Source organism: Zalophus californianus, chromosome 15, assembly GCF_009762305.2.
Source record: "Zalophus californianus isolate mZalCal1 chromosome 15, mZalCal1.pri.v2, whole genome shotgun sequence".
NCBI classification, from domain to species: Eukaryota; Metazoa; Chordata; class Mammalia; order Carnivora; family Otariidae; genus Zalophus; species Zalophus californianus.
The window spans coordinates 44,027,213-44,099,301 of NC_045609.1; the positions used below are offsets into that span (position 1 = coordinate 44,027,213).

The 72,089-nt window shown below is 40.1% G+C and overlaps 1 pseudogene; it reads right to left on the minus strand.

Annotated features, from left to right (window-relative positions):
• Positions 1-28,389: 28,389 nt before the first annotated feature.
• On the minus strand, positions 28,390-28,542 carry LOC113924010 (annotated as a pseudogene).
• Positions 28,543-72,089: the final 43,547 nt, after the last annotated feature.

Below are 72,089 nucleotides of genomic sequence, written 5' to 3' on the forward strand. Positions count from 1 at the left end.
ATCGGGCAACGTGATGCCCCCAGCTTTGTTTTTCTTTTTCAACATTTCCTTGGTGATTCAGGGTCTTTTCTGATTCCATGCAAATTTTAGGATTGTTTGTTCCAGCACTTTGAAAAATGTCATTGGAATTTTGATCGGAATGGCATTGAAGGTATAAATTGCTCTGGGTAGCATAGACATTTTAACAATGTCTATTCTGATCCATGAGCATGGAATATTTTTCCATCTTTTTGTGTCTTCTTCAATTTCTTTCATGAGTGTTCTGTAGTTCCTAGAGTATAGATCCTTTACCTCTTTGGTTAGGTTTATTCCGAGGTATGTTATGGTTTTTGGTGCTATTGTAAATGGAATCATTTCTCTAATTTCTCTTTCTACAGTTGCATTGTTAGTGTTTAAGAAAGCAACTGATTTCTGTGCATTGATTTTGTATCCTGCCACATTACTGAATTGTTGTATGAGTTCTAGTAATTTGGGGGTGGAGTCTTTTGGGTTTTCCACATAAAGTATCATGTCGTCTGCAAAAAGAGAGAGTTTGACTTCTTCTTTGCCAATTTGAATACGTTTTATTTCTTTTTGTTGTCTGATTGTTGTTGCTAGGACTTCTAGTACTATGTTGAACTATAGTGGTGAGAGTGGGCATCCTTGATGTGTTCCTGATCTTAAGGGAAAGGTTCTCAGCTTTTCCCCATTGAGGATGATATTCGCTGTGGGTTTTTCATAGATGGATTTTATGAACTTGAGGAATGTTCCCTCTATCTCTACACTCTGAAGAGTTTTAATCAGGAAAGGATGTTGTATTTTGTCAAATGCTTTTTCTGCATCAATTGAGAGGACTATATGGTTCTTCTCTCTCCTCTTACTAATGTGTTCTATCACATTGATTGATTTGCGAATGTTGAACCACCCTTGCATCCCAGGGATAAATCCCACTTGGTCGTGGTGGATGATCCTTTTAATGTATTGTTGGAGCCTATTAGCTAGGATTTTGTTGAGAATTTTGGAATCCATATTCATCAGGGATATCGGTCTGAAATTCTCCTTTTTGATGGGGTCTTTGCCTGGTTTGGGGATTAAGGTAATGCTGGCCTCATAGAATGAGTTTGGAAGTTTTCCTTCTGTTTCTATTTTTTGAAACAGCTTCAGTAGAATAGGTATTATTTCTTCTTTGAATGTTTGGTAGAATTCCCCAGGGAATCCATCAGGCCCTGGAGTCTTGTTTTTTGGGAGGTTTTTGATCACTGCTTCAATCTCGTTACTGGTTATTGGCCTATTCAGGTTGTCAATTTCTTCCTGTTTCAGTCTTGGCAGCTTATAGGTTTCCAGGAAGGCCTCCATTTCATCAAGATTGCTCAGTTTATTGGCATATAGTTGTTGATAATAATTTCTAATAATTGTTTCTATTTCCTTGGTGTTAGTCGTGATCTCTCCCCTTTCATTCATAATTTTATTAATTTGGGTCCTTTCTCTTTTCTTTTGGATAAGTCTGGCCAGTCGTTTATCCATCTTAATTCTTTCAAAGAACCAACTTCTAGTTTCATTGATCTTATCTACTGTGTTTCTGGTTTCTAATTCATTGATCTCTGCTTTAATTTTAATTATTTCTCTTCTAATGCGTGGCTTAGGCATCGTTTGTTGCTTTTTCTCTAGTTCTTTAAGGTGTAGAGTTAGTTGATGAATTCGGGACTTTTCTATTTTTTTGAGTGAGGCTTGGATGGCTATGTATTTCCCCCTTAGGACCACCTTTGCAGTATCCCATAGGTTTTGGACCGATGTGTTTTCGTTCTCATTGATTTCCATGAATTGTTTAAGTTCTTCTTTGATTTCCTGGTTGACCCAAACATTCTTGAGCAGAGTGGTCTTTAGCTTCCAAGTGTTTGAATTTCTGCCAATTTTTTTCTTGTGATTGAGTTCCAGTTTTAAAGCATTGTGGTCTGAGAATATGCAGGGAATAATCTCAATCTTTTGGTATCGTTTGAGACCTGATTTGTGACCCAGTATGTGGTCTATTCTGGAGAAAGTTCCATGTACACTCGAGAAGAATGAGTATTCTGTTGTTTTAGGGTGGAATGTTCTGTAAATATCTATGAGGTCCATCTGATCCAGTGTATCATTCAAGGCTCTTGTTTCCTTGTTGATTTTCTGCTTAGATGATCTGTCCATTGCTGAAAGTGGAGTATTGAGGTCTCCTACAATTAACGTATTGTTATCAATATGACTCTTTATTTTGGTTAACAGTTGGCTTATGTAGATGGCTGCTCCCATGTTGGGGGCATAGATAGTTACAATTGTTAGATCCTCTTGTTGGATAGACCCTTTAAGAATGATATAGTGTCCTTCTTGTCTCTAATTACAGACTTTAGTTTAAAATCTAATTTGTCTGATATAAGAATTGCTACCCCAGCTTTCTTTTGAGGTCCGCTGGCATGGAAGATGGATCTCCATCCCTTCACTTTCAGTCTGGATGTATCTTTACATTCAAAACGAGTCTCTTGTAGGCAGCATGTGGATGGGTCCTGTCTTTTTATTCAATCTGCAACCCTATGCCATTTTATGGGAGCATTTAGGCCATTCACGTTGAGAGTGATTATTGAAAGATATGAATTAATTGTCATCATGTTGCCTGTGAAGACGTTGTTTTTATAGATTGTCCCTGTAAATTTTTGTTGTATATCACTCTTGGGGTCTTTCCCCTTTTATAGAACCCCCCTTAATATTTCTTGCAGGGCTGGCTTAGTGGTCACATATTCTTTCAGTTTCTGCCGGTCGTGGAAGATCTGCATCTCTCCATCCATTCTAAATGAAAGCCTTGCTGGATAAAGTATTCTTGGCTGCATGTTCTTCTCATTTAGTACCCTGAATATGTCTTTCCAGGCCTTTCTGGCTTGCCAGGTCTCTGTGGATAGGTCTGACGTTATTCTGATGTTCCTCCCTCTCTATGTAAGGAATCTCTTCCCCCTAATTGCCCTTAAGATGGTTTCCTTGGTTCTAAGATTTGCAAGTTTCACTATTACATGCCAGGGTGTTGGCCTGTTTTCATTGATCTTGGGAGGGGTCCTCTCTGCTTCTAGGATGCGAATGTTTGTTTCATTCTTCAGATTAGGGAAGTTCTCAGCTACGATTTGCTCAAATACATCTTCTAGTCCTCTCTCTCTCTCTCCACCCCCTCCGGATTCCAATTATTCTGATATTGGAACGCTTCATGGTGTCACTTATTTCGCTGATTCTATTTTCATGGATTCTGAGTTGCTTTTCCCTTTCTATCAATTATATTATCTTCCGGGTCGCTTATTCGTTCTTCTGCCTCAGTTACCCTAGCTGTTAGCATATCTAGATTGGATTGGATCTCACTGATAGCATTTTTAAGTTCTGCCAATTCAGCTTTCATTTCTGCCCTTAGAGACTCTATGTTGCCATTAATTGATTTCTCCATTCTAGCCATTGTCTTCACAATTGCTAGCCTGAATTCCATCTCCGACATCTTGGTTATATCTGCATCCATTTGTAAATCTGCAGCATAAGTCATAATCTCTGAGTCTTTTCTATTTTGGGGGCTCCTCCTTCTAGTCATTCTGTCGATGGGTGTTTGAGGGAGTGTATAAAGTCCAAATTATTGACCAAGATGCACCTGTTTTCTTGGGACCTTAGGGTTGCTGGCCTCTTGTTCTCCCAGCCTGTCTTCTGGGGGAGGGGCCTGCTGCGCTGTTCCTCAGGCAACCCTGTTTGGGCGGAGTTGCCCTGCCCCCCTGTGGTGGGGGATGGACTCAGCGGGAGTCAGTTTTGGGGGCTTTTGTACTCTGGTGGCTTTTCCTGGTGGATTTCTGCGTCTCTTCCGCGAGTCAGAGCAGAAGAGACCATTTCCAACCCTCTGCCTCAGAGCAGAGAGACCGTAGTCTATTCTTCAGTGAGCTCTCCAGGCCACATCATCTCTGTTTCTGTCCTTGCTGCTATAAACTGCAGCGTCCTGGGTTGTGTGCCCCTCCGCAGCGCACCCAGTCCTGCCTCCAGGTCAGAGCATGTCTCTGCACTTTGTGCTTCTAAAACTGCCAGCTGCCCCCAGTTCCCACGTGGGACCCCGCTGCTCCGAGTTTCCACCCTGGGGGCTGCCCTAAAGTCCTTTCCCCGCCTCTACGGTCTGCGAGTCTGTGCCCCGTCCCCAGGGTGCAAGGCTGACGCTCACCGGCGGTGTAGGATCCCCACGGCCAGGCTCCCTCCCGCTGCCATTTATCCTGCGATATCTGCCCGTGGAATGCGGAATTATGGCTCCCTGCTTCACACCTCAAAACCAACCACCTGTGATATTCTGTTTGTAGAGATCCAGATCTTCTTACATCTCAGGCTGGTTTCATGGGTGCTCAGAGTGGTCTGGTAGATATCCAGCTCAATTCCAGGGACCAGTTGAAATCAGGTCCCCTACTCCTCCACCATCTTTCCTTCTATGCATCTCCTCTCCCTTCCTTAATGATCTAGTTGGAGGGTGGTCGGGATGCACATGGGCCCTGTGCAGGACTTCTGAGTGAGATGAAGACCCCAATGGCTATCAGTGTCCATCAAAACCTCCCAGAAAGCAGTTCTTTGGGGATTCTTGTCTTTTTGACAAGGATTTGCTTCCACCTATGGGAGTGCTCATGGTAAAACGAGCCAGAAATCATAAAGTGAACGACATTGACTTCCCATTTCTTTTAATAATTAGATCACTTACTCTGGGGTGAAAAATGCTCCTCTTCAGAGAGTACACTGGAGATTTCTGGAACTCCTAAGATTCCATCAACTGCTTTTTGCTGTCACTCAGGTAACTGCATTGACACCTGTTAAGACAGAAAGGGTTGGGTTCTACTATCCAGAAACTCTTGGGGACAAGAGAAGAGTAATGAGCCTTTATTGGCCCCCTGCTCCATACAGTTTGTAGTGCCTACTCCTCTTTCCCATAGTTGTTAGAAGGTCATTAGTCTAAAGGGTAATTCTCCATCATTTCTTCTTAAATTAAATGCTTTAAGTCTTACTGGCCTTTCTCCAGTTAGGACCATTTAATGGAATTCAAACCTACATGTCCTTAATTGTGGAGAACAATTTGGAATAGAAAGTGAGTTTCAGAGAGAAGTGGGCAGTTTGGGTGTTTTTGACACTGACATCGTTGTGTAAAATGTGAGATTTATGTCATGGGTCTGAGGTACCAGACCCTCAAGGTACCTATTGCTGTTTGCTGTTCCACAAAAAGGATTTTATGTCCATTTTCCATTACTACCCAGAGAATAATAACAGAGAGCTAGAAGTTCCCTTAGCAACAGCCAGGTCACCAAATGCAAGCCTTCCTCTGAGAGTGTCCAAAAGCGCTGGACTCTGGGATGCGGTTTCACATACACAATCCTATACTTTCTGTGGAGTTACCAATGGTGCTTTTCATCCATTCCCTCAGCCAGTGAGAGGGTTTTTACTGAGTAATGTCACCCCAAGATTTGGAGACAAATATGATAAGTACCCTGTCCTCTAGTAGCTCCTTGTTCATTAGCATGGACATAAATAATTACTGAGCAAAGTGACAAAAATCAGAGCATGGGTCTGATTATGTCATGCTCATGTGCACAAAACTTCATGTGAGCTGTCATGATGGCAGAGGGAAAAGTGAGGTAAGGGATCTTAGCTGGCAGGAGCATCATGAGAAGAGGCACTATTAGGGCAGTTGGAAGTCAGGATTTGTATGTAGGGAGAGCAGGAGGTAATGCCTACGTAGTGTGTGTGTGTGTGTGTGTGGCAAGGGGACGATGGCCTATCAGAAAGCCTTCTCTGTTTCATTCTTCAGCTTTTGTTACTTTGTCCCTACTCCTTGGATCAAAACACACATCTTACCATGAAACAAAGGTAGACAGATAAGGGGAAACGTACAAGAGTGTATCGCCAGAAAGCCTGGTGTAACTAAAGAGTCTGCTGCTGGAGTGAGGAGCCTTGCCTTGTTCGAGAGAAGGTGGCTCTGAATTACAGTTTTCAGAACAATTACATTAAGTGGATCAAGGTACATTTCGAGGTAGACAACGGAAAGAAATTCTAAATTGAAGGAGTATACCGTCTGGACTATTATAAGGCAAGGAGGGGGTTTTTCTCTGAAGACTAAAAAGGGAAAATGGAATTTTACCTTTCTGGGTTATGTTAAAGTGAGAACTACACTAAGGCATAATTTCAACAGAACCTGTTCAGCTTCTTCAATTTTGATTAATATGATCACATTTGTCTAAAATTGGTAAGGTATGAATATTGACTTCACTGGGCTATTGTAGGGAATAAGTAAATTACATATGAGAAAGTGCCCATCACAGGATCTGGTGCATAATATAGAATCAGAAAATTGCTTCTTCCTCCCCCTTCCCTCCTTACTTTCTTCCTTTTTGATTCTTCTTTCCCTGATTATTTTGATGGTGAAGGGAGATATCCATCTAGATAGGGGTTTTCACAAGCAAGCTGTTGAATTTGTATCTACGAAATTCATGCATTGAAATAACAGTGACAGGTTCTCTCAAATTTTTTTTCAGCTCATTTTCACCCTTGTGATTGTTGACAGTAAACCCTTGGAACTGCAATATGTTTCCTGACCACATTTCCCCTCCTTGTCACACATGGTGACCATTATTTGCTGTGAGAGCCTATTTCTAAGTCTATTACTGGGAGGACTGATGCCAGTGTAGGAAAACAGGGTCAGACGCTTTCCTTTGGAAATAAAAGGAGGCATGTGGTAAGGAAGTCTCCAGAAGCCTGGGAACTCGGTATGTAGTCACGGAATCTTGACTTGAGCTTTTATTATCCTTGGGGTCTCCATGTGACCCCCCGGTGTAGGACTGTGTGATTCTCCCAGGCGTACATAGGGGCAACTGATAAAACCAGATACTATACAGAAGACTAAAATTGCTGACCAGAGAGCTTGTACTTTCAAAGGGGCACTTAATTAAACACAAGGATGTGAGAAACTCAGTAAATATGGGTGTTTCAAGAGAATGAACCTTAACCATTTGGCATTCTTTCAAGAAAGCCACTGCCAGAGCTGTGTCTGGAGCACGGGTCTGATTATGTCATGCTCATGTGCACAAACCTTCTTTAACCACTCATTGACTTCAATATAAAGTTTTAAATCTCTTTTTATGTTAGTGAAACTCATGTGTTCAGAGTTAATTCTGAGTACCCTAGACATAGGCGTTAAGGACCAATGTTGACTTCCCCTTAACCTTCTCTGGGTCTTTAAGATCTCCGTGTAGAGCTGAAGCTGGAAATGGAAGCATGCTGACTTTAAGAGCATGCTGACTTTAAGATTCTGAAGAGGAGTGTTAGTTATTTGCTATGTTGTCCTTGTGGTTGGCTCATTAGAGTGGACTGTGAGATGTTGCAGATACTCTGTGGCAGTTAGTGTAAGGGTCCGAGGGCCCCAGGGAACCTGGATTTAGGCATGTTCATTTGTTCACTCAGCCCTGCTCTGAGAAGAGGCTGGCCATCCATCCTGCGTTCAGGTCTCTGTTTCCTAAGTGCTGGTCAGCCGACCCCAAAGACACATTTTTATCTTCTCTTTCTCATACCCTGCTGGGGTGCATAGCAATGAACTCTGAGTATAGTAAAGTCAAAACAGTCCTTTGCATTCTGGTTTTTCAAAGATACTACCTAGAAGAAAAGACGAATTTTCTGGACAGAATGCTGACTCATAGGTGCATTATAAATATATTTTTCAGCCACAAACACACTTCACAATGGATATCATGGAAGAAAGAAGGAAGCACAGCAATTGTTTAAAAGCCAGAAAAGGGCAGTGGGCCAAGTTAGGAATTGGTGGAAAACAAAACAATATTGTCTTCTCAGTCCGTGAACCACCGGGTAAGAAGCACTGTTCTTGACCAGTGGTTTCTAAAATGGGTTATACACACTCCAGAATATGCAAGATCAAGATCATCCATGGATAGGCAACATTAGGACTTCTATATTTCATCAAAAAAAGAACAAAACTTCAGTTTTGATAATATTTTATATATGGGCCGACATGGATGTCTTTCCTAGGTCCACATGTCAGATGAGCCCACCTCAGGTTTAGCTAAAGAACTATCAGCCTTCCAAAATAGGAAAGAGTTGACAGTGGTACCTTACACTTTGTTCACTTTTGGTATATGGTGATGTTTTGCAGTTTCTGTGTGCCTATTTAAGTAGATCTATCTAGTTTTAACCTAACTAGCTTTCTTTAAAGGACAAATGGCTTTAAAAATTCCTGCAAAGAAACTGCAAATTGAGTAAAGATGAAGGTACTATTTAGAATGCAAGCAAAAGAGAATGATGATAAGATGAGAGTGTGGACAAGAGGTAAAAGAAGTGGGGTGCCTGGATGGCTCAGTCAGTTAAGAGTCCAGGGACTCTTGATTTCACTCAGGTCATGATCTCAGGGTCATGAGATTGAGCCCTGCATCGGGCTCCGTGTTCAGCACAGAGTCTGCTTGAGATTCTTTCCCTCTCCCTCTGCCCCTCCCCCTGCTTACACCTGTTCGTTCTCTAAATAAATAAATAAAATCTTTTAAAAATGAGGTAAAGTGGAATGTCCAGGTGGCTCAGTCAGTTAAGTATCTGCCTTTGGCTCAGGTCATGTTCCCAGGGTCCTGGGATTGAGTCCCACATTAGACTCCCTGCTCAGCGAGGAGCCTGCTTCTCCCTCTGCCTGCTGTTCCCCCTGCTTGTGTGCTCTTTCTCTCTCTCTCTGACAAATAAATAAGATCTTTTAAAAAATGAGGTAAAAGCAGTGGTGATACAATACAAAAAGAATCAGACAAAATTAAAAAATAAAAAATTATTTAGGAGGTTATTTTAAATATTTTAAAAAACGTTATGATCTAGAGAAGCTTTGCCCTAAGTCTCTATTTTGACTACATATTAGCTAATGATAGCACAAAGCCCACGTGATAAGCAAACTATTTAAAAATATGGTTTATTTCATCTTAACCTTTTAAAATTTACATTTTTGTGTATATCTTATAATAGTCATAACATACTAGTAGAGAAATACATTATAGACATATACATTAAAACACACACATATAGATGTTGGAAAAATCTTCAAAGAATTTTACTGATGGAGAGCATTATGAACACATTGCTCTAGGAAATTATGATAATGAGAAGACAAAACATTACAATGTCAATGAACCATGATTCTTGCTAGTCTACCACTCTATCTGTCATTGTATCATGAAATGAGGTGAGAGAGATTACTTTAATCACTTCCTTCATAAAATATCACAACAGTGAAGTTTCATAGTTGAGTAAACTCATATTCTTCAAATGGAAAATATGGCCTTATTATGATGTCTTGGAACATCGGGTTATGTTTGGCACAGGACTTAGTCACCACTCACTGACGGCAGATCTGCTCTCCTTACATGCTAAGAGAAGTGGGATATATCTTACAGTGTGTAGGAGCTTCCATGGAGATGGGCCAGTTGGACTCTTCCATACATGCTCTGGAGGAGAGAGGCCTCAGTGAAGTTGTGAAGTTTTCAGGACACGTTATCTTCTCTAGAAACTCTGCTGGTTGGGAGAAGAGGGAATAAAAAGCTTCCCTATGGATGAGTAGAATGTGTTGTGTCTCACAACAACTCAGATTAAATTGCTTTAAACAGTGAACTCACAGCTATTAGTTTTAATCAAGAGTGAGACATGGTACTCAGAATTAGAGAGTGCTTAGTGTGACATTAATTTGAGGTGCTGATTTAGCCATAAAGGCCAGTAAAATGTGAGATATTGTCAAGGGAGGGATTCTACACAACTTCTGTCATTAAATCAAAATTCAGCTAATCATTAATTGAATACCTATTATATGTCTTCTTGTTGGGATGATACAGGTCTGTGTACTATAATTTACAGAGATCCAGAGAGTTGGAAAATCCCAGAAAAAAACCACCTATTATAATCACTGGAAACAACCAAAAGAAGTTGGAATATATAAGTAATTATAATTCCTTAGAAAGGTGAAGGTGGAAGGAGGAGCAGGGACTAACTTACAAGATAACAAAGAACAACGATTCTTTGTTAGAACCAACCTTCCTTCCTGCCTTCCTTCCTTCCTTCCTTCCTTCCTTCCTTCCTTCCTTCCTTCCTTCCTTCCTTCCTTCCCTCCCCTGCCCCCGTCTCTTTCTCTTTCATTAATAAAATAAAGAAGAAGGTAGGGATGGGGGTGGGAGGGGAGATGTAAATCAGTTGAACCAATTATGTTTACTAGAATACAATAATAGTTTCCCCAGACAAATCACTCAAAGTCATATGTGGAAAGGGTAGGATATCAAGAAGATTCCAGATCTATGTCCCCAGAAGAGTAGATGAAGTCCCCACATGTGTTTTCTCCTCCTCCAAATGGCTTCTTCTTCCTAAACCCTTGCCCTCACCCTCATCCCAGGAGTATCCTTTTCCCAGATGGGATTTTGGCCAGGAAAACAGAAAGCACTGTCAGATTCCAAGCAGGGAATTATTTCATATAGAAAACTATTATACCATTAGATGGAGTTGGGGAGTGATAGGGAAAGCTTCTAGGAAATCAATACATGATAGAATAACCAGAGACCACCAACAGTGACCTCCCATGCATGTAGCACCAACGTGGGTGATTTGCCAAAATATGTTCCAAAGCCCTGGCACACATCTGCTGAAATTCAGGTGTCTGCCTGTATCTGCCACAAGAACAATATGACTTCAGCTTCTCTTCTACCTTCCATCTCTCCCATGAGTGTCTCTCACTGACAGAATCTAAACCAGAAGCTGGCTGGTTAGAAAATGCAGCCCGAGGCTTGCAGCCCTTGTGATGTGGGAGTGAACAGAGAAGAAGGCAAATGGTGCTGAGTCTCTAACAGATGATCTAGCACAGTCATGTTTTCCCATTTGGGGTAATTAATATCTTCCAGCTCTACTGGTAGTCCTGAAAGTGTTTCAGTACAAGGTCATTTAATATACAGAATGATTTGACATGGGCCTTCGATAGATACTATATCACTAATAAATTGATGTGAGTTGATATCACATTTTTAATTGAGTTGAAGTTCAAGAAAAGGCCTTGCTCGCTCCGGGTGGGGCTTCCACATGCTTTGTGCTGAGTCATATTGCTCTCTCAGGGGGATTTTTATTGCCCTTCTCCCGCAGCCTACTCTCTGCAATTCTCTTGCTCTCCCTCTGTCTTGTATTTCTCTCTGTTACCAAGGGTTATTCTGCTGTCCTTCTGAGATAGCCAGTAATGCTGTCTTCCAACAGGAATACACCTCTGTCACTGGGCCACAAGACAAGCTTTGCACTCAGATTTTAGAGTGAAAAACCAGAATTATTATTGAGTCTGATTCAACCTTTCAGTTTATCCCTGGGAAATTGGAATGTCTTCCTTTAAGACTGAGGACACTGTGGGGGTACCTGGGTTGTGCAGTCGGTTTGGTGGCCAACTCTTGTTTTTGGCTCAGGTCGTGATCTCAGGGTTGTGAGATCGAGCTCGATGTCAGGTTCTGCACTCAGCCCCGAGTCGGCTTAGGTTTCTCTCTGCCTCTTCCCTGCTCTTTCTCTCAAATAAATAAATAAATCTTAAAAAAAAAAAAAGACTGAGGATACTATGAGAGAAGATGTCCTGTGTAATGCCCCAAAATTAGTGATCACGGACAAAAGTGGTTTTACAAGACTTTTTGCCTAGAGAAGGAAGTTGGGCCAGAGAGCAGTTTCTTGTTTAGTGTTTGCAGTTGAGAAAGGTGTTTATTCTCATCCCCTTTGCCCAAGAGTCCCAGAATGAAGGCAGATCTTCAGTTTTAATTGCTCTTTTATCTCTTCCTCATAAGGAGGGTAAATACCACTTTACGCACCAGTCCCAGCAACCGAGCAGGGCATGATGTGGGATGTGCAGGCACACCTGAGTTTGAGCAGTGGGCACGCAGTTCACTCCCTTCCTGTGACATCAACTGCATCTCAACAAGGACACCTGAATTAATGCTTGGAAGGAGGAATTAGAAAAATAAAAACCTAGATATTTATTTAAGCTTCAAGGTCAAATTATTATTATAGTCAAAGCTTCAAATTATGTTTAAGACTTCTCAGTCAAGCCTGAAATTATAACTGAAGGCATAGGGCAGTGATGGTCAGCTGTGTCTGCTTTCTCTCCATCCTCTGATGGTTGTGAAGGCTGGAGAGACCCTGATAGCCAGGGAGAGGACTCTTCTTATGGCAACACCGTGGACTTCTCCTTATTAGCCATTGCAGATCATCAGCACCAGATACCCCTGTGCAAGAGTAAGGAGATGCCATGGATTGTCACATTTTGCCTCTGCAAGTCTCTTCATAGAGCTCTTGAAGTGTAATATTGATCTAGGAGGCCCTGGTCACAACTGACATTTCCCTCCACTAAATTAGAAGCATAAGAGAGAATTTTGACGAATTGAACAAAGTCTAGATGCTTTATCTTGCACTGACATTTTGATTTTTTTTAAGGAAATGCATTTCCCAACTGTATCCTAGATAGATAACTCTATTCCACTCATTTGTTGGAATTGTAGAAAACATAATCAAACTTGCCAGCATGCTCATGTCTTAGATTTTGCAGCTTATCATAATTCATGCAGGCTGTGCCACAAGGTCTGCCGGAATGACAAGAAGGAAGAGCACAGAGAGAGGAGAGCAAGCCAGAAATGGGCAAAGTTAAACCCCAGGTATTTATCTGTTTATTAAAATTAAGTTCCAGGGATGGTGGCCAGTAGACTGAATTAAAATGTCCAAATTGGTAACTGGAAAACCATAACATAATATCCTAAGACACTGGTCTAGAGGCTGCATAATAATGTCCAAAGGAGGATGGTGATGAGACCTCATTTTCATGTTCAAAGCAGCAGTTAGAGGCCAGTTTCCAGATTACAATGTCATGGCAGGGTAAGGAGAGTAGATCATGAGACTATATTATAAAATCCAAAGTTACGATCTTAGTAACATTATAATCCACAGGGTATGTTTAAGGGAGTCAAATGATAATTTCAGAAGGTAGAAGCCAAAAGACTATATTGTGATGATCAGGAAGATACCCAGAAACTGTACATTAAAATGTTTTAGGTTGTGACTAGCAAAATCTATTTTTCTAATGGCCTATTGCATGGCTAGCTGGTGCTCAAGCACTGGTACAGTGCTCAAGGATTGGAAGGTATTGCCCTCTACATTTTCTGGGTTGTGGATGAAAGTAGAGAAGCAATCAGGGGTGAGTATCAAGGATGAAATTACTTGCTAGTCCAGGGGAGGACTTGTTTGGATTAGAACATCATCTGTGGGATGGATTCACAGAGTTTTCAGGGCTGGGCTGGGTGGAAGGGACAAGGGCTGACAAAAATTCTAGTGACAAGTCTCAGAAGCCATGTGTATTAGTCTTCTTGGGCTGCTGTAAAAAGATACCACAGGTTGGGAAGCTTCAACAGCAGACACTTATTTTCTCACAGTTCTGGAGTCTGAAAGTCCAAGATGAAGTTGCCACAGGTTTGGGTTCTGGTAAGACCTCTCTTCCTGATTTGCAGTTGGCTGCCTTCTTGCTATGTCCTCACATGGTCTTCTCTCTGTGCTCTCATGGACACACAGACACACACACACACACACACACACACACACACACACACACACAGAGAGAGATCTTTGGTGTCCCTTCTTCTTATGAGGATACCAGTCCTATAAGATTAGGGTCCCACCCTTATGACCTCATTCATGATAATTACCTCCTAAAGAATCTTTCTTCAAATATAGTCATTTTAATGCCCAGGGCCTCAACATATGAATTTAAGGGAATACAATTCAGTCCATACACCATGTACCACTGGCTCTCCTGCATATCACTCAATTTTTAGTTGGCCATGTTGGAAACTGTCTTACTCTAATTCTCTTGCACAGCAGGAGAATCAATTCTCTCTGAAGAAGACATTCTAAGAAGGATCTGAATAAAGGGACAAATATGCTTCTGCTCTAATAACATTTATTCAAACCTCTTACAGCACTTTTTATAAGCCTTAATAAGCTAGGCAGTTGTGATGTATAATTATATTCATAATTGTTTTTATACATGTGGTTTTCTTGTTGTTTTTTGTTACTTTCCAGATCTATTCTTTTTTTTCCTCTATACTATTTTCTGCCTTAGAAACATTCTTTTGCTTTCCTATGGTTTGGAAGCCATAGCTAGAAAAAAGGTAGATGAATAAGATCAGGATATTAATCCCTGTAGCTCCCTTGCTGCAAGGTTTACTAAGGCTGTCTGTATTCTTCAATTGTAAAGTCCTGCTCTTCTCAAATAAACTTTTTCTACATGATTGTCTCCATCTTGAGTCTAAGAACTACTTCCTCCCCTCATCCTTTTGTGACTACAGAGTCCCTGTTACTAAGCCCAGGTCACTGCACTATGTCTTGTAGTCCCTTGAATCCCAGCAGACACATTTGAGAATAGTCCATTATTCCAAGATTATTTGTTCATAAATCTTCAACATAGCCTGAATATGCTATTTGTTTCATACAGAGGCACTGACTGATACAAAATGCATCACTAAGCCAGATTTCTATTCTTGCTTATTCTCTGTAAGTCAATTTACATACACTTAACTTCCCAGGAAAATCATTTGTATTGACTGGGATGACGTTGTTACAACTTGAGATGCTTAGCAACAAAGCATTGTAAGAGCTCAGCAGTATGTAAGGGAATAGAGAGGAAGCTGAGATGACTAAGGGGAATGGTCTCCATTGGGACTGTAATGGGAGGAATCCAAATCATAGTGTCCAGAAGTCTGTGGTGAACCTGAGCATGATCCAGGCTGGGTCTGATATCCAAGGAAGTAAGAACTGCTTCCAGAGTCCATCCACTTTCAGGACAACAGACTGGAAATAAGCCTGTCCTGTTCATACATATTAAGTTAAAAATGTGTTCATGATGCTAAACATATGTATTTCACCTGTGGGATTCAATAAAGTTTTCTTTATTTTAAATTATTAACTAATGCTTCTCATAAGCACCTCCTTTCCCCCACCTGAATGGCCCTTGTGCCCAAAAGTTGCCCACCCTGACTCTAAGCAGTTATGTTGATTAAGAACAGTTACCATATGGCAGCCTAAAGCTTGGACTTTAGAGCCAGAAAGAGTTACACTCAAATACTCTCTCTGTCATGTAGTAATTACATTTCTAGTTACTTTACTTCCCTGAACCTGAATTTTCTCATCTATAACCGGGGATACTCTTAGTATTGATTTTGAAGCACTGTTGTGAGACATTGAATAAGATCCCTTTGGTAGAATGCTTGGGTCAGTTCTGTGCTCAACATAGAGTAAGCATGGAATAGATGCCGGTCACACTCTTCCACCCACCTCAGCTGCTCAGCATCAGGCAGGGGAAGTTTCATGGTCCTTGATAGTCATCTTGCCTTAGAAGCCTTCTTTGTTCATATTGGCTAGCATAGAGGATGGGGTCCAACCTACATGGAAAAGAGATTAAAAGAGCTATGCAGAGTAGTGGGGCTTAAATGGGGTTGGAATTCCAAAACAGCTCTGTTCCAGAAAAGTGGGTGGATGCGGAAGCTGAGGACAGCAGGCCACCTCAGCAGGCCCACGGGGTAATGGGCTTTAACAGCATGGTTAAAGCATGGCTGTCCACCCTGGCTAGTGTTATTTTCGGGAGCTGAGGGCAAAGGGCATCATGGCTAACCCTGATAGCTGGAATGGGAGAACATAGAGTTGATGGGCCAGAAATGTGGGTCAATTTTGTCAGCTCTGATGTTCTTGATTGACTCCTCATCTGTTGCTTCTATCTCAAAACAAGTATTTCATAAAGACCAACAGAGCTGGATTTCTACTCCTGGCTTATCACTTTCTAGCCATGTCACCTTAGGCAAGTGACTGCATCTCTCTGAGCCTCAGTGTCCTCATCTATAAACTGGGAAAAGAATATCCACCTCATTGAAGCCTGTGTTAAATGATATAAGGTATGAAAAATCTTAGCATAGAATAGGTTCTTATTCCTAGTTTTCTCTTCTTTTGTTACATTCCCCTCCAAAAGGTCATCCATTATCTTGGCTACCTCTAGTAACAGGGACCTCACCACTTTCCTGGAACTTCTTCTGGTCTATTATAGAACAACCCTGATTATTAGACTTGGCTTTTTATAATGAAATGCTTGCGTGAGGTCAGTTCTCTGAGTTGACGTAGACTATATCCAATCCCTATTTCACATTACTGAACTTCTTACATTATGGCCTCCTAAATTTTTTCTTTCCAAAGTAAAAACCTATAGTTACTTCAACCATCTCTCAAGCATGAAGCCTGTGGATTCTTTCACTAGACTCCTCAGTTCTTTGATAGTGACATTCATCGATTTCTCTTTTCAATTTTTCTTATTTCCCAAGAAGCGAATGTTCACTATTAAAAAAAGGAAAAAAATACAGACTTAATAAAATGAAAATAATGACTTCTAAGGCAATATTTGCTCTTTCACAGTCTACCCTGGGGATCTTCATTCCTTTGCTATCATGAGTCATCTGGCACATGCCGCTGGTACCATCTTGATACAGTAACTCTTCTGGCCTGAAATTAGGTGGCAAAATATAAATCTTCTTAAGTTGCTCATTAGAGATAATTGAGAAATGGATGAAAAAAGTAGTGATGAATCCTATAGAAGATGCAGATACCTCATTAATCTGCCCCATTTGGTACTACCATTATCTCATATTACAAATTTGCTGTACTTTCATCATATTTGTACAAAGGGAGATTGCCTGACTTCAAGGAATTAGATGGAAGCTATAATTTGGCCAAGAACATCCACTCCCCAAATCTTGAGTGGTAGGAATCATAACTTGTTCTGTAAGGTGAGTTCATCCAGATGTCATTTCCCATGACAATCTTCCCTCTAGAGTTTTTTTGGTACCCCAGGAATTATCTTGTTGAAGTGTGAACTGAAATCATGATTTTCTTACTTGTCCCAGTGCTTAAAATTCCAAGTTCAGTCAACTCCTAGCTCCCAGCTCCCAGTCTTTTCATGGCTTTGATTATCCAGAATATCTTGGATATTTAGAAAGGAAAGCTTAGGTAGCCTGTATGGTCATGGAAGAGGACCCTCCCAAATGCAGAAGTAGTGTTCCAGATTTCATCCACAAAGCATGGTTTATACAGTCCTAAACGTATTCTCAATAATGTCATTCCACAATATATAATAGGAAAAGGTGTATGGTCTCTATTAGTGCCTCAGTTACCCTAATGCACATACATGCACACACATATAAGGAAAGAAAACTGAAGAAGATTTCGTTTTGAAGTCTAGCTCTGCTTATTTCCTCTCCAGGCTGAATTATCTCCTATTCTTTCCAACCTCAAATCCTTTTGTGAACTTAAACATCTTTACTCACTGCTAGAGGCCCTGTTCCTAAGTGTCCATTGAGTAGATGATAGAGTTCCAAGTTTGTAGCTGACAGGTAGAACAGTCCTCCCTCCCCCCAACCCCCGAAGTGGAAAGCTCCAACATTCAGCAACTCTGCAGTTCACAATGAAAAGTGACTGAGAACTGAATAGGAGGAAGCTAGAGGAAAATCAGAGTTGGAAGCTCTTGGGTATTTAGGATTAGATGCCAAGTCATGGGATAGCATTTTCCTCCTGGACTTTGTTTTTCTTGGAAAAGAGTATGGAAGGGAAGAAGGATTTGGATCCCTGGAAGCAAGGACCAATGAGAGATCCTCAAATCTCTGCAATATCAACCCAGACTGCTGCTGGACTATTAGTTCCATGAAGGCAGGAGTTCTGTACCATCCACCATCGTGTCTCCAGCTCCTGGCACTTACTGGGTGCTCGATAAATGCTTGCTGAATAAAGGATTGAACAATGCATGAAAGTTGAATAACTTTTTTGCCTTGCATCTTCTCTATGATTATTTATTTTCCTCTTCCTTCTTAGTTTTTGCCAAGTCTTTTTCAAAATTCTGTGCTGTCTCATATGCTTAGGGGTTGAGTGTTAGAACACTTGCATCCATAGTTGGCCAGAGGTTAAAAATGACATACCATGCCCACTTCAGCAGCACATATACTAAAAGTGACATATCACTGGAGCCCTTAAGGAGACTGGGGTCGGGCAGAAGTGCAAAGGGAAGGAAGAGAAAGAAGCACCCATGAGCTCAAATCCAGGGATCTAGGTTGGTTTGTGGCTAGCATTTTAGTCTTTCTCTTAAATAGGATGCTGATTCCTTTATATACAAGACATTCTGGAAAGGTGTCTTTGTTTCTTTAAGTAAAAAAATCAGAGGCAGCTTGAAGATTGTTGAAAAGTAAGCTGCCTGGAACCTGAGGCTGATAAAAGGTGAAAAGTCAGAAAGTTTCATGTGAGGAGAGGGAAACCACCTCAGGAGGAACCACACTGGGACCTGTTTTCAACTTGCTGGCCCTGCACTAGATCAGCCTGACTCCAGAAAACATTGTCTTCCGAGTTTTAAAACTATGTTTGCAAAGGGTTGGCCCTCTAGGACTCAATAAATAACCCTAGAAAAACACCACAGGAAAGAATGAATGAGGGTTGCCTTAAATCTGAGTGGACTACTTTATCCAAAAGACGTTTTATTTTATGAGGTTGTGATCTGAATATTGACTTGATTCATGAAAACTGCACATGTCTCAGAAGCCCCCATTCCAGGCACAAGGACAGATCCTGGACCAGGTCACCCAGATTCTATCTGGGATCTCAAATCTTCACTTTTAGACCTCAAAGACCCTTCTTTTTAAAAGATTTTATTATTTCTTTGACACACAGAGAGAGAGAGAGAGAGCACAAGTAGGGGGAGCAGCAGACAGAGGGAGAGGGAGAAGCAGGCTTCCCACTGAGTGGGGAGCCCAATGTGGGACTCGATCCCACGACCATGGGATCATGACCTGAGCCGAAGGCAGACACTTAACGACTGAGCCACCCAGGTGCCCCTCAAGGACCCTTCTTTTATATTGACACAGAACATCATCTGAAGGGTGTTGTTTGCTGAAGGACTGAGCAGGCACAGCAAGAATCGGTTTGCCAAGAGTCTTCCTCACCCCCTTCATCTACTCTCATTGTTCTTCAGTCTCTCACCCATTCTTACCCCACACCACACTATATGGTCTCCGCATTCTGATTGAGTCCAGACTTGTGTCCACGGGGAAAATCATATTCTTGTCCAATGGCAGAGATGAAAATTAGCATGAAGAGTGTTTCTTTTGCAGTCAGAAGACTTTATGGTCATGGTTTATCTTTTTGGGAGACTTTCCACACTTTTCTAGGGAAAAATACTCACACTGACTCCCTCTGGTTAGAAGATTAGCTGGTGTGCACTTCCTACCTCTATACCCAGCTCTCCCTCAGCAACCCAGGCATGCTGCTTTTTATAAGAAGGGGAGAAGTCAGGCTAATGGTGCAAAGCTCTGCAGAGCCAGACAAAGACTCTCCAAGGGAGCCGAACATTCACCTTTCTAAAATTTGTTAAGGGAGAGCAAAGGAAAGTGCACAATCAGAATTAAAATGAATTGCCTTGGGTAGCTAGAATGAAAGGTAAAGGATTTTTGAAAGATTTTTTTCAGGGCTTTCTTTTTTGAAAGAGATAACAGCCCTTAAAATAAGTAAGACTTTCTTCAAGGTCTAAGAGACACCATGATCTCACTTTGAACTTTGAGTGACAACACCCCCGTTGCTTATTTCAATAGAGGCCTTCAGAATTCATTAACTTAAGGGGAGGAACATAGCATGGGGAAAGAAAAAAGGGGCAAAGAGGGGCATGATTCCCCCCAAAATATCCCAATATAATTTCTTTATCCTGTTGTTCAAGAGGGAGAAATACGTTAACTGCTTGATATATGAGAGTTCATGAAGTCAGTTTTTGAATCATGAAACAAGTCACTGTTATATTGTTCAATTTAGTGAAAACAACTTTTTAAATAATACTCAAGGGAGAAATAGAAACCGAATGAAGAATGAAATACTGAGTGCCATCGCATGGAGAAGCCTGTTGGTATCACACCAGTTTAGGTCATATCAGATTAGGTTCTCCCTTGGCCCCACACCAAACATTTTAGCCTCTCTCTCTCTCTCTCTCTCTCTCTCCCTCCCTCCCTCCCTCCCTCTCTGCTCAGGAAATTAGGAAATTAGGAAAGTACCAAGACTGATGGGTGGTGTAGTAAGTAGATTGAGACAATGGGAGAGCTGATTGCTTGTTATGATATATGAGTTGTTACAATGATGGTAGGGAGAGAGAATTGGGAGGAGAATAGAGATTTTGTTGCATTTTGACAGAAAGCCTAATTCCTACTGTCTCAGCTAAGCCTGGCACACCCCCAAGCTTGCTTCCCCATATCGATGGGCTTAAACTAGGTGACAAGATACCCTAGTTCCTGATAATCAAGATGACCTCTTTCTTTACTTCATTACCACAAAGCCTCAAATGTCTACATCAAACTAAAGTAAGTACTGATGCTGGAGAAAAGTTCCTAAGGGCATGTGATTCTAGAAATTAGGCCGGGGATGTATGTGGCCACCCCACAAGCATAATAGAACACTTTTCTAGTTGGCAGATGGAAATATTTTTTAGTTTTTGAAAGCTTTACTTTCTAGTACCATCTCTCTTATTTTCCTATTTCTTTCCTGTCACAAGTCTCATAGCAGAGAGAGAGAAAATCAGCAAATACAGAAATGAATCTGTTCTTGAGTAGGTGAGATTGAGTGAGAGAAAGGAGTTTTTTATTTTAATTGGGGTTAGCAGACACCAGGGTTTTTGTGTCAAATCTGAAATCATACAGTGGAGGAGTTATCAGCTACTCAAGTGTGGGTCCCTTAACTGCACAGACCAGGCTGTCTACCTGGACATGGTGTGTGTATCTGGGGGCGTGAGGCAGAGAGAAGAGATGCATCAAAGTTTCAGGCATAAGCCTGTGGGTGTTGGAGCCTGCGCTCCAGCTGCCCTTCAGGTGTCACGTTCTGTGCAGCTGGGATGGGACACTCTTTCTGGGCTGTTGTATAAGATCCACAGGCATCCTATAGGGGGTGAAAGACCTTTCCAGGAGAAATCATTCCTTCTAGGTGTTGGGGATTTGCCTGGAGAAGACTGGAAGACAGTTAATTTAGTAAAGGTCTCCAGCCATATCTCTCCAAGATGGGCTTTCTTCTTCTGTGGAAACACCATCCTGAGGACTTCCCCAGTAATGGGGAAATCTTAGCAGGCATGCAGAAAAACATCTTTGAAAATCTGAGGTAAGGAAACATTTCTTAGTTAGGGTACAAAGAACACAAACCATGAACATAAAGTGATAATTTTGATAACATTATAATTACAGTTTGTTTATTAAGAAATTCACACACACACAATGACAATTCGAGAACTGGAAGAAGGATATTTACAACACCTGCAAACTCCTTATCCTCCAAACAAATCATATACAGAATAGTACTAAAGTCTACAAAGCACTATGAAATCAAATAAGCTGGGCAGGGCAAAGGATCAGCAATAGTTAAATGGAAAATTCCCAGAAGAAATCTGAGTAGCCTGTAGATATAGGACAAGATATTCTAGGTCATTAGCAGTTATAGAAATTCTCATTAAAACCACAAATTTCACACTAATCAGGCTGGCAAAAATTAAAAAGTCTGACAATACCATGTTGGCAAAGATGTGGAGCCACAGGGATACTTATACTTTGCCCATGAACATGTACATTGGTACAACTTATTTGAAAAACAATTTGACAATAACCAGTGAAGTTGAAAGCATCCAACTTTCCCAAGCTGTTAATTCCACTTCTTGATAGACACCACTGACGTATCCTTGAACTTTTATGTAGAAAAGAACTCACAACAACATTGGTCCTAGTAGCAATATCTGGAACGAATCAAATGTCTATCACCTGGAGAGTAGATAATTCAATTATTATGTATTCAGACATAAAAAAAGGAAACATAACACGAATAAAATGAAAGAACTAGAGCTACATGTATCAAATATAATTGAGAAAAAAAGTTGTAACAAACAACTAAATATATAAGAAATATATATATTTCACATAAGAAATATATATGTATATACATGAAAAATATATAAAACAATATTACATGTTGCTTGGAGATTCATACAAATTTTAGTTAAAATATGAATATAGGCATAGAAACACAAAACACTGAATTCAGGATAGTGGATTTCTAGGAAAAGAAAAGACTGGGGGAGAAATCCAAAGGGCTATTTAGTTCTTCTGACAATGTTTTGTTCCTTATGAAGGATGTGAGTGCATAGATATTCAATGTATTGTTTTAATACCTATTTTGTGTGCCTTAAATATATCAAATTAACTTTAAGAACAAAGTCATGGTAGTTAATGGCATATATATATATATGGTAAGGCTCTTATTCCCTTTCCTTTAGAGCAAAAGATCGCTTCCAGGAACATCCACCACACTTTTCCCAAAGCTATAGAATCCAAAGGTGATAGACATTGGGGAGGGTATGTGCTACAGTGAGCGCTGTGAATTGTGCAAGACTGTTGAATCACAGATCTGTACTTCTGAAACAAATAACGCAACATATTTTAAGAAAAAGAAGAAGATAACAGGAGAGGAAGAATGAAGGGGAGTAAGTCAGAGGGGGAGACAAACCATGAGAGATGATGGACTCTGAAAAACAAACTGAGGGTTCTAGAGGGGAGGAGCATAGGGGGGTGGGTTAGCCTGGTGATGGGTATTAAAGAGGACACATTCTGCATGGAGCACTGGGTGTTATGCACAGACAATGAATCATGGAACACTACATCAAAAACTAATGATGTAATATATGGTGATTAACATAACAATAAAAAAAAAAAGAATCCAAAGGTGTAACAAGAAAATCGGGAGAACAAACAACAAATAAAAAACCCATTTCACACTGGGAAGATGCTATGCCACCGCTAAGGGCTCCTGACCACCATATAAAGAGGACATTTGTTTTTGTCGTGTGTGCGTTTAACCTTTTTATTAAATACCTTCGTTTCCCTGGGAAGGACTCTTCTTCCTCGGAGCTCAAGCCATGTTTGCATAGACCTGTGTGGAGGATCTGACCTAAGTCAAAGCTAGTCGCCAGGCTACAGTTACTGATTCAAGGATATATGGTCTCATCAAAGTCAATGACATTCAAAAAACTTTGCAGGGAGTCATTGGAAAGGGACTCTGGCTTTTTTCTCTCTCACTAGCTGAGACCGAGAGAGGATGCAAGCTCCAAAACGGCCTAAGCCTCTTTGTGACTAGAAGTCTCTCCGGCTAGTCTGGGGATGAAGCCTGTGAGGAGGAAATCTAAGTGAATAAACAGAATGGGAGAAACCAGGTCCCAGATGATCTATCAGACCTTCCAATCAAGCTCTTTGACACCAGCCCCTCTTCTGAGCTCTTCAGAACTGAAGGTTAATACGCCCACCTTATGAATACGATTTGAATTTTCCCTTTCTTTCAACCAAAATGATCCTAACTGATAAATCTTTCATTACTCATAAAATATCAAGATGAACCCTCCTCTTAGCCATACAAGCAATCACAATTCTGGCTGAAAGGAGAACACTCTGCCCTCCATGCTTACCTAGCTCCCACCTGCCAGGTCCTCATTTCCCCTGAAAGCCTTTCCTAACCCCTTCAGCAGCTAATAAAGGAAACACAGCTGGCTCCACTCAGATCCAATACCTAGTCCTTTTGTCATAGAATTGCCTAATCAAAACAACTAAAATTGCCTTCCCAGAAATTAAACCCTTCTTTTGACTGGAGACACTTATGCCAGCCAAAAACACTTGATGAAGACCCAGTGAGGGGGTCATTGTTATCCTCACTTTGAATATCTGAGAAAAATGAAGGAAAAGGAGAGGAGTCCATGAGGAGATAATTTGTTTCTTCTGTCAGATGTTTCGCAACACAGGTGATGGTCTAAATTTAAAGATCCTTTAAACAGCATGTACCCAGACTAATGAAAATCAAAGTTCAAGGGCTTATTTCAATTCTGATGAACAATCCACCCATTTGTAAGGATTTATTGACTAGCTGGGGAATATTTAAAATTTGCATTTCACTTGCCACTTTAGAATTTTTTTCCAAGAGCATTTAATCTTCTTTCCTCTTTTTCAGTTCTTTAAAAGGTCTTGACTTGCTATTCTTAAATGAAATTATCCTTGTCTGCTTCCTCTTCAGTGAAATGAAACCAACTTTAAATAACTCACCTAGACAGCTGAGTTTTAAAACTTTTTGAACAAATACTTTCTCTCAAAGTCCCTACATGTTGTGATGTTCTATTCTATTCCATTCCATTCTATTTTAAAATGTCTTGGTCAAGACCCACTAAATTGGCTACTACTGAAATAACTTCTCTCTTCCAGAGTTGTTTGATATTTGTTTAGGAAAATCTCTCTCTCTCTCTCTCTCTCTCTCTTTTTTTGTCGCTTCCTTCATGTTACTTCTAATCTAAGAATATTTTCAGTCGGTGAACGAAGGTAACGGGACCTGGGAGTCTTGTGAGTTCAGTCAGTTTCCCTGCACCTGGCTTTAAAGGGATTTTTCCGGTCTTTTGCCTTTTGCACTTAGGTGCATTTACTATCCTTCTTCTGCTCTGCACAAAGAAGACTGGTTCTACATTTTTCAGACTCTTCTCAACTACCAGTTAGTTTTATCCAGAAGGATGCATTACCAAGGCAGGCAGAAAGTCATATTTATTTCTTTCTTCTTGGCACTGACTGCATCTCCCTCTTCTTGTTGGAAGCCTCTGTTCTGATTCTGGTGTCTATCTGCTAGACTTGGCTCCTGGCCCCTGCAAATGTCTCCTCATATTGTTCCCCTGCTTTAGGAATAGAAGCAGTTTTCTGTTGTTGCCAATCTTTGGATTGCTTTCCCATCTCCTATTTTGCTTTATGAGATTACAGTAGCTTTGTTAAATATCTCATACTAAATTTCTTCCCTTGCATTATTGGATATTCACTTTTTCTTTAGTGAAAGAAATTCACTATGTCAGGATTGGGTTACACTATTATTAATTTGACCCACATCTTGAATTTTAGTTCTGGGAATGGGTAAATTTTAGGGTCCAAAATCCTGGAGAAAGGGTTATCAGAAAAGTGAGCCCAACATTCTTTTTTTTTAAAGATTTATTTATTTACTTGAGAGAGAGAATGAGAGAGAGAGAGACCACATGAGAGGGGGGAAGGTCAGAGGGAGAAGCAGACTCCCTGCTGAGCAGGGAGCCCGATGTGGGACTCGATCCCGGGACTCCAGGATCATGACCTGAGCCGCAGGCAGTCGCTCAACCAACTGAGCCACCCAGGCACCCTGAGCCCAACATTCTGCATGAAGTTTTCTCTTGAGGCATTTGCCAATTCCTAATGGACTGAGAAGCTGCACAGATATTAAAACATTAAAGAGCTATGAGATTTATGTAATCTCAGGGTGTGTGTGAGAGAGAGAGAAAAGAATTTTAAGGTCAGCCATCAATGAGGAATCTTGCAAGCAACACAGACATTTAGTTGAGGCCCCTGCATGCTTCCTCCTAGGAATAAGAGCAAACCAGCTCTCACAAAGAAGCAAGTCAAGCCTCACAAAGCCTGAAACAAAACCTTAAGCCATCTTAATTCCTAATTAAATCAAGGTAGTCTTCCCAAGGTAGCCTGTCAGAAGAAAATTAAATTCTGTCTGGAGGCATATAAATCATCCCAAACCTCTACATTTTAAAAATATAAAATAAAACTAACTAAACATGACAGAAAAAGTGGCCATATGGCTGCAAATCAAAAGAAAAAAAGAGAAAAGGAACAGGGCTATAATGTAATAAAACTCTGGATATACAATGTAACTCTAAAATTTAAAGTTATCAGCCAGATACTTTTAAGAAACCATAGTTCACTTGTTTAAGAAAATAGATAACAAATTTCAATGGAGAAGTAGAATCTATAAAAAGAGTAATCTATAGAAATTTTAGAACCAAAATAATTCCCATAGATGGGTTCAACAGAAGTTTGGTTGCAACAGAAATGAGTAATAGTGAACTAAAATATGTAGTAGAAAAAATGCAGATGGAATTATGTAAGGAAAAAAGGGGGTCATGCCAAAAAATCTAAATATGTGTAATTCATGTCTCAGGAGGGAAGGGGAGAGAGAGAGAGAGAGAGAGAAACAGAGAGAAAAGGCAGAAGAAAAGTTAGAAGAATTATAGGCTAAGAATTTTACAAAATCTAATGAAAGACCTTGAGACCAAGTTCAAGAGATTCTGCAAGCCATAAGCAAAATGAATAAAAAGAAACCTACACTTGAACACATTACAGTAAAAATGCTGTAACCAAAGTTAAAATGAAAATCTTGAAAGCAGCCAGATTGAGGGGAAAAAGGCCCATTAAAGGAGCAACAATAAGACCAACACACACAAAAATTAAAACAAGAACACGTTGTGAAAGAAAGAGTTGCTAACCTAGAGTTCTATATTTCAAAAATGATGGTACAACACATTTCTGATAAATAAAAAGAATTTATTGCCAGTAGTCCCACACTGAAATAAAGAATATGTCATATTTAAAGGACTTATTTGGAGTGCCTGGGTGGCTCAGTCGGTTGAGTATCAGACTCTTGATTTCAACTCAGGTCAAGATCTCAGGGTCATGAGATCAAGCCCCTTGTGAGCCTCTGCTCTGGGCATGGAGACTGCTTAAGATTCTCTCTCTCCCTCTCCTTCTGCCCCTCCCTTGCTTGCATGCACTCTCTCTCCCTCTTTCTCTCAAAAAATAAGAATAAATAAAGGATTTATTCAACTGGAAATTATAATGACATATTTTTGTCTGCACTTAATAAGATTAATAATATAAGCTTAAATATATATGTAAAGCAAAATGAAATGTGTAAAAGGATATCAATGAATCCAAAATCATAGTTGGAGATATTAACCTCTCTCTCACATTAGCTAATAGGAAGATAGTAAAGCAGTGGAGCTATAGAAGACTTTCAAAATACAATAAACAAATGTCATCATATATAGATGTATAGATATATGTATATCTCACTACACCAAAAACCTCCAGAATATGTTATGAATATATTAGCTTTTAAAGTACACACGAAATTTTTACCGAAATAGACTGTATGATTGTCTTAAAGGCATACCCACAAATTTCATGTTTGAAATCATACAGGGTATATTCTCTGACCAAAGTGGAATCCATCTAAAAATAAATCTCCAGGGTGCCTGGGTGGCTCAGTCAGTTAAACATCTGCCTTTGGCTCAGGTCATGATGCCAGGGTCCTGAGTTTGAGCCCCGTGTCGGGCTCCCTGCTCAGCGGAGAACCTGCTTCTTCCTCTCCTTCTGCTGCTCCCCCTCCTTGTGCTCTCTTACTCTCTCTCTCTCTCTCTCAATCTCTGTCTCTCAAATAAATCAAAAAAAATCTTTAAAAATAAATAAATAAATGTCCAAATACTTGAATATACCACAAAACATATCTAAATAAACCATGACCCAAAAATAAATCACAATGGAAATTAGAAAATATATTTATTCAAGTAATGATGAAAATATATATCAAAACTTGTGGAGTGCAGTTAAAGCTATGCTTAGAGGAAAACTTATAGCTTGAGTTGATAAGTTATAAGACTGAAAATAGATTTTATAAGCATGTATCACAAGAAGTCAGGAAAAAAGATACAAAATATATGAGTATTTTATTTGTAATACCTGAATAAAAATCAATAAAACCAAATATTATTTCCTCAAAAACACCATTTAGATATATATTCTTCTGGCAAGACCAAACATAAGAGTAGAAAAGAATTATATTACCAATATCAGGAATGAAAAAGAGTGTATTACTGTAGATTTCACAGCTATTAAAATGATAATAAGAAACACAATGTAAGGTTTTTTCCAAGGATGTCTGCTAACTTCACTTGTATATTTTTTTAAGATTTTATTTTTTTTAAAGATTTTATTTTTTTTTAAAGATTTTAACTCCACTTGTATTTTGCTAATGCAAAACCATTGTATTGAAGTTCCTAGCCAGGCAATTAGGGTAAAGGAAAAACCAAAATGTATTTAAATAGAAAAAGAAGAAATGCGTTTGTCATTATTTCTGTACATATGGAAAATTTAAAATAATCCATAGATAAATTATTAAAATATATAAATTTATCATCCAGTCTGTTGCACATAAAGGGCATATACAGTCATTTTCTATATACTAATAAGAATTATTTGGAAGTAAAAATGTAAAATGTCATTTAGTGTCAAAAATGTCAGACATCTAGGAATAAATGTTATAAACTCTATGCAAAATCACTATACAAAAAACTAAAAATGCTGAAAGAAATTAAATAAAACAAATAAGGGAGGAATATACCATTTTATAGAATGGAAGAATGGTATTTCCCCCAAATATACCTATAGATTCTACCACAAAGCAATCAATTAAAATCATCAAAATCATCGCTCAAAATCACCAGGTTTTTTAATTTTTTAATTTTTATATTTATTTATTTTTAATTAGCAATAATCGCGCCTCGGATAAACCTCATTGGCTACGATACTGCCACTGCGCAAAGCTATATTTATTTATTTTTAAATGTTATGTAAATCACCATACATTACATCATTAGTTTTTGATGTAGTGTTCCATGATTCGTTGTTTGTGCATAACACCCAGTGCTCCAAGCAGAATATGCCCTATTTAATAACCAAAACCAGGCTAACCCATCCCCCCACCCCCCTCCCCTCTAGAACCCTCAGTTTGTTTCTCAGAGTCCATCGTCTCTCATGGTTCATCTCCCCCTCCGACTTACTCCCCTTCATTCTTCCCTCCTGCTATCTTCTTCTTTTTTTTTCTTAACATATATTGCATTATTTTTTCAGAATATGATTCAGACTGTGATTCAACCGTCTTGCACAATTCACAGCGCTCACCATAGCACATACCCTACCCAATGTCTATCACCCAGCCACCCCATTCCTCCCACACCCCACCACTCCAGTAACACTCAGTTTGTTTCCTGAGATTAAGAATTCCTCATATCAGTGAGGTCATATGATACATGTCTTTCTCTGATTGACTTATTTCACTCAGCATAACACCCTCCAGTTCCATCCACGTCGTTGCAAATGGCAAGATCCCATTCCGTTTGATGGCTCCATTGTATATATATATCACTTCTTCTTTATCCATTCATCTGTCGTTGGACATCTTGGCTCTTTCCACAGTTTGGCTATTGTGACATTGCTGCTATAAACATTGGGGTGCACGTACCCCTTCGGATCCCTACATTTGTATCTTTGTGGTAAATACCCAGTAGTGCAATTGCTGGATCGTATGGTAGCTCTAATTTCAACTCTTTGAGGACCCTCCATACTGTTTTCCAGAGTGGCTGCACCAGCTTGCATTCCCACCAAGAGTGTAGGAGGGTTCCCCTTTCTCCGCATCCGCGCCAACATCTGTCATTTCCTGACTTGTTATTTTTAGCCATTCTGACCGGTGTGAGGTGATATCTCATTGAGGTTTTGATTTGGATTTCCCTGATGCCGAGCAATGTGGAGCACTTTTTCATGTGTCTGTTGGCCATTTGGACGTCTTCTTTGGAAAAATGTCTGTTCATGTCCTCTGCCCATTTTTTGATTGGATTATTTTTTCTTTGGGTGCTGAGTTTGATAAGTACTTTATAGATTTTGGATACTAGCCCTTTATCTAATATGTCATTTGCAAATATTTTTGCCCATTCTGTTGGTTGTCTTTTGGTTTTGTTGATTGTTTCTTTTGCTGTGCAAAAGCTTTTTATCTTGAGGAAATCCCAAGAGTTCATTTTTGCCCTTGCTTCCCTTGCCTTTGGCGATGGTTCTAGGAAGAAGTCGCTGCGGCTGAGGTCGAAGAGTTTGCTACCTGTGTTCTCCTTTAGGATTTTGATGGACTCCTGTCTCACGTTTAGGTCTTTCAACCATCTGGAGTCTATTTTTGTGTGTGGTGTAAGGAAATGGTCCAGTTTCATTCTTCTGCATGAGGCTGTCCAATTTTCCCAACACCATTTGTTGAAGAGACTGTCTTTTTGCCATTGGACATTCTTTCCTGCTTTGTCAAAGATGAGTTGACCATAGAGTTGAGGGTCCATTTCTGGGCTCTCTATTCTGTTCCATTGATCTATGTGTCTGTTTTTGTGCCACTATCATACTGTCTTGATGATGACAGCTTTGTAATAGAGCTGGAAGTCCGGAATTGTGATGCCGCCAGCTTTGCTTTTCTTTTTCAAGATTCCTCTGGCTATTTGGGGTCTCTTCTGGTTCCATACAAATTTTAGGATTATTTGTTCCATTTGTTTGAAAAAAGTGGATGGTATTTTGATGGGGATTGCATTGAATGTGTAGATCGCTCTAGGTAGCATTGACATCTTCACAATGTTGGTTCTTCCATTCCATGAGCATGGAACGTTTTTCAATTTCTTTCTGTCTTCTTCAATTTCTTTCCTGAGTATTTTATAGTTTTCTGAGTACAGATCCTTTGCCTCTTTGGTTAGATTTATTCCTAGGTATCTTATGGTTTTGGGTGCAATTGTGAATGGGATCGACTCCTTGATTTGTCTCTCTTCTGTCTTGTTGTTGGTGTATAGGAATGCCACTGATTTCTGTGCATTGATTTTATAGCCTGCTACTTGACTGAATTCCTGTATGAGTTCTAGCAGTTTTGGGGTGGAGTCTTTTGGGTTTTCCACATAAAGTATCATATCATCTGCAAACAGTGAGAGTTTGACTTCCTCTTTGCCGATTTGGATGCCTTTGATTTCTTTTTGTTGTCTTATTGCTGTGGCTAGGACTTCTAATACTATGTTGAATAGCAGTGGTGAGAGTGGACATCCCTGCCGCGTTCCTGACCTTAGGGGAAAAGCTCTCAGCCTTTCCCCATTGAGAATGATATTCGCTGTAGGTTTTTCGTAGATGGCTTTTATGATATTGAGGTATGTACCCTCTATCCCTATACTCTGAAGAGTTTTGATCAAGAAAGGATGCTGTACTTTGTCAAATGCTTTTTCTGCATCTATTGAGAGGATCATATGATTCTTGTTCTTTCTTTTGTTAATGTATTGTATCACGTTGATTGATTTGCGGATGTTGAACCAGCCTTGCAGCCCAGGGATAAATCCCACTTGGTCGTGGTGAATAATCCTTTTAATGTACTGTTGGATCCTATTGGCTAGTATTTTGGTGAGAATTTTTGCATCCATGTTCATCAAGGATATTGGTCTGTAATTCTCCTTTTTGATGGGGTCTTTGTCCGGTTTGGGGATCAAGGTAATGGTGGCGTCATTAAATGAGTCTGGAAGTTTTCCTTCCATTTCTATTTTTTGGGACAGTTTCAGGAGAATAGGTATTAATTCTTCTTTAAATGTTTGGTAGAATTCCCCTGGGAAGCCATCTGGCCCTGGGCTTTTGTTTGTTGGGAGATTTTAATGACTGCTTCAATTTCCTTAGTGGTTATGGGTCTGTTCAGGTTTTCTATTTCTTCCTGGTTCAATTTTGGTAGTTGATACATCTCTAGGAATGCACCCATTTCTTCCAGGTTATCTAATTTGCTGGCATAGAGTTGCTCATAATATGTTCTTATAATTGTTTGTATTTCTTTGGTGTTGGTTGTGATCTCTCCTCTTTCATTCATGATTTTATTGATTTGGGTCATTTGTCTTTTCTTTTTGATAAGTCTGGCCAGGGGTTTATCAATCTTGTTAATTCTTTCAAAGAACCAGCTCCTACATTTGTTGATCTTTTCTACTGTTCTTTGGGTTTCTACTTCATTGATTTCTGCTTTGATCTTTTTTTTTTTTTTTTAAGATTTTATTTATTTATTTCAGAGAGAGAGAGAATGGGAGATAGAAAGCACGAGAGGGAAGAGGGTCAGAGGGAGAAGCAGACTCCCTGCTGAGCAGGGAGCCCGATGTGGGACTCGATCCCGGGACTCCAGGATCATGACCTGAGCCGAAGGCAGTCGCTCAACCAACTGAGCCACCCAGGCGCCCTGCTTTGATCTTTATTACTTCTCTTCTCCTGCTGGGTTTAGGCTTTATTTGCTGTTTTTTTCTCTAGCTCCTTTAGCTATAGGGTTAGGTTGTGTATTTGAGACCTTTCTTGTTTCTTGAGAAAGGCTTGTATTGCTATATACTTTCTTCTCAGGACTGCCTTTGCTGTATCCCAAAGATTTTGAACAGCTGTGTTTTCATTTTCATTGGTTTCCATGAAATTTTTCAATCCTTCTTTAATTTCCTGGTTGACCCATTCATTCTTTAGCAGGATGCTCTTTAGCCTCCATGTATTTGAGTTCTTTCCGACTTTTCTCTTGTGATTGCGTTCTAGTTTCAAAGCATTGTGGTCTGAAAATATGCAGGGAATAATCCCAGTCTTTTGGTACTGGTTGAGACCTGATTTGTGACCTGGGATGTGATCAATTCTGGAGAATGTTCCATAGGCACTAGAGAAGAATGTGTATTCTGTTGCTGTGGGATGGAATGTTCTGAATATGTCTGTGAAGTCCATTTGGTCCAGTGTTTCATTTAAAGTCTTTATTTCCTTGTTGATCTTTTGCTTAGATGATCTGTCCATTTCAGTCAGGGGGCTGTTAAAGTCCTCCACTATTATTGTATTGTTGTCAATGTGTTTCTTTGCTTTTGTTATTAATTGCCTTATATCATTGGCTGCTCCCATGTTAGGGGCATAGATATTTACAATTGTTAGATCTTCTTGTTGGATAGACCCTTTAAGTACGATATAGTGTCCTTCTTCATCTCCTATTACAGTCTTTGTTTTAAAATCTAATTTGTCTGATATACGGATTGCCACCCCAGCTCTCTTTTGGTGTCCATTAGCATGGTAAATGGTTTTCCACCCCCTCACTTTCAATCTGGTGTTGTCTTTGGGTCTCAAATGAGTCTCTAGCAGACAGCATATGGATGGGTCTTGTTTTTTATCCAATCTGATATCCTGTGTCTTTTGTTTGGGGCATTTAGCCCATTTACATTCAGGGTTACTATTGAAAGGTATGAATTTAGTGCCATTGTATTGCCTGTAAGGTGACTGTTACTGTATATCGTCTGTGTTCCTTTCTGATCTATGCTGCTTTTAGGCTCCTCTTTGCTTAGAGGATCCCTTTCAATATTTCTTGTAAGGCTGATTTCGAGTTTGCAAATTCCTTTAGTTTTTGTTTGTCCTGGGAGCTTTTTATCTCTCCTTCTATTTTCAATGGTAGCCTAGCTGGGTATAGTATTCTTGGCTGCATATTTTTCTCGTTTAATGCTCTGAAGATATCATGCCAGTCCTTTCTGGTCTGCCAGGTCTCTGTGGATAGGTCTGTTGCCAATCTAATGTTTCTACCATTATAGGTTACATATCTCTTCTCCCGAGCTTCTTTCAGGATTTTCTCTTTGTCTCTGAGGCTCGTAAGTTTACTATTAGATGTCGGGGTGTTGACCTATTTTTATTGTTTTTGAGAGGGCTTCTCTGTGCCTCCTGGATTTTGATGCCTGTTTCCTTCCTCACATTAGGGAAGTTGTCTGCTATTATTTGCTCCAATATACCTTCTGCCCCTCTCTCTCTTTCTTCTTCTTCTGGGATCCCAATTATTCTAATGTTGTTTAATCTTATCATATTGCTTATCTCTCGAATTCTGCCCTCATGATCCTGTAGTTGTTTCTCTCTCTCTTTCTCAGCCTCTTTATTTTCCATCATTTGGTTTTTCTCTATCACCGATTCTGTCTTCTGCCTCATTTATCCTAGCAGGTAATGCCCCCATTTTTATTGCACCTCCTTAATAGCCTTTCTGATTTTGTCTTGGTTAGATTTTAGTTCTTTTATTTCTCCAGAAAGGGTTTCTCTAACAACTTCCACGCTTTTTTCAAGCCCAGCTAGTATCTCTAAAGTCATGATTCTGAACTCTAGGTCCGATATCATACTAATGTCCGTATTGAGTAGGTCCCTGGCGGACGTTACTACCTCTTGTTCTTTTTTGAGGTAATTTTTTTCGTCCTGTCATTTTGTCCAGAGGAGAATGATTAATGAGAGAACAAAATGTTAACAGGTTAACAACATCCACAGCAAATATACTTCATACAAATCAGAAAAGACCTGAAACCAGGGGAAAAGAAAGGGAAAGGAAGAAAAAAGAGAGAGAAAAAAGAAAAAGAAAAAGAAAAAGATAAAAACAAACAAAAACAGAACAAAACAAAAAAAAAACAGAATATGATCCAATATGATCAGGCTAGTGCATAGATCAGTGCCACACACTAGATTTTGGGCATATTTTGGTCTGTTAGAAGAAAGTGCCTCCTAAAATTTTAAAGGAAGAAAGACATATATGTACAAAATAAGGATTGATACAATGGAGGGATGGAAGATGAGTGTAAAGATGAAAATTATAAAAGATTTTATAAAAGGCATTGGTAAGAAGGTCTTTGAAAAAAGAAAGAAGATTTAAAAAAAAATAAAAGAAAAGAAAAGAAAAAGGGAGAGAATGTGATCAGGCAGGATACTAGAACAAAGCCATACACTCGTGATTTAGGGTATATTTTGATCTGTTAGAAGAAACTGTATCTTAAAATTTTAAAGAGAGAACAACTTATATATATATGCCAAAAATAAGGGTAACTACTATGAAGGGATAAAATATGACTCTAAAAATCAAAAATAAAAAATGTTTTTTTTTTAAAAAAAGGGATTGATAAGATGTTGGTTGAAAAAGGGAAAAAGAAAAATTTAAAAAGAACAGCTAAAAAAATATTAACTTTTGCAAAACTAATGAATCGTGGTAAAAAAAGCCATGAATTCTATGTGCAGTATTCCCCTAGCGCTGGAGTTCTCCCGTTCTCCTTGATCGGTAAACTTGGTCTTGGCTTGCTGGCTGTTCCTGCTGATCTTCTGGGGGAGGGGCCTGTTGCCGTGGTTCCCAAATGTCTTTGCCGGAGGCGGAATTGCCCCGCCCTTGTCGGTCCAGGCTAAGCAATCCGCTCGGGTTTGTTCTCAGGAGCTTTTGTTCCCTGCAAGCCTTTGGTACAGCTTTGGAGGACGAGAGTGAAAATGGTGGCCTCCCAATCTCCGCGTGGAGGAGCCGAGAACTCGGGGCCCTGCTCCTCAGTGAGCCCCCAGGGAAAAGCAGTCACTCCTGCCTCCCCAGTCTCCAGCCACAGTGCGTGCTCACCCGGCCTGTGACCGAGCATTTCTATGTCTGGCACCCGACCCCGTGTGGAGTCTCCAAACCCAGCAGATCCCTGCGGTGCGCTCCCGCGCCGCTCCTCCCGGGGGAGGAAGGGGAGTCTCCCCGGATCTGCCACTTGTTGGGTCCCTGCTGGAGAAGTGTCCCCACTGGGCCGCGGATCACAGTTTATGGCCACCCCGAGCTGAGAGCCCCCGCGTTGGCTCCATCTCTGCAGCCAGCTTCCCCGCTCCGATACCTGGGAGCTCTGCTCCTCTCAGGCACCCCTGGTCTTTCTGTGACCCCGAGGGTCCTGAGGCCACACTCTCCCGCAAGTGTTCCACCCCCCTCTTAGCCACTGGAGCGACGTCCCTCAGCGGAGCCGACTTCTCAAAGTTCCGAGTTTGTGCTCCGTGGCTCTATCACTTGCCAGAAGCGGCCGACAGAGGCCCCCTCCCCTGCAGTCTATCCTCCCGAATATCACCTTGGATTCACTTCTCCGCACGTCCTACCTTCCAGTAAGTGGTCACTTCTCCTCTGTTCAGAGAGTTGTTGCTACTCTCTTCTTCGATCTCCTGTTCAGTTCATAGGTGTTCAGAATGGTTTGATCCCTATACAGCTGAATTCCTGAGACCAGATGAAATCCAGGTCTCCTACTCCTCTGCCATCTTGCTCCGCCCCCAGTCACCGGTTGTTTTATTGGAAAGTGACAAGTTGATTCTATAACTGATAGGGGAATGTAAAGGAATGAAAATAGCAAAAGCTTTTCAAAAGAAACATAAAGCTGGACCCTTTGTATTACCAGAAACCAAGTATGATTATAAGGCTACAATATTTAAAAACTGTAGTATTGCACAAGGATAGAGAAATGCACCAAATGGACACAATGGAGAATTCAGATAATATGACTCTATTCCCTAAATGATGATGAAACAAATCAAGATCTAAATGAAAAAAAAATCAACCTCTCTTAGACCCATATAAAAATAATTATGGTTGGATTATACCCAAATATGAAAGGTAAAACAAGAAATCCTTTGGAAGGTAACATAGTGATGTCTTTAGCACCATTGGGAAAGCCAGGATTTCTTAAACAGTATTTAGAAAGCACTTACCATGAAGGAAAAGATTCAAGTAGATAGATTCATTTAATTAGGAATTCTGGTTTACAAAATACACAATAAAGAAGAGAGTGAAAAACACAAGGTAGCATAATATATTTGTTTTTTAATATATCTCCCACATGTTTCAGATGGATACATAGGTAGATAGATAAATATCTTTTAAAAGGGATAGATAGATGATAGATAGATGATAGATGATAGAGTTTATATATATGCATATTTATGTGCAGATAGATAAATGATAGATATATAAGATAGATAGATATCTTTAAAAAGGGGTTGAATGCTATAAGCTTTAAAACAGCATGTTGGAAAAGGCTTCCAAACATCAATAAGTATAAGAAAAAGTGGTCAATATCAGTAGTCATCAGGGAAATATAATTTTAGGCACCAACCTAAATGGGCAAATTTGTATATTCTATGTGGTACCTGTGAATCAATAATAGGAAAATTAACTCATAGTACAAGTGCTAGTAAAATATTAACTGGCATGTGAATGCATTGCTCGTGGGCATAGATACCTGTAAAATACTTTAGGAAAATCTTCGATAAAATCTAGTAAGGCTAAAGTTTTGTATACCCTTTGACCTAGACATTCCAACAAAAATGTGTATGTACCAGTATGCATGTAGACAATGAATAAGACATGAACGAGTGTTCCTAGCAACATTAATCACAACAGCCTCAAATGATAAAATGCAAATATCCATTAATGGTGTAATAAATGAAGACTGTAGTATATATTTAAAAGATTTTATATATATATATATATACACACACAAATTACAACTACATAGTGTATCTGATAGACATTGAGTAAAAGAAGTCAGACACAACAGTAAATGTCATATGTTTCTTATTCATACAATGTGCAAAAAACCAAAAATAATCTATGATGATGAAAGTCAAAATAGTCATTATTTTTGGAGGTGTAGTGATGTGAGTGGCCATGAGGGGGATTTTTGAGGTGCTGGTAATATTCTATAATGGGTTGGCAACTTTTTTGATGAAGGACCAGATAGTAAATATTTTAGGCTTTGAGAGTTATATGATCTCTGTTGCAACAACTCGACTCAGCCCTTCAGTGTAATAGCAGCTATAGTCCATATATGTATAATGAGTTTGAATATTTATGAACATTAGAATTTGAATTGCATATAATTTTCCTGCGAATTTTGTGAAATGTAATTCTCTTTCTGATGTTCCCAACCATTAAAAAATTCTTAAATTGTGAGCTGTATAATAACAGGTGGCAGGTCAGATCTGACCCCAGGTTGCAGTCTGTTTTTTATATCTAGTTTGTACGTAAATGGATATGTTCACTCTGTACTAATTCATTAAGCTGAAAACTTAAGATTGGTGTACCTTAAGGCTGTATATTGTATTTCAATAAAACTCTTCATTAAAAAGTGCTGAGAAAATCTAGGTGACCTTGGGTTTGCTGATTAGTTTTTAGGTACAACTCCAAAAGCACTATCCTTGAAAAAAAATATTTATAAGTTGGACTTTTTAAAAATTCAGATTTTCTGCTCTGTAAAATTCTTTCTCAAGAGAATGAAAAGGCACACCAGACTGGAAGAAAATATTTACAAAATATATCTGATAAAGAATGTGTGTCCAGAGTACACAAATAACTCTTGAACTCAACAATATGAAAACAAACAACTCATTTAAAAAATGGATAAAAGATCTGAACAGATACTAATCAGAGAAGATATACAGGTGGTAATTTAACACATAAAAATATGGTAAGTATTATGTTATTAGGGGATTGCAAATTAAAAGACCAAGAGGTGCCACTTACACTATTAAGATGGCTAATATTAAAAAATCTGACAAAACCAAATGCAATTTCTTCTTTTCCTATTTAAATACATTTTGGTTTTTCCTTTACCTTATTGCACTGGCTAGGAACTTCAATACAATGGTGAATACAAGTGAAGTTAGCAGACGTCATTGGAAAAAACTTTACAGTGTGTTTCTTATTATATATTACTAATATATAATATTAGTATATAATAAGAGCAACAGGAGCTCTTACTCATTGATAGGGGTGCAAAATGATATAACCACTCTGGAAGATAGTTGGGCAGTTTCTTATAAAGCTAAGTATATTATCACTATATAATCCAGCAATCATGCTCCTAGATATTACCCAAATGTGCTAAGACCTTATGTCCACACCACAAAAATTCTGCATACAGATATTTTTAACAGCTTGACTCATAATCGCCCCAAACTGGAAGCAACCAAGATGTTCTTCAATAGGTGAATGGATAAACAGATTGTGGTACATTCACGCAATAGAATACTATTCAGTGATTAAAAAATAAATGGGCTAGCAAGCCATGCAAAACCATGAATGAATCTTAAATTCCTATTACCGAGTGAAAGAAGGAAGTTTGAAAAGGCTACATACCATACAATACCATTTGTATGACATCCTAGCAAAGGCAAAACTCTAGAGATGGCAAACAAATCAGTGGTTGCTAATGTTTTGCGGGTGAAGTACAGGGGAATTTATAGGATGGTGAAACTATTCTGTATGATACTATAATACTATCCTATTCTGTAGGATATGTGACATTTGTTCAAACTCACAGAACTTTGCACCAAAAAGAAAGAATCTTAAAGCATGCACACTTAAAAAAATTACTTAGGAGGTCATGGGATCCCAGATGAGCATTCAGACTATGACAAAATAATTTAACTGTATTATAAATGCATGTAACAAACTCATTGTAGCAAATGGGGGGGGGGGAGTTCCTGACATAAGTAACTTCGGAAATGAGTGGAATCTGTAAGACCAAAGATAAAGGGAGCTCTATATAAGCCATGCACCCTAGTTGACAAAAATATTTCCCACAGAGGTATAATTTAACTAATATGGAAGTGCCCCACATGTATACTGGAATAGAATAATTAAGTAAATGGATGGCTAATGGTGCAAACCAGGTTTCTGACTGTTGGAGTGGGAAGTTCGGAAAAGTAAGGGGAGCAGTCAGGGTAGGTCCTCAACCATGCTCCTTTGTTTCATGTTTCTGGGTGAATCATAGCGGGTCATGGGAGTATTCCTGGAAGTCATTTCGACACATGGTGGTGAGCAGTAGAATTTTACAAAGAAGGGACTGTGAACAATGTAAATATTTCTGATTGAACTCAAATTAAAAGTATCCCTAATTCAATGTCTTTTGAGGGGGAATCTCAAAGAGATATAGGACATCTTCAATATCACCTGATCTAAAATCAAATGCCACTGAGATCAACAACAGAACACTTGGTCTTATGAATTTTACAAGAACGTTTTTTCCTGCAAGCCTTGCCAGAGCCTTTCCTAAATCCTTGGAAAGGCTTGTAAAAGTGTAGCTAAACTTTAGTTTCATGGTAAATTTAACTCTGTTGCTACTTTTTCTTATTGTGTGGCTTGACTTTTGACACCTATAATGCTATCTTTGAGAAGAATGGATTCTTAATTTTTACTTACCCAAATTATCAATAATTTCCTCATTAGTTAATGCTTTTTTGTCCTGTTTCAAAAACATTTACCTCTCCAAAGTCATGAATATATTTTCTTATGTTCTTACAGAGCATTTATTTCCTTTAAATTTTTTTCTTTTAAAATTTTTAAATTTAAATTCAATTTAGTTAACATATAGTCCTTCCAGCAACCCTCAGTTTGTTTCCTATAGTTGAATCTCTTATGGTTTGCCTCCCTCTGGGTTTTTATCTTATTTCATTTTTCCTTCCCTTCCCCTATGTTCATCTATTTTGTTTCTTAAATTCCACATATGAGTGAAATCATATGGTATTTGTCTTTCTCTGACTTATTTCATTTAGCATAATACCCTCTAGTTCCATCCATGTCATTGCAAATGGCAAGATTTCATTCTTTTTGATGGCTGAGTAATATTCCATATATATATGATGAGTAATATTCCATATATATAATATTCCACTTTATATATATCTATCTATCTCTATATATAATCTTCTTTATTCACATCTTCTTTATCCATTCATCTGTTGATGGACATCTAGGTTCTTTCCATAGTTTTGCTATTGTGGACATTGCTGCTATAGTTTTGTTCCTTTTATATTTTGGTCTACAATCTGTGTGAAATTAATTATTGTAAATTGTGTGAAATGGGGTCAAGATTCATTTTTATTTTTATTTGCTTTTTAAAAGATATTTATTTACTTATTTATTTATTTAGAGTGTGTGTGAGTGGGGGAAGGAGCAGAGGGAGAGGGAGAATCTCAAGCAGACTCCACACTTAGCACGCAGAGGTCACACAGGGTTTGACCTCACGACCCTGAGATCATGACCTGAGCTGAAATAAAGAATTGGATGCTTAACTGACTGAGCCACCCAGGCACCACAAGATTCATTTTTGATATATATACTGGAAATTGTAGGTATCATTCATTGAAATGCGTATGTTAAAACATGAATACAAAGCTGCATTAAAATATATATATTCATAAATGTATGTATTAGAATACACTGAAAGCACTTATTTCATGCATTTATAGCTATATATCATTCTATAATTGCAGGTTTTTAAAACCGTAAATATTAATACACCTACTTTTATTATCACTCAGTTTAAATTTTTTTATAAATTTCTCCTCTGATTTCTTCTTTTGCCCTTGGGGTATCTAGAAGAATATTACTATATATTTGAAGTCAGCAGTCCTTCATATTTCATTCTGTTGAAAGTCCTTCTTCTCTGGCTGATTTTAATCCCGTTTTTCCTCTGTTTTCAGTAGTTCTACTATCATGTGTTCCAGTATGGTTTTGTTTGTTTATTCTGGTTATATTTGTCATGCTTTTTAAATCTATCGCTTGATGTCTTTCATATATCTTAGAAAATTCTCAGCAATTAACCCTTTATATATGGATACTGCCTCATTTTCTCTCATCTCTTTCTAGGATGACAATTACACCTATGTTAAACCTTTCCACTCTTACTATATGATTCTTATTCTGTTTTCCATACTTTTAAATGTTTGTGCATCATTATATTTTCTTTTGACCTATTTTCCTTTTCCCTAATTCTGTCTTTACTGTGTCTGACAGTAACCCTATTTGTTGCATTCATAACTTTTAGTTCATTTATTTCACTTGATTTTTATTTCTTGTTTTTTGCATTATCAGTTAATCTGTCAACATTCTCTATCTTGTGTTTTCACTTCTAGACCACATTAAGCACAATTAGTGTAAAATACTTATTTAATGTTCATATTAGAATATCCTGAGTATCTATTTATTCACCTGGTTTGGGTCATTTTTTTTTTTTTTTGGATGCCAAGTTATTTTTCATATAGATTCAGTCATTATATATAAAAACTTGGAAAGATAATGTGAGGATCTGGACGATATGTTCTTTTCCTCTATGTGCTTCTCTAGTCTCTAGATTGTTAAACTACAAAACATAATTGACTTGGTAATTTTCTCATTCCACTGAGCTGATTCTTCCATATTTTGTCAAAATGTTTTTGTTGTTCTGGATGAGAAGATTGATCAAAATTCAGCTAATTCCTCATCGCTTGTAGTAGAAGTCAGTTGATCTACTTTTCAGAATTGGATCTAGTTCTGGATCCTGTATTCTTTACTGATTTAGGTTTTGTTATTTATAAAGAATAATATTATTTTAATTAATATTGGTTTATAATACACTTAGGTGTAGATGGCAAAAATGGCCACAAATTTTCTTATCTCTGTAGTCATGATTTTTAAAAAAATTATTTATTTATTTGTCAGAGAGAGAGAGAGCACAAGCAGGGAGAGCAAGCAGAGCAGGCAGAGGGAGAAGCAGACTCTCTGCTAAGCAAGGAGCCCGATGCAGGACTTGTTCCCAGGGTCCTGGGATCACGACCTGAGCTGAAGGCAGACGCTTAACCAACTGAGCCACCCAGGTGTGCCATGTAGTCATGATTTATTTTAGTGTGACTTTGAGGCTCTTCCCACCCAGAAATGAAACCTATTTCTGCATCCTTGAATCCAGGCTTGTCTGTATGAGTTTCTTTGGCTAATGAAACATTAAAAGACATGATACAAACAGAGATTTGAAAAGTACTTGTACACTGAAACGTCCTGTCTTATGTAATCACCACCATTCACCATATGATTGAGCCTGGGGTATTTTGCTCAATGATGTGAGACATGGCAGTTATCACCCTAGGTGACATTGAGCCAGCCATCAGATATTTGTCCATGCAGTCCCAACTACCTAAGAAGAGAATCATGAAAAGAAATGCTTATTTGTTGCTTTAGACCCTGGAGTTTCATTGTGGTTTATTATGTAACAAAAGTTAACTTTTACAATAATTAGTACCTAGAAGTAGGTGGCTACCATAATACAAACATAAAATATTTAGCATTGCTTTTGGGACTGGGTGATAGGTGGAAGCTCAACAAAGTGACATGAGACCAGATGGGGAAGACTGGAGAAGTTGTGAACAAACCATTCAGTGGAGAATAGGAAATTTAATGACAGGAGGCTATAACAAGACGGAGTGAGGTCTTACGTGTTATTTAGCAGCATAAAAATAGGCAAAACTATTGTTTTTGGTAATTAGAGGATAGAAAATACACTTAATGAAATTTAGGTAAGTGCTTTTAGCAAGGTAGAATGTAAAAAGTGTCAATTAGCTTATTTTAGCTGCATAAGTAAGTTCTAGGAAGAGAGATGAGCTACAAAGCAAAGTAATCTACAAGCATTTAGAAGAAATGGAGAGCTCTTGCTCGTTTTTAAAATAAAACTGTTTCTGATTTCTAGTTTATTCAGGCAGCAAAATAAGTGAGGAAAGACCTCACTGTAAAGATCAAATAAATGATGTTAAGACCCTGTGTGAAGATCATAGATAGATAAGGTGGTGCCTAGTGATCCTCTCTGCTATACCAAAGAGCTTCCAAGATTTGCTACAATGTGCTTATACAGTACTCCAACAAGCCAAAGAAGAGAGATGCCTATCTCAAAAATAATTCTGGGTGTGATTTCACTGAATGTAGTCAGGTACATAGGAAACCCACGGGGTTGTCAAAATAGCTATAATGCCTCAAGCACTGATAGTTTGAATTAAAAGGGATTGTGATGGTTCATATTGCAAAAAGGATTCTGGGCCCTCAACTTTCTACAGGTAACAAGAAGGTCAAAAACCTATTCAGCTGCACAGAGAAACTATATTTAGAAAAGGAAGATTTTTCATTTCAGAGTCAAGAGTTGAGGAGAGCAATATACTTCTATGGTGAAATAGTGTATAATGGAATAGGGAACTACTGGCCCATTTCAGTTACTACTTCTCTTTTAGGGATCCACTAACCCCTCTGCTCTCATAATAACTCTTTCATCCCTCTCTAACTCTAGCCACCCTTTGGCCTATGAGGCTTCTGGTAGGAGAACAGCATCTCCCATCATGCTTCTTCCATATGTGATGCTTATGCACAGACACTGCTACACCACCTAAGACTAATGTTATTGCAAGCCAAAGCCAAGAATTTGGCCCTAACTCATTCCCACTTTGTCATCTCATCCCATTCTTTTCTCAACACAACGAATGCACAGTCTATCTGCTTGAATGAAGAGGGGAGGAAAAAGTGAATTACCTGGAGGAAAGAAAAATGATTAACATCTCAATAATCAAACTTGGCTTGACACTATCTCTTTTCAAGTCTTGTTTTATATCTCTATATATAACTAATATAGAGAGTTCATTAATTTTTTTATACTTTTAAATAGAGTTCCTGCTGCGTAGTTGATAGTAGAGTGTCCTTAATGTGATTATGACTCAAGAACTTAGATGAAGATGCCATGTGAAAACATTTGCCAGCAAGAGAATAGCATTTGGAGAGTCATATTTAAATATGAGTCAGGCCAGATATTTTGTTAATTACCCGTGAAATTCGGGAGCAAGATGGCAGAGGAGTAGGAGACCTAGATTTCGTCTGGTCTCAGGAATTCAGCTGAATAGGGATCAAACCATTCTGAACACCTACGAACTCAATAGGAGATTGAAGAGGAGAGTAGCAACAACTCTATGAACAGAGAAGCGACCACTTACCGGAAGGTAGGACGTGCGGAGAAGTGAATCCAAGGCGATATTCGGAAGGATAGACGGCGGGGAAGGGGCCTCCGCCGGCCGCTTCTGGCAAGTGATAGAGCCACGGAGCACAAACTCGGACCTTTTAGAAGTTGGCTCGGCTGAGGGACGTCGCTGCAGTGGCTAAGCAGGGGGTGGAATCTTCCCGGGACAGTGTGGTCTCAGGACCCTTGGGGTCACAGAAAGACCGGGGGTGCCTGAGTGCACCAGAGCTCCCAGGTATCAGAGTGGGGAAGCCGGCTGCTGAGACAGAGCCGAGGCGCGGGCTCTCAGCTCGAGGTGGCCATAAACTGTGATCCGCCGCCCAGTTGGGCCACTGCTCCTCCAGCAGGGACCCAACAAGTGGCAGAGTTGGGGAGACTCCCCTTCCTTCCTGGGGAGGAGCGGCGCAGGAACGCACCACAAGGATCTGCTGGGTTTGGAGACTCCACACGGGGCCGGGTGCCAGAGATAGCAATGCTCGGTCACAGGCCAGGTGAGCACGGAGTGCGGCCAGAGACCAGGGAGATGGGAGTGACTGCTTTTCTCTGGGGGCACCCTGAGGAGCAGAGCCCCGAGTTCTCAGCTCCTCCGGGTGGAGATTGGGAGGCCACCATTTTTGCCCTGGTCCTCCAAGGCTGTACGGAGAGTTTGCAGGGAACAAAAGCTCCTGAGATCAAACCCGAGCAGCTTGCTTAGCCCGGACCGACAAGGGCAGGGCAATTCAGCCTCCGGCAAAGACATTTGGGAACCACAGCAACAGGCCCCTCCCCCAGAAGATCAGCACGAACAGCCAGCAAGCCAAGACCAAGTTTACCGATCAAGGAGAACGGGAGAACTCCAGCGCTAGGGGAATACTGCACATAGAATTCATGGCTTTTTTTTTACCATGATTCATTAGTTCATCAAAGTTTATTTTTGTTAACTGTTTTTTTTATTTTTCTTTTTCCCTTTTTCAACCAACATCTTATCAATCCCTTTTTTTAAAAAAAAAACATTTTTTATTTTTCATTTTTAGAGTCATATTTTATCCCTTCATAGTAGTTACCCTTATTTTTGGCATATATATATATACGTTGTTCTCTCTTTAAAATTTTGAGATACAGTTTCTTCCAACAGATCAAAATATACCCTAAATCACTAGTGTATGGCTTTGTTCTAGTCTCCTGCCTGATCACATTCTCTCCCTTTTTCCTTTTTTTTTTTTCTTAAATCTTCTTTCTTTTTTCAAACAACTTCTTATCTTATCAAGTCCTTTTATAAAATCTTTTATAATTTTCATCTTTACAGTCATCTTCCATCCCTTCATTGTATCAACCCTTATTTTGTACATATATGTCTTTCTTCCTTTAAAATTTTAGGAGGCACTTTTTTCTAACAGACCAAAATACGCCCAAAATCTAGTGTGTGGCACTGATCTATGCACTAGCCTGATCATATTTGATCATATTCCGCTTTTTTTGTATTGTTCTGTTTTTGTTTTTATCTTTTTTTCTTTTTTTTCTTTCTTTTTTCTTTCTTTCCCTTTCTTTTCCCCTGGTTTCAGGTATTTTCTGATTTGTATACAGTATATTTCTGGGGACATTGTAAACCTGTTAGCATTTTGTTCTCTCATTCATCTATTCTCCTCTGGACAAAACGAAAGGCTGAGAGCTTTTCCCCTAAGGTCAGGAACGCGGCAGGGATGTCCACTCTCACCACTGCTATTCAACATAGTATTAGAAGTCCTAGCCACAGCAATCAGACAACAAAAAGAAATCAAAGGCATCCAAATCGGCAAAGAGGAAGTCAAACTGTCACTCTTTGCAGATGATATGATACTGTATGTGGAAAACCCAAAGACTCCACCCCAAAACTGCTAGAACTCATACAGGAATTCAGTAAAGTGGCAGGATATAAAATCAATGCACAGAAATCAGTGGCATTCCTATACACCAACAACAAGACAGAAGAGAGACAAATCAAGGAGTTGATCCCATTTACAATTACACCCAAAACAATTAGATACCTAGGAATAAATTTAACCAAAGAGGCAAAGGATCTGTACTCAGAAAACTATAAAATACTCATGAAGAAATTGAAGAAGACAGAAAGAAATGGAAAAACGTTCCATGCTCATGGATTGGGAGAACCAACATTGTGAAGATGTCAATACTACCTAGAGCAATCTACACATTCAATGCAATCCCCATCAAAATACCATCCACTTTTTTCAAAGAAATGGAACAAATAATCCTAAAATTTGTATGGAACCAGAAGAGACCCTGAATAGCCAGAGGAATCTTGAAAAAGAAAAGCAAAGCTGGTGGCATCCCAATTCCGGACTTCCAGCTCTATTACAAAGCTGTCATCATCAAGACAGTATGGTAGTGGCACAAAAACAGACACATAGATCAATGAAACAGAATCAAGAGCCCAGAAATGGACCCTCAACTCTATGGTCAACTCATCTTTGACAAAGCAGGAAAGAATGTGCAATGGAAGAAAGACAGTCTCTTCAACAAATGGTGTTGGGAAAATTGGACAGCCACATGCAGAAGAATGAAACTGGACCATTTCCATACATCACACACAAAAATAGACTCCAGATGGTTGAAAGACCTAAATGTGAGGCAGGAGTCCATCAAAATCCTAAAGGAGAACACAGGTAGCAACCTCTTCGACCTCAGCCTCAGCAACTTCTTCCTAGAAACATCACCAAAGGCACAGGAAGCCAGGGCAAAAATGAACTATTGGGATTTCATCAAGATAAAAAGCTTTTGCACAGCAAAAGAAACAGTCCACAAAACCAAAAGACAACTGACAGAATGGGAGAAAATATTTGCAAATGATATATTAGATAAAGGGCTAGTATCCAAAATCTATAAAGAACTTATCAAACTCAACACACAAAGAACAAATAATCCGATCAAGAAATGGGCAGACGACATGAACAGATATTTTTCCAAAGAAGACATCCAAATGGCCAAGAGGCACATGAAAAAGTGCTCAACATCGCTCGGCATCAGGGAAATCCAAATCAAAACCTCAATGAGATACCACCTCACACCCGTCAGAATGGCTAAAATTAACAAGTCAGGGAACGACAGATGTTGGCGGGGATGTGGAGAAAGGGGAACCCTCCTACACTCTTGGTGGGAATGCAAGCTGGTGCAACCACTCTGGAAAACAGTATGGAAGGTCCTCAAACAGTTGAAATTAGAGCTACCATTCGATCCAGCAATTGCACTACTGGGTATTTACCACAAAGATATAAATGTAGGGACCCAAAGGGGTACGTGCACCCCAATGTTTATAGCAGCAATGTCCACAATAGCCAAACTGTGGAAAGAGCCAAGATGTCCATTGACAGATGAATGGATAAAGAAGAGGTGGTATATATACACAATGGAATATTATGCAGCCATCAAAAGGAATGAGATCTTGCCATTTGCAACGACGTGGATGGAACTGGAGGGTGTTATGCTTAGTGAAATAAGTCAATCAGAGAAAGACATGTATCATATGACCTCACTGATATGAGGAATTCTTAATCTCAGGAAACAAACTGAGGGTTACTGGAGTGGTGGGGGGTGGGAGGGATGGGGTGGCTGGGTGATAGACATTGGGGAGGGTATGTGCTACGGTGAGCGCTGTGAATTGTGCAAGACTGTTGAATCACAGATCTGTACTTCTGAAACAAATAATGCAACATATTTTAAGAATAAAGAAAAAGAAGAAGATAACAGGAGGGGAAGAATGAAGGGGAGTAAGTCAGAGGGGGAGATGAACCATGAGAGATGATGGACTCTGAAAAACAAACTGAGGTTTCTAGAGGGGAGGAGGGTGGGGGGATGTGTTAGCCTGGTGATGGGTATTAAAGAGGGCACATTCTGCATGGAGCACTGGGTGTTATGAACAAACAATGAATCATGGAACAGTACATCAAAAAGTAATAATGTAATGTATGGTGATTAACATAACAATAAAAAATTAAAAAAAAATTACCCGTGAAATTCAAGATTTTGCTTGTTTGCTTCAGAAGATTTTATACATGTTTCAGTGGGATTTAAGGGGAAGATATTCAGGACATGTGTTAAATCCATGATTTCTGGTTGCTTTCCTAAATGGTATTGTCTCACTTCTCCACAATTAGGAAGACTCAGTAGTAGTAAACTTTCCTACCAAGAAATAGTTTTCAAATACCTTGAATGTAAAACATAAATCCTTACTCTGGCCTACCTCTGTTTATTTTCACAGAATTATTCTTTTATTGTGAGCTAATTAGAAATGTAATTTGAGTTTGTTGTTGCCACCTATGTATGCCTTAGGCCATATTCTCACTGATTGCATTGAGTACTTAATTTTATTGGAGCAGAACACAATTCCTATTTTCTATCTCAGACTCCTAGTCTGTTTACTTTGGTCCTTAGAGTTAAGATGATATGGTGATTACAGCACTCAGATGGACATTAAATGTGCAGAAATTTTATTCCCCATCTCTCACTTTTTCATCTTTCCCAGATGCCAGATAGCAGTCTGCACTTAGATGTGAGAGAGCCTCATGGGATCTGTCTCTCCTAGCCTGCAGATACAATGAATCAAAAAGCTGGACTTCCTCCTTTTTCATCCAGAAGCCTCTCTTTGGTGACATTCTATTTAGCTAATTAAAATTCTGCTAATCTCTTCTTGTTAAGACTCTGCAAAGCCTAGAGATCTTTGAGTCTTCAAACCACCTTCCTCGACCTCCAAGGACTATGGCATGAATCTGAAGTGAGAAAGCCAAATAGTCTTCCCAATAAAGGAAAAAGGATCTGCTATCAAAAATGGATGGTAATATTCCTGACAAGCTATTGTCTAATCTACATTCCAATGCAATTTTACCATGGCTATACATGTGTCATATCTCCAATGGCAGCTCAGGTATGAAAATTTAATTCCAGGCACACAAGATGAAAGCTTCAAATGAGAATTCTGTTGAAGTTTAGTTTTCCTTGGAGCATAGGACAAAAGAAAGAGAGTTAATCCAGGTAAACAAATGTGCCAGGAAAATCTGCTTACTATGGCGCATCTAGAATTATTCCAGTTACCACAAATTACTCTAAAACTTAGTAACTTAAGACTACCTTTTTATTTTTCTCACAATCTTGCGGGTCAGATATTTGGAAGGGGCTCATATTAGGTTCTTTCTTGTAGGTGCAGTCAAATGTTGACTGGTGCTGCAGAATTTGCTGGACCTGCAAAACAGCTTACTCACAAGACTGGTAGGTTATTGTTGGTGTTCTGCCGGGAGATCATTGAACTGGAGTGCCTACACAGGGTCCTTCCGTTATGTTGCTCTCAGTGTAGGTGGATATTTTATACAAAGATTCAGGCTCCAAAAGTGAATGTCCCAGCTCATGAGATGGAGGCTACATCACCTTTTATGACTTAGAAGTCACACAGCATCACTTCTGCCACATTCTATTCATTCCATGTGAGCCATATTCTTGCCCAGATGTAAGGGAAGGGGAATTAGAATCTACCTCTTGAGAGTGAAAGGCAAGGTCAGAGAAAAGGATGTGGGATGAGAGTGTAGTGATCAACTTTGGGAAATATAATCTACCTGAGAGATAACACAAGATTGGAATCTCCAGGCAAGCCAGCAAGTGCAAGAAAAGCCACTGCTGAAAGTATAACTGAAGAAGGCCCCTGGGACTCCCAAAAACATACTCAGAGGCAAAATGGAAGCTGGACATGGAGTCAGGAGGATGGCTAAGGCTTCCATGTGGGTTTTTTCTCTTTCAGGAAGTACATGAGCACCAGCAGGTCAAGAAGTTCTCTTTGTCTCCCACTTTCAGTCACCCTTGAGGATCTAACCAGGAGGGCTTTATATCAAATATCAAAAAGAAGGAGAAAGCACTCATTTTATCACCAGTAGATTAATAGGAAACATTGATGAAGGTTGGTGCCTACAGATGACAGCAAAGATGGTGTTTCCCTGAATATTCTGGGAAAAAATGGAGAGAACTGGGTAGATCCTTCATCAAGTAACCAGGAATACATCACTATGAGTAGAGAGAGGGAAGATAAGGCTTGTGACAAAGTGGGGGGATACGGTTTCATTGTATTTTATTTTCAGAGGTTGTCTTAGTAAGTAGTATTTAAACACTCTCTAAGTAGTATTTGCAGACTCTCAATTTCTCCACAATGGGAAAGAATGTTTTCTGTAATGCCTTAGAGACCCTCCTCCATTGAGTCACTGCACGGACAGGAATAGAAATTTCTTGAAGACTTTTACTCCTACAACTGGAGGTGAAGAGTGAGCTTTAAAGACTATAGAAGGAGTGAAATTAATATCTTCTTGAGTGAGACACTGTTTTGGATGTCCTACTATCTCTTTTTATCTTCAAAACAATCCTAAATGTTAATAGTATTATTCTCCCTTGACAGATGAATATATACTCATCTTTCAAGGATAAATTTTGAGTAAGCTTCTCATAGTTAGTACACTGAGTCATAATTTTAAAAAGGTATACCAAATGCCAAAGCTCTGGCCTCCATACTGCTCTTCAGTGCTTTTTAAGATCCTAGTGAAATTCTGAGGAAGTTATTTGCTATTAATATTTTTGTTATTCTAGGTCTTCTCTAAAGTGCTATTTTTATTTCCTCCAACCTACAGAAGAAACCTCAACATAAAGAAAAACCAAGCCTGTGGCAGAAGGGAAGGTATAGACATTTTCCCTTGGAATCATTCTGAGATACAAAGCTGGGCAGCCAATCCCTGTAGTCAAAAGTGTCTTAAGACAGTTTGAATGAGATAGCGCTACAATTGTAAGACTCCAGTTGAGAGACAAAAGAGAAGGGCCTAAGGTCTTCTCCTTCACAGACATTACTCCTGTGCAGATGAAAACAAGTGACAACACATGACAAATGGGACTAACAGAAAGCTCAGTGGACAAAATAATTTTAGGCCTGAAAATGGCAGGGAATGAAAAGAAAACATTCTAGGATTCTCTGCATCTGTACCCATATATCAATTTATGGTATCTATAAAATTAAATATCAGAAAATGAAATTTGACTTAGCCCTACCAGTCATTTTATTCATTTACTAATTTGTTCATATATCCAAAAATGTGTACTGAGCTTCTACTATGTGCCAGGCAATGAAGATATATTGGTACACAAAGAAGGTGTGATCTCTGTCTTCACGGATAGTCTAGTTGGGAAAACATACAATACACAACTGAAAAAAAAATTACTGTGAAGTTACCAATTCCAGTAATAGAAAAACTCATAGAGTGCAATGATGGGGATTAAAATGACCTATTCCAAGAGGATCAGCAGAAAATATCTTGCTATGAGGCTGAGAACTGGGTGATACCAGGACCCATGGAGAATAGTGATCTAGGCAGGGATACAAGGTCTATGGGGATGGAAAGTCCAGAAGAGGGAAAATATGTATTGACTTTTAAAGGCTAGAAGAAAGTGATTGCACTGGATCGTGGAGCACAAGAAGGAACTTGGCAAGGGTGGGCTGGAGGAGATAAATCAGGCCCAGAGCATGCAGTGCCTGTGGGCCGTGTGCAAAGTTTTGATTGTACTCTCAGTACAGCAGGTAGCTGATACAGGCTCTTTGAAAAAGAGTGATAAGATCTGATTTACATTTAAATAGTCATTTATGGTTAAGATGGGTGTTTGATCCTCAGCACTTTTCTGAAGGCTTAAATAATAATGAAATGTACGGCAACTCTTTCCCAGGGAGCCAATAATGGAATAATCACCTATTATTCCAATAATGGAATATCACTATTTCCTTCTTCTACATTTATTGGAATCTCTGATGAGTAAGGTAACAGCAAAAGGAATTCTTGGGAACCAATCCACTCAAATTCTGAAACACAGTCCTGTTGTAACCAGGGCTAGCCCAACAGGATGGCACGATGGAGTCTCCTCAAAACAGAAGGTAGTGAGCTGGGCTCAGAAGGGTAGAGACTGAAAGAAAGAAACCAGGAGTTGGAGAAAAGGGAACATCCAAATCCCAGGGCAGGTTCAGTGACATTGGGGTTAATATATCAGAAGTTATCATCTATAGGGGCAGTCACTTGTTCAATACAGGAGCAGATCTCAGTGTTGGGTAGAATCCCAAGACCATAGAGAACTGTCTACTTGGATGCATTGGGGTCAGATGTGAAACCCATTCCAGGTGGCAGTAGCTGGCAAAGTCAAGGCTGCCACCGGCTGGATGAGTGTTAGGTCAAGACTTTTAGTCCAGTGAGTGCCGCTGTGAGCAGAGGAACAGAGCAGGGGGCCATTCTGGTGGCTGAATCCCTCCTGTCATAGTTTTGGTTTTGAGGCAGCAACAGCATCAAGTCCAAGTGGACATTTGCTCCTTGGACCAAACAGTCATGGATGCAGAAGTTGAAGACTATTTTCTGTCCCACTGGGTGGTGGGGAGAGAGCTCTCCATTTACTTCTAAGCTAGGGTCTGCTTGGCTAAAGGTTGGGTCCAGACTGAGCCTGCAGAGGGTGAGGTCAGCCTTGCTGGCAGCCGGGTGGGGCTGGCAAGAGTTGAGAGTGGTCCTCAACCTCTGTCTTTCTGAAATGATCTTCCTTAGAAGATAATAATCCTAATTCTTCTTACTGTTCTCCTTTTCCTTCTTCTCCTCCTCCTCTCTTTTTCCTCCCTACCTCTCCCTCTTCTTTTTCTTCCCTTCCTCCATTCTAATTTTACTCCCCTACCCCGCTTCCCCTTTCTCCCTGTCCTTTTTCTTCTTCCTCAGTAGTATGCTCCTTGACCCAAATAAATGAGAGTAACAAAAGATGATTCATTATATAGATATATATGCTCTTTATTTGGAGAATTTAGTCTGTTAATTTTTTTATCAATGTTAAAAATGGATGTTTTAAGAGAAGATATTAGGCTAAAGATGGCTCCTAGGAGCAGAGTTTACCATTGGCTCAGAGAACCATCTTGCACTTGCCAGCTAGATAAAGCCCTAGGATCTGCAGGAAGTCTATGGGACTGCAAGGGAAGTGAGAATTAGGGTTTCTTCTAGGTTAAAGTTCAGCTAGATTTTGGGTTAGACACCAGTTAGCATCTGGGTTAGTGATCAAGTTGTAGGCAGGATTAGGAAATACTTCAGATCCAGGATTAGCTATCCTGTGGTGTGCTGAGATTCATTCTCTTTGGACATGTCCTTAGTATGTTGTAAATGTGAGCCATTAGCCTGGGCTAGAATCTTCAAGTTGTAGGACCAGCGACTTCTGACAATAGGATAGCACTGATGTTTTCCACTCTGACCTTGGGAGGAGATCCAGTGCTTGCGTTTGCTTACCTAATATGTTTCAAAGTGTCAGGTGAAAATGTCTCAGAAGGCAAGAGAGTGATGACAGCTTTTTTTTTTTCTTTTTCATTTTCCCATAATGGTGCAGGGGTCAGGGCAGGGGGGTGAAGAATAATCCTGGGTGTGAATGGAATATTATGCAGCCATCAAAAGGAATGAGATCTTGCCATTTGCAACTACATGGATGGAACTGGAGGGTGTTATGCTGAGTGAAATAAGTCAATCAGAGAAAGACATGTATCATATGACCTCACTGATATGAGGAATTCTTAATCTCAGGAAACAAACTGAGGGTTGCTGGAGTGGTGGGGGGGGTGGGAGGGATGGGGTGGCTGGGTGATAGACATTGGGGAGGGTATGTGCTATGGCCAGTGCTGTGAATTGTGCAAGACTGTTGAATCACAGATCTGTACCTCTGAAACAAATAATGCAATATATGTTAAGAAAAAAAAAGAAGAAGAAGATAGCAGGAGGGGAAGAATGAAGGGGGGGAAATCGGAGGGGGAGACCAACCATGAGAGACGATGGACTCTGAAAAACAAACTGAGGGTTCTAGAGGGGAGAGGGGTGGGGGGATGGGTTAGCCTGGTGATGGGTATTAAAGAGGGCACGTTCTGTGTGGAGCACTGGGTGTTATGCAGAAACAATGAATCATGTAACACCACATCCAGAACTAATGATGTAATGTATAGTGATTAACATAACAATAAAAAATTAAAAAAAATAATCCTGGGTGTGTTCAGCAAAATGTGGATATCTGGTAGACTATTTCCAGCTGGTACTTTTTGCCATAAGGTGCATATAGATGCCGCTGCTCTCTATGTGTGGGTAAAGCCTGAAATGGAGAACAGCGTGATGCTGAGGTGTCATGGGACACCCCAATTCTCCAGCAGGTATCTTCCTGTTCAAGAGAAGAGAGCTAGTCATTCACAGGTGGGATATGATGTTATTGGGAAATTAACTGAAATAATCAACCAGATCGCTGCATTTCCTTCTTGAAATGCTGCAGATGGGACTGCCCACTACTCAAAGAAAGAGGAGACAACTATAATCATAAGTACCATAGGAAAGAGATTTGTAAAAATCAAAGTCTTCACTGGGGTAACAAAAAGATAATCTGATCTGCAGTGCCAATTTCTGGGGTGATGATGACACAGCACAGAGGGAGAAGATGGTGACTGCATCCTGACCATGGCTCAACATGCCTTGCATCCCACCCGATGGGAGAAAGCTTAGATATTAAATAGAGCTTATTTCTGAGTATCTTCAGCTAGCCATTGTATCACAAAACAAGTTTTCAAGGTCACAGACTCAAATGACCCCAAGAGATGGGAGGAGAATAATACACTAGGGAGTGGTGGCAACTTTGCTCAACTGAAGAACACATGGTTAGTTTGAAGCCCAACAATGAGCAGTTCTGGCAAACTGTGGCCATATTTTAAATGCATGGCTAGTATCACCGTATCTTTCAAGGTTTAAGAATAGCCGTGCAGAGGCACCTGGATAGCTCAGTGGGTTAAGCGTCCAACGCTTGATTTTGGCTCAGGTCATGATCTCAGGGTTATGAGATTGAGCGCCGCACAGGGCTCCATGCTGGTCATGGAGCTTGCTTAAGATTCTTTCTTGATTCTCTCTCTTCTTCCGCACCCCACCCCCACTCATGAACCTCTCTCTCTCTCTCTAAAAAAAAAAAAAAAAGCCATGTATCCAGAATTTAAACCGCATACCCTGTTTTTAAAAATTATTGTGTAATTTTGTTGAAAACATTGTGTGAACAGAACCTAACACATCTGCCGTGCTATACCTGTCCTCGGGGCTATCATTTGTAACTTGGAGCTTTGCAAAGATAATGGTTCTGTGTCATCGTGGTTTTCCTGCTCACTCTAATCCAATCCAATTCTCTGTGGGACTCTAGGTCGGCTGGTCAGAATAGCCACAAAGTGAGTTTTATGCACGGCAAATGAGATTGTGAATGGATGACCTGGCTGTAAGCTCCTTACATACTAGAATAATGTGACAGATTCTCATCCTGGGAGATAGTTCTGTGTGACTCAGGGGTCTTATCCTTGGGGCGGCAGGAACCAACCCATCCTGCAAGGTCTGAGCATGCATCGGGTCTTTGCTTCAGAATTTACAAAACGGCCCATGTATGTATGATGGGCACAATCTAGTATGTTCTCTGTAATCTCAGAGTGATCTGATCAAATCCCTTACGTCCACAGGCCAGGGTTGTAATTGCAACAGACAGGTAATCCAACTGTAAAGACAGGAGATTTTACAGCCCAGAGAGGACAGAGCTGAAGCTCCATGCAGAGAGGGCAGCATAGGAGGCAAAGGTTAAACATCATGCCTAGGCCCCAGCTGTGGGTTTCAGTCTCTGTGGGCTCTGGAAAACAGCTCTTGATTTTACCCATTCATTACGGCCTACTACCTTGGGAAAATGCTGCTAAATATTTCATGGGCAGCTCAGCCCCTCTCAGAGCCTCCACAGGAAGCTCGAGTCCTCTTCCTTGTCTCATTAATTCACAAAATGTACTTGGTTTCACTTGATGAAAAATTCCTTTGTTGGAAAAGAAGAGGCATTGTTGTGTCGAGAATGAAATGCTGAGCATTGCCCCAGCGTCTGTCTGAGGCTGGCCAGACCTCAGGGAATGGCAAGAGAGAGTGTGGGCTGCACTAGTCGGGCTGGTGGCCTTGCAGCTCAGCCTCTGTAGTCCAAAAGGAGTTGGGGGGATGGGTGAACATTCTCTAAGACAGAGAGCCCTTATATCCCATGGGGTTTGAATTGGAGCTGTTAAAATCTCAAGTCTAAATCCTGGAAGTCTGCGTTTTGAGGAAGCTCAGGCAAGAGGGACACGTGCGCGCGCACACACACACACACACACACACACACACACACACACACACACAGCCAGAGCCCAGGATTTGGAGTACTGCCTCAGGGAGGTTGTGCTCTGTTCGGTGTCTGTAGATATATCCTTCAGTCATGAAATAGCAGACGGGTGAGATCCATGACTGCCATGCCATCTGGCATCAACTCTAGTTATCACTCCTCTCTTGTGCAGCTCAGAAATTGATGGACGCATTTCCCATTCTGCTCTGAATCCCCAAAAGGGCCCCTGGGCCTGGGCAGAGGGCATGGAGCTCGGCCACCAGCTCTTCCTTTCTCCCCATTTTTCTCAGAATGAGAAAGGGCTAGCAGCAGTTTTGGAAATTCTAGCCAATGCATTTTGAATGTGTGTCCACATCAATGACCCAGATTCACATCATGGACAAGTCAAGGAGCCATATTATACCTGTATACGGTCGCTAAGGTCCCAGAGCAGCCCCTAGACCTGTCCCCTTCACATTGGAGAAATGGCAGATTATCCCCAAAGAATTCCTAACCAGGACAGGCACACTCATTCCAGAGAGCACACACTCACCAAGGCAAGAACATATCACAGAAACATCCATGCGCCGGTGAACATCCCTTTTTTCCTCTACCTCTGTCAGCCAAGTGGAGGCCGCCTTATGCTGCTACGTAACAGGCCCCATGTCTCAGTGACTTACAGCACAAAACCTTTGTTTCTCATTCATACCCAATGTCTTTAATGGATAGAGTGTGTCTGTGTCCCACATTTTCTTTGTTCCAGGGCCCAATGAGGAAGCTCTTCATTTTTATTGCAATATTGAGCTATTGAGGGTTCATTATGAGGCATGCAGATCCACACCATGGCTCCTGACATTTCAGCTTATGAGTGCTATCACTTACTTTTTATCCTCATCTCTTATTGGCCAGGCAAGTCACCAGGCCAAGTTGGAGTCACTCAGGAAGAGAAACACAATACTCTTGCATAGAGGAATAGTGACTACTTGGGAAGGATAGCACAATTTCACGCCCCTATTTATTGCAGGGTATATCCTGCCTTGTGAGAAGGAAGCATAAGCCTCAGAAAAGAATCTATTTATTAACTTAACCGATATTAATTAAATATGTACCATATATCAGACATATATCAGAAGGGAGAGGGGGTCAGACAAAACAGGATGTATTCTTATGCTTATATTCTAAGGGGAGACAAAATACAGAAATGTGAATATATAGTATATCTTTTATTGGTGCAATGGAAAATAATACAACAAAAGTAAGAGGGAAAGAAAGTTCTGGCATATGTGTATGTGCATCTGTGATGTTTATTTAAGGCTGGGAAGCTGTTGGCTGGTTTTAAGTGGCGGTCTGGCATGATCCTACTGACATGAATTCAGGCTAGAGTTGGTGGTGGTTTGGACCAAGGTGGTGGTGGTGGTGGTGAGGGGGTGTAAGAAGTAGTCAGGTTCTGAGAATATTTTGAAAACAGACAATGGATTTGTTTGGGTTTTTTTAAATTGTTTTTTTTAAAGATTTTATTTATTTATTTGCGAGAGAGAGAGAGAGAGAGAGAGGAGTACACTAGGGGGGGAGGGTTAGAGGGAGAAGCAGGCTCCTCGCTGAGCCAGGAGCCCGATGTGGGACTCGATCCCAGGACCCGGGGATCATGACCTGAGCCAAAGGCAGATACTCAACCAACTGAGCCACCCAGGCATCCCAGCATTGGTTTTGTTGATGGATTGGTTTTGAGGCTGGTGGGAATGGAGAATGGCCACTGCATGAAGGCAAAGTTGGCAGAGGAAAAGTGCCCTGTGCAGAGGGTCTCTAGGGGGAAGAGGAGCACAAGGTCCCTGCCTCTCTCAACACTCTCAGTTACAGGTGCTGAGGATTCTCAGAGGGAGCACATCCAAGCCACTGCTGGCCCAGAATTGAGGCTATCAGCTGGCAGAGACTCTACATGTGGGGTCCGGAGGCCCTTTCAGACCGCTGGGTCTCAGGTTCTCGCTAACGCTCTGAGCAATGTTTGCTTCATCATACATGATCCTTATAAAACTGGCCCAAATACAGGGGGTTGGATTCAGAAGTGAAGTTAGTAAGACTTCCAAACAGCCCTGAGAAGCAATTGAATTCTTTATTGACAGCTCTTTAAGAAGCACTAAATGGGGATTACTTGCTAACCCAAATCCAAAATTCTGGAATCCCTTTCCTCAGTCTCTCTCTTGCCCTTTCATGTAGAAGGGGCTGTAGCAGCCTCTCAAGCTCTCCTCTCACTGCTACAAACTCCCATAATAAACCCTTGGTTAGCATGACACAGGCTGGTTCTTGACCCACTCCCCTTCTCCTGCCTCTTTGGGTCTATGGTGGATTTTATTTCTTTATTGTCCTATCATGCATAGCTTTCTGCCCTGTCCATGGTAGGTTAACTTAGCCTTCCTGGTGGTCTTTCAGTTTTCTTCTCTACCATTGCCCAGATCAGTAAAGCAAAGACCGGAGAGTTGGCCAGGCAAATACCGAAATCTCCTCAAAAAGGGTAAAAGAGGCAGAAAAAGGGTGCATGGTTATCCATACATATGCCTGCTTACTCTGCTAAGATTTGTATGTGCCTTCAACTCTCTTCCTATGCCAGGAGCCACCCAGGATCCCACACACCCTTCTCTGGGTCCTCACATCTGCCTGGGTCCATAGAGGGGTCTCTTGTCAAAAGTATGACCCCCCCACCCCACCAAGCTCTGTCCACTGCTAAGGAATTATACTTTGCTTCTGTTTTAACCTATTCCTTCTCCTTTCTGGGACGAGCGGGTTGATTTTCCCCTTTGAGGATTTGCCAAAAGCAAAAAAAAAATCTCAATTGCCTGTCACTTAAACAAGAGGAAATTTATTAGATTTATCAGAAAGCACTGAGTGTGAGAAAGATAAAAACACAAGGTTAACTTCAGGCCAAGGAGTCTCAACTCCTGTCTAGTCAGTCCTCCCCAGACAATCATTTCTTGGGCCCTGCGGCAGTCTTGCTGGGCCCAGCCCTGACCCCCAGAGAGCATCCAGGAAAAGGAATCCCAGGCTCCCGAGGTGCCAGAGCTGCAGCCTGGGGAGCTCCCCTAGTTCTGTGGGCCGAAGTTGACTTCAGAGCTTCAGTGGGATGAGGGGCTGTGATTTGAAATGGTTGCTGCCTTCTCCCACCTGTGTTGTGTGCTGTCTGTTCAGGGGCGTGGGGGGTGGGGCTGGTTACCCCCACCCCTGCTGTTAGCTACAAGGGCACAGAGGGTGGAAGTCAGCTTTCAACTGGACTTAAGGATGTGGAGGGGCAGGGTCTTTAGTCCCCCGGGAGCACTGACGGTAGTGAAGTGCGGTAGCAAAGAGATGAAGCTGAAAGTTCTATACAAGTAGCAATCAAAGCTTATTTAGTATCTCCTTAAACACACAGCCCTAGATCCCCTTGGGCTGAAAAACAACAGCCATTTCCATGGTTACAGAGACCCATTTTCTAGGAAAAAATACAAAAAATGTTTCAAAATGAGTGGTCAGAAGAGGAAAGGCTGTTTGCGCATGTATGTATGATGTGTGTGTGTGTGTGTGTGTGTGTGTGTGTGTGTGTGTGTGTGTGTTTATCCTGCTATGTGCCCTGATCCTTTCCAGTGTCCTGTTCCAAAGCAGAATTATACATTGCACTTATAAGACAGCAAGCTCCGAGGGTGCCTGGGTGGCTCAGTTGGTTAAGCGACTGCCTTCGGCTCAGGTCATGATCCTGGAGTCCAGGGATCGAGCCCCACATCGGGTTCCCTGCTCGGCAGAGAGTCTGCTTCTCCCTCTGACCCTCCCCCCTCTCATGTGCTCTCTTTCTCATTCTCTCTGTCTCAAATAAATAAATAAAATCTTAAAAAAAAAAAAAGACAGCAAGCTCCGTGATGACAGACGTTATGTTTATTATGCTCATTTCTGTACCCTCTGAAGGGATCCTGCCAGAGTTAGGTGTGTTGAATTGATGCAAGCAGAGAGAATCATCAGGGTCACTATAGTTCCATCTGTTTGAATGAACACTTGCACGCTCCCTGGCTGTGCTTTACCTACAATATTAGATGTCCACAGATGATCTAATGCCAGAACGGAGTTTGAGTTTGTCATGCCTCCTGAGATGCTTGGATTTGGACCACGGCCCTGACCCAACAAAGGATAGGCTGAAGGCAAGCCTCAGCTCATGACCCACAGATTTCCACCTTCTCCCTCTTCTCCCTAAGCAATAGTCCAAGCAAGAAGTACAAAAAGGGTAACAGTGGAAAAGTGTCACTTAAAAAAGAAAAGCATCCTGAAGATCTCAGTGTCCAAGACAAAGAATGACTCTCCTGGATCTTGGGCCTCGCCTTCCTATGATAACCATTCACCAGCCCCCACAAAGCTAGTCCTTACTTTATTTCTTGGTACAATATGGGCTGGGATGGGGCAGAAGCCAGGGCATGAGAGAGCAAGATGTTTGTCAGGAACAGGTCATGTGGCTACTTGCTTGTGTGAGATGCAGTGTTGATGGAAAGAGGGATGGATGGCAAGACATACTCACCAGGGGGCATGGAGGAACTTCCCCTGGAATGTCAAAGCATGTCCCTGAGGGGTGCAACCAAATACAAAAGGATTGTAGAGTATCAGGAATACAGAGGCATGGACTAAGCTGTTCAACAAGGAATTCTGCTGGCCATTCTGGTCTGTTTTTATGGAGCATAGTTTACATGCTTTGCCCTATACTGTCCTCAATATTTTAAGCAGATATATAGTATTCTATTGTGTGATTATACTTTGTGTCACTATACTCATCCCTTATTAATGGGCGTTTAGACTCTTATCCTTTGTTGTTGTTAGAAACAGTGCTTTCAGGGGCACCTGGGCGGCTCAGTTGGTTAAGCTTCTGCCTTCGGCTCTGGTCACAGTCCTGGGGTCCTGGGGTTGAGCCCTGAGTCGGGCTCCCTGCTCAGTGGGGAGTCTGCTTCTCCTTCTCCCTCTCCCCCCTGCTCACGCTCTCTCTCAAATAAATAAATAAAATCTAAAAAAGAAAAGAAAAGAAACAGCACTCTCATATGCATCTAGCATTACAACTTGTACTATTATTTCTTAGCACAGATTTCTAAAATTTGAATCATCAGGTCATCACTGAAGGCATTTTTAATTAAAGTAGATATTGCAAAGTTACAACCTGGAAATTTTATAGCAGTTTAAACTCTCATCAACCAGTACACGAAAAACCCTCATTGTACTTCCAGTAGCAGTCATTATAATTCTTTCATAGTTTTGCTTATCTGATATGTGACAATCAATATCTAAATATTTTGTGTTTGTTTGTTTGTTTGTTTGTTTGTTTTAAAGATTTATTTATTTATTTTGAGAGAGTGAGAATGAGAGAGAGAGAGTACATGAGAACGGGGAGGGTTAGAGGGAGAAGCAGGCCCCTCGCGGAGCAGGGAGCCTGATGCGGGACTCGATTCCGGGACTCCAGGATCATGACCTGAGCCGAAGGCAGTCGTTTAACCAACTGAGCCACCCAGGCGCCCCTGTGTTTGTTTTTTTAATAAATTAAGTGCACTATTTTTTCATAATTTATTAATTCTTGATATATCTTTTTATGGAACTTTTAGTAAAATTGCTTACCCTTTTTTCTTATTGAATTGGTATTGGTACTTTTTCTATTTGCAAGAATGTTTTGCATATAATGGATAAGGAATTTGTGTCTGTTATTCATGTTGCAAAATTTTTCTAAGACAGAAACCATGTTCATTTTTCACATTATAGTTTTTCTATCATTTCACACAGTGCTTGGCCCAGAGTGGGCACTCAAAAAATATGTGTTAAAGGGATGAACAGATGTACCACACTATGGAGGTTTATGAATGCAAAGACCCCACTTAACTTGCAGCCTTTTGGCATTGACTTATTGACTACTATCAACCCCTCTTCCACCTGAGCCCGAGTATGTCTTTTTCCATCCTTAGACCAAGACAGTTCTTCCTTGGTAAACCTCCAGTCTTTCCTGGGTGTCTTCCTCTTAGATCATCTATGAACTTCTTACTGATGTGGGCATCCCCTCCAGCTTATTGATTGGAAATGATGATTGTCCAAGGAGGGATCTCCAGTGATGAAATGCAGGCTTCCTTGCATATGTCAGCTTTGTTCTGTTAACAACGACTCTATCATTAAATAACATATTCAGTATTATTTCTTTGGGGCTTAGCTGATCATCTGTGGCCTCTGGCAATTATTTGTACATTGACTCCTTCAAGTGAAACATCCCCTTCATACAGAGGGAAGATTTCTCAAAAGTTGATTTAACCTCAATATAATACAGTAATCACAACATGTGTATGATAATTCTTTTATGTTAACCACCCAAACTACTAAGAAAGACCATAATACAAACAAATGTCAAACTACATCTTCTTCAGTGGAAGAACTCAAACAATCTTTAAAGACAACCTTAGCTTCACTTTAACATTCCTAGGAAAAGCCAGAATTATATCATCTTTTGTCCAAAGACATGGTACATCTTGGTACTGATAGAAGGAGAGCTGTGAATACTGCTGGATACTTGGAATTTAACAGCATACCTATGCTGTCATTTTTAAAGCACTGAGCTGGACACTGGATTGCCTTAGTGCTAGTTCCCCTTCTGGAGGACTCATAGTAGATGAGCCCAGCCTCCTTCTCCCCCCACCCCAAATAATTTGCCAAACCCCAACCTATATGGGCCCCATGAGACAGGAAGAAAAACACAAATAAATTTCTAGGGATGCATGCCTTTAGAGCAGGAGGCTTGTTATAGAGGAAAAGATTCTGATTAATTTCTTCCTATCACATATACCATACTCACTCTCAAAGGGTTGAGGGTGGAGAATCCTTAATGGATCAGGAAAGTGAAAATTGTTGGTATACCAGTACACATTTTCTTCCTATTAAGGCAAAACACACACACACACACACACACACACACACACACACACACACACCCACCACCACCACCACCACCACTACCACCAAACTTCTGTAGAAGAGGTCAAATATACTCATAAAGATTCTGTTTATTTTGATTCACCCAGAAATTCTTACATACCCAGTATGTGCCTAGAACTGCACAGGATAAAGGAAAAGATAGATTTTTCTGCCTTGGGAAAACTGGAATCTGACTGATGAGTGGAGGCTTGCACATTATAATTAGAATATTACATTAAAAAGCATTTAAAACGTGGTGCTAGTTTCAATTCCATTGAACTTGAGAACCAAATTTTAGTGCAAAATGCCTGCAGAGTACTGTAGAATATAAAATAAAATAAGTGCCTGTACCGTGGAAGTTTACCATTAAATTGCAAAGTGTGTACACAGACAGTAAATGCCTAGAAGTTCATGAACATAATAAGCTCCATCAGCAAGGAGGGAATGATCTCATAACAGAATGGGACTCTCTCCATGGGGGTTAGTGAGGATAAGTATTCCAAAACACATTTTTAAACTCTGTATGCCTCAGTTTCCTTAGCTGGAATGGTCTCTCCCATTGACAAAGTGAACCAGTGGGCATGAAAACATCATGTCGCTGCCCAGAGTGAGCTGTTGGGATACTGTAGGAGTCCCTGTAATGTTAATCCCTTAGAGGTAAGAACAGGGGTGAGCAGGAGCGGACAGAGTGTCTGGATAGGGTCTTTACTACTCTTAGATTAAGGACAATAGCTCCTATTTTACTCAACCGCCTAATCTCTCAGGGTCTCTCCTACCTGTCAGTCTACTATTTGGTCTTATTTTGGGAACTAGCTCCCTTTGTGACCTGAACCAAGAAAATGCAGACAACCAGGGATGGCAGAATCTCAGCCTGACAAACAAGGACAGGAGATATGCAACATGTGAGGTGAGAAAAGCCATGAGTGGAGGCTCTGCCAGCATCAGTACACTGAACAGAAGTGGATATCAGGACCTTTGGGGAAACTGACAGACTGAAGGAGATCAGAACTACGGTTATATTTTCCAGGTATTAATTACCATGAGCTCTCTATTTTGTTTTTCCTAAATCTATCTTTGCTTTAGTTTATTTTTGACCTAACAACTAAAGACAAAGAGTATTAAGAATGTTTGTTTTCTATTTGAACCCAGATAGAGTCTGATACTATGAAATATTTTACTTCAAACAAATAACTATACCCATCAAATAGCCATATAAAAAGTTGGCTTCCAGGAAAGCAAGCCACTAAAGTCAAATAAGAATCCCTTTAAAACATCTCACCAGGTTAAGTGCATGGCTCAGAATTCAGGCTGGACAGGAGCCTGGGGGACAGGACACACAAAGGGAGACATAGACCTATATGAACTGTGGGAGAATCTAGCTGGGTAGGGTATTGTCCTACATCTTGGAAGCTGTCCAGGAGACACATGGTTGCTTCCTTACTCTGACTTCTGATCTTGCCACATGGCATTTGCCTTTCATCTTCCTGATTCTGGCAAGACGATTTTTAAGCTGATATTAAAGTATAGACAAAGGCGGTGGGAAAATCTGCAGTCACAGCATATTTATAATTTAGGGATATCCATGTATTATGCAAAATGGTTCTTTTTCTTTCCAAACCAAAGATGATGAGTGACAACAGAAGGCTTCCCTGTGGTTCTTCTGGGGAAGAGAAAAGAGAATCATTTAGGACAGTTGACAGGGAGGGATATAAACCCCATCCCCAAGCTTCTGCCACTCATTTTCTTATCTGTCCACAATCTCCTCGGTGGAAAGCCAGACAAGAGGTGGGCTTGGCCAGTTGGACCCTGGAGTCGTATAGGAAATGGCCTATTTTTCAAGGACCAGAAAGCAAATACAAAATTTATGTTGTTTGAAGGTGGTGTGGTTTAATCCAGTTAGGCAATTCTAAACACGGCTATCAGGCAAGGGGGTGGGGATAGCATGAAAGTGGTATTCTTGGAAAAATATTAGAAACCTAGTAGGGTGAAAGGGGATTGTAGAGAACTCAGAATGTTAGTACTAAGGGCGATGGATTTAGGGTAGAAATTCCATTGTCTACGGTCCCATGTACCTGGCTGATTTGTGATTGCACGGGTTTGTAGGAATTTAGTAGGTCGATTCAAAGGACTGGGCCAGAGAGCTCCTTCCTTCCCACCACTAAAGACCCCTGTCTTCCTTGCCCCATGGGGTCAAATGGAGGTCTTAGCTGTCATTTTCTGGGAGGAAGTTAAGGCTGGTTGGGAGGAAACCCAATAATTACACACAAAACCCAAGTTCACTGAAAAAGAGAGTAAAGGCTCTGCCCGTCTGTGACAACCTCTGACCTCCCAATAATTTATATTTAGAGATATGAGTTGTGTGTTTGTCTGTCTACTTGTCTGTCTGGTGTGGCTACTGCCACTGTTATAGGGGATGCTGAGCACCCGTAATCTTCAGTGTTCTTGGGGCAAGCACAGACAGATTCCTTTGGATGTTAATTCAGTGAAGAGGAAACAAGCACAAAAACTCCAAAGAGTGGAATGATAGGAGGCTTAAAATGATATGTTATTCATGGTAAGAACTGTGTTCTACCCTGGAGGTTCCTAGTATACCTGCAAACCACGTGGTCGTGGACCATTCCTCAATCTGGATTCTCAGACCCCACCATTTAGGCAGCTTTAGGTGAGCACTGTTTCGAGGTCCCTGGGGTCCTGCGTTCATGCTTCCTTCTAGCTGGGACACTCAAGATCTTCACTCTGGCAGGCACTGTCTCCGATGCAGACTTTAGGCTTTGTCAACCTTTTGGAGTACCTGTGCCTGACCGTGACCCTAAGTACGAGTCCTTTCCCTGTGACCTATTGGGCTCAGCTGAAGTGTACTCAGCCACACTTGGTGGTAAGGCTATGATCCTCTTCACAGACTTCTGCTTTTGCATGTGAGCCTAGACAGACATCTGGGAAAGAGCAACCCATGCGTTTGAAAATACCATAAATCTCTCTTCCATTTGGTTAGCAATCAATGTGGTGCTCCTTTCTCTCCTTTCTAGAAGAGCTATCTGCTCTGACTACTCTTGTCCCTTCCCTCCCATTTCCGCTATGGCCCACTGTGGTCCGGCTTCCTTTCCCAGCACCTCACAGAAAACTGCTCTCTGGCTCCTGACCCCGTCCACAGGTATCTGAGACTTCTCTACAGCGTTTGACACAGCAGTCTGCTCCCCAGTGAAACCCTCTCATCATTTGCTTTTCTTAACATTACACTCTTCAGGGGTTTCCTCTGTGGCCCCCGTTGGTCTCTCTCCACCAGCCCCACAAACATCCTTGTTCCCTGGGTTTCTTTCTTGTCAGTCGCTGGCTGAGGGTAAGTATAAACATTGGCTAAGCATCTGTACTCCGACGCCAAACTGCTTGGGTATAAGCCCCAGCTCAGCCACTTCCATTCCTGGACAAGTTTTTAAACTCTTTGTGAGCCAGTTTCCTGCACAGCATAGAAACAATCACAGCACCTAACTTACAGAAGTGTTGTAGGAATTAAATAAATGGTTATATGTAAGGTGGTCACACGGGAAGCACCTAGTGCATGTATCCTGTTTTGATTATTAGTCTCTCCTCTCTACGAGCTTGAACTACCAGCTCAAGAGTCTCAAATCTATTTCAGTAACTTAAAACTCACCTCTAAGCCTTAGACCCCTATTTCTATTTTTCTGCACTCCTGGATATACCAGAAGAACATACAAATCAGCATGTCCAAAGCGAAACTCATTATCTCCTTCCTAAAACCAGCTCTTACCGCTGCATTCCATATCTGGGTTAATGATGCTGCCATCCACTGGCTTGTCATAATTAGAATTGTCAGAGTCCTTCTCTATGACTCCCTCTCTCACCTTCCACAGTCAATTGTGAACCAAGCCCTGACTATTTATCTTTCAAAATATTTCTTAAATCTTTTCATAATCCTTCCTTAACCATCAAAGCTCCAGTTCGGTCCCTAATCATCTCTTACTTGCACTATTACAATAATTTCCTTTCTCTATTTTTACTCCTTTCTTCAAATCTTTTTTTTTTTTAACAATAATGTGTTTCATTCCTGTTCTTAAAAAATAAAATAAACAAAACAACAGCAACAACTGAAGTACCTTCCTGGAGTCTCTGGTACCTAAGGGAGGCAGGGCTGTGCAGCCCCATCTTCTCAGCCCTGAAAACTGCCCCTAATGCCTCTGAACTCGCATTTACCACTTTGCACTGGAAGTGTCTAAATCTCTGGGAGTGACGAAGGAAAAAAAAAAAAAGATTTGTGATTTACAGACAAGTCATGCCCTTTCACCTCTCTTGATTATGGTTTTCCCCTTTCCTCTGACAAAAATCTTACTCGGATTTAAGGTCCAGAATAAAATTGTCTCTTTCAGGGCAGCTTCCCTGCCAACTCCATCCCCCAAAGCCCAGGGGAGATACCCCATTTGCTCGTCTAAGCTCTGTCTGCTCTTTGTATGGACCTGGATAGTGAACTTGTAATAGTACAGTATTATTTATTTCTGTTGGTCTCTCTTAGCTGGGGGTTCTCAGTGATCTCTTATCCCCTGCACCTGCCATTGCTTCTGGCACATACTAGCACTGACCGAATGTCCCATGTCCCTAATGGCATATTTCTGAGACGGTATTTCCTCTCGGTCAGCTTCCCTACTGGGGCAGTCAGGTCTGATGACTCCTCCTTTTCCACTCAGGCATCTGCATGTTTTCTTCCGAGTATCTGCACACTGGCAGTGGGTCCCGTGAGCCCACTGGCATTTGCCTACAGCTCATCTGAGTAAAATTAATTTGGTTAATGGAAACTTTCCTGAGAGCATTCACCTTAAATCCATATTTACACAAAGCATTTTCTAGAATGTATGCCATTTTACAATTGTTAGAATGAGTGCTTGCATGCTTTTGGAAATACTGTGATCCGTTTGGTCTAGTTTTGAGTATTTTAAGTATTTTCAGATTCAGAATCTTCCATTTATGGATTTTACATTATGTCATAAGCAATTCGTCAAATGCATCCTTCTTGGTCTCCTGTCCTACATTTTGCTGTTTAGGGACGATTTTAAGAGATTTTGTGCACCTTGTGGACCTGTGAAGCAAATCAGCTGAAACCCATTGGCCATTTTAGTGGAGCATCATACCTTGACACTAAGACTGAAGATCATTTAGCTCTATTTCTCCATTTTATTCAGCAGTCTACATCAGAAAGTAACACTTGGTCAACAAACAGGGACACACTATGAGAATTTAACCTAACACTTCGCAATTTGTTGGCTACTGCTTTCACTATCAACATAGTAAATAAAAGTTGGAAAGCGTGACAGAAGTAAGAAGAAGAAAACCTTCTTGGTTATCATTTGAAAAATCCATGCTATTAAGACTCATTGTCTTCCAATCTTTCTATGATCATTGTTGCAAATTTTATTTAATATTTTGTCATTTACTATTTATGTTATTTAATCATTTTTAGCTTACATGGAAATTATATTTATTTAACATTATATTGATACAAACATTTATAAAATATGTGATCTGTATATTTCCCCCTGAGGTTCATCATGTAGTTTTAGTTCATTCACATTCCCTGCCAAACAGTATTCCATTTTGTAACTAAAGGAATCTGGTTATGTGTTCTACTATTGATTACTATTATTTTTTGCTAAGAGAAAGATTTATTCCAGGAATATTAATGTTTATTTAATGTGTGGGTATTAGTTATTTATTATATTATATATATACCTCTAAAGTATATCATCGAATATGTAGATATATAATATATATTATCCATATGTTATATTGATACATGTTATCAATATATATACACATGTAATGAGAAGGATCACAAGGTAGACTTATTTGCAAATGCATGGGTCAAAGGGTATTCTTTTTTCCAACTTTGTCAGTTGATGTAAGACTTTTTTTCTAAATAATATAGCATTCCACAAGTATATAAATACACTGGGTGTCTGAAACTTTTTCAACACATATATTTTTTTAGTTAAGTCCAATTTAATTATGATTTTCTATAACTGACATTATATTTTATACAATTGATGTACAAGAAACTGAACATAATATAATTTTATTGAACATTTTGTGTATTATATTTTTGTATATTTGACATATAATAAATTGTACATAAGTATATAATCTGATAAGTTTCAGAGACGTATATACACCCATGAAATTATCGAAAGAATCAACAGAATAAACATCCATTGTTGCCCCTAAAAAAACATTGTCTTATGGCCCTAATCCCTCCCTGATATTCCTCCAGGCCTTTCCTCCCCATCCCCAGGCAAGCACTGATTGAATTTCTGTCATTATAGATTAGTGTGGATTTTCTAGAGCTATATATAAATGGAATCATACAGTATGTAATTTTTATATCAAGCTTCCTTCAGCATAATTATTTAAAAACTGCTGTTTGTTAAAATTGTCCATTCCTTTTTACTGCTGAGTAGTATACCATTGTTTAGATATATGGCTATATATATTGTCCATTGATCTGTTGATGTACATTTAGATTCTTTCCAGATTTGGCTATTTCAAGTAAGTGTATGAACATTCAGAAACAAAGTCTTATTGTTTATATGCTTTCATGTATCTTGGATAAATACCTAGAGATGAGATGACTGAATTATAAATTGGTGTATGTTAGCTTTCTAGGAAAATGTAAAAATGTTTTCCAAAATGTGCCATTTCTACATTCTCACCAGCTGTGTATTAGAGTTCCAGTTGCTCCACATCCTTGCCAACACGTGGTATGACCAGTCTTTCAAATTTTACCTACCCTAACAGATGTGAAGTGGTATCTCATTGTAGTTTTAATTTACAATTCCTAGAGACTGGTGATGTCGAACATCTTTTCAATGGCTTACTTGCCATCATACATTTTTTTTTCCTGAAACATTTTGCCCATTTTCTTGTTGGGCTGTTTGTTTTCTTATCATTGAATTTGGGGACTTCTTTATATATTCTGGATATGATTCACTTATCATGTATATGATTTGCAAATATTTTCTCCCAATCAGTGCTTGTTGCTTCATTCTGTTAACAAATACATTTGAAGAGCAGAAATTCTTAATTTTGATGACATCTGATTTATCATGATTTTTAAACATTTTATGGACTATATTTATGATGTTTGTATTAGTTTCCTAGGGCTTCTGTAACAATGTGCCACAAACTGGGTGCCTTCAAATAATAGAAATTTATCGTCTCACCACTCTGGAGCCTTGAAGACTGCAATCAGAGTGTTAGTGGGGTTGCTTCCTTTGGACAGCTGTTAGGGAGAATCACTTCCATGCATCTCTGCTAGCTTCTGGTGGTTTTCTGGCAGTCTCTGGCAATCCTTAGCTTATAGCTCTATCACTACAGTCCTCTCCTTTCACCTGGCATTCTCCCTGTGTCTCTTCTCCAAGTCCTTCTCCCTCTTTGCATGTCTGTCTATGTGTCCACATTTCTCCTTTTTATAAAGACACCGGTCATATTGTAGTAGGGCCCACCTTAATTATCTCATTTTAGCTCAACTAACACTGTAAAGACCCTATTTCTAAATAAGGTCATGTGCTGGGGATTGGGATTTCAACATATCTTTTGCGGGGGGGTGGGGGGAAGGAGGCAGAATTAAATCCTTAACAGTATTGTATTTAAGGTATTTTCACCTAGGCTCTGCCAGTTGAATGTCTGACTCTTGATCTTGGCTCAGGTCTTGATCTCATGGTTGTGAGTTTGAGTCTGCACTGGGCTCCGTGCTGAGCATGGAGGCTACTTTAAAAAATAAATAACTAAATAAAAAATAAAAGATACTTTCACCTAACCTAAGTCACAAAGATTTGTCCCAATATTTTTTTCTAGAAGTTTTACAGCTTTATGTTTCAAATTATACATTTATGGTCCATTTGATCTTTGTGTGTGGTTGGGGAGTATGCACTAAAGTTCTTATTCTTATTTTTTGCATAGAGTATCCAATTGTTCCACCACTACTTTTTGAAAAGACTATCCCTTCTCTGTTAAATTGCCTTTGCATTGTTGTCAAAAATCAGTTGTCCATATTTGTGTGGGTCTGTTCCTTGACTCTTCATTTTGTCTCTCTTTACATCAATCTCACACTGTCTTGACTGCTGTAGTTTTCCTTTCAAATAGATTCTCTCTATCAGTATCTCTCATTTTCTCTGAAACTCCGACGGATCTTATGTTAGACCTTTTAATTTTGTATGTTTATCGAATTTCTCCCCAAGTATCTGTGTCTTTGTTACTGTTCTTCATTCCTTCTCATTTTGTTTGATCCCACCGTTTAATTATTTGACTCTCCAGCATTGTTGAATGAGCTATTGAACTGAGATACTGCATTTTTAACTTTAATTATTAATTTTGCTCTACTTCTCAAATTTCAACTTGATAATTCAAAAAATCTATTTTAGTTATATTTTCTTGTTCCTTAGTTTCATTTTCTTTTTCTTTTTCAAGCTTAGATTTTGAATTGATAATTCCAAAATTGGACATTTTGTAGATCTTATTTCTTCTATTCTTCAATCATGGTGTCTTTTTTTTCTTTGCCTTTTTTTTAAGATTAGCTATCATTATTTATTCATTTTTTAGAATTTGAGTATAG